Raw genomic sequence first — 72,089 nt, 5'->3', positions numbered from 1 at the left:
CCTACCACCAAACTCTTAATCAGGCCCTAAATCATTTGCCAAGCCTAAAACTTCCTTTTTAATACATATACATCACCGCTAGGGTAGGCCCGAAACAGACCAAGGGACAGGTGCATTGTATTTAAAAACTTGGAGATGTACCTTTAAGTTTTACATATCCTGGTAGTGAAAAACGTACACATTTTTTTCTCTCATAGGATAACATTAGGTTATCTTATTAGATTTAATAATTACTAACTTTTGTTTTGGAGCAGGTAGATCTATAATGTTTGGTGCCTGGTGAATTGTAATTTAAAATCCTCTTTAATGGTAAAGTCGGATTTTAAGTCACTATTCTGAAAATGCCACTTTTTAGAAAGTTTGCATTTTCTTGCCCTAACTATTTGGTACCTGTAGCCTGTTTCCTGGGTCATATGACTAGGTGTAGTTGGCAGTTGGGCTGTGTGTATTCCTCCCAGACAACCACACACTAGAGTGGCTAGATGTTGGAAGGATGGGCCATCATAGACAGAATGTTGGAGGATCTGGGCACAGTCGCACTTGCACTTCAAAGATTCTACCTCAGCTCACACACAAATAATGTTACACTAGCTTGTTCCTGTAGACAGACTGGAACCAGCGCAGGGTGTCAGGAAATTTCAGACACATCTGTGGGGAGAAACTTCAGAAACATGTCCCGCTTCAAAGGGGGACCCAGGAATAAATGTAGGGCTCTCAGACCCACTTTTCATTTCACTTCTGCAACTGTGAAAGTACTCAGAAAGGACTGCCCTGTGGCCTGTTGTGTACTTCAGAGGACTGCCCTGCTTTACCAAGAGGACTCCCCTACTACCTGAAGCCTGCCCTGAGCCCTCAGAGAACTGCCCAGCTGCTTAAGACCTACTTTTCTGCTTGAACCCAGGCCTTCCAGAGGGGCCCAAAGGCTTGTCTGCTGGCCTCCTATTCAGAACCTCAGGGACATAAAAAGTTCCAACCATTTTTAACCTAGTCTCAGTGAGTCCAGACCCTCCAGGTAGTGTGGCCCCAGTTCTACATCCTTGGGAATGGAGCTAAATGTGCCCAGATAGCCCAAATACAAAACTTGGGTCGTAGAAAAGTTGCTGCCAAACGTGCTGTGAGAACCAAGAGGAAACCTAGACCTACCTACTCTTCGATTGTCTCAAAGTGCATCAACAGTCAGCCGGACTTTGTGACAGCTCCCAGTATGTTCTTCTCCACAGCAGCAAATCCTGTTCGGCAGCTCCTTCCAGAAGGGGTATACAGCCTCATGGAGCCTTGCCGGCTACAGCCTGCAGCTTTGTCCCACTGGATATTTTCAACTTCCATAAAAGAGACTTAGCCTGAATGTAGAAATCACTGCGACTTCGTCCAGAAGCTCCCCGATGATGACACCTCATCTTCGGACACCGCCATCTGCCTTGCCTCATTGAACTTTACCTTCTCAAACATTTGTCTTCAAAATTTCTTCTAAGTGCGAAGGTAAGCAAGACCGGGCCCAATCCACTTCATGGATTCGGTCCGAGCTCCATTGTGGTCTGCCATAACTTTCTACTTTGCCCTGGTCTCATATGACTACAGGCCCATGGTTGGCGCTTTGATCATTTAGGTGCTATTTTCAACTTTAAATGTAAAAAATTCAGGACTCTGGTTTTACTGATTGGATATTTGTTGTTTTGTGTCAAATATTTTAGTTAAATTCACTGTATTTTTGCAACTTTTTGTGGGTTTTTTCTGTGTTTTTACTTTATTACTGTTTAAGTGCTGGATAAATACTTTAGATGTTGCCTCTCAGTTAAACCTGGCTGTGTTTGTGCCAAGCGACCAGAGGGCTACACATAGGTTAAATTAGTGACTTTTTGTGGCTCACGCTCACAAGGATTGTGGCTGTTGCTTGAGAAGGGCTCCCACCCTCCTCAACCAAAAACCGAATTTCTTACACCCCTGATTTCCTTGCTGCAATAGGGACATGGATACGACATCAAGCCATCTACGTAAGCGTTAATATTGCACCAGTTGGAGATTTACCTGGATCTTTTTTCTTGACTGTGGAAACCAAGATGCAGGCCTATGTTGATGCAGTAGCGACCTGTCCCCTGCCAAAGTGGCGGGGCGTGCCAGAGGTGGGAGCTGGGGAGGTGGAGGGGTCGGGGTACAAAGTAAAATTTTCAAATTACTTACCCGATCGCCGCCCTCGTCTGCTGCTTCGTGCCCTCCTGGGCACAGGCTCCCAGAATGTACTGCAGCCCATAATGACGCTGCATAAAAGCAGCGTCAGGATTGGCTTGAGCGCTGAGACTTTGTGCTCCCAGGCAGACTGTGCCTGCTTTCTCCAACCCCAGCAACGCAGATGGGGCTGGAGTAAGCTTTTTTTTTGCAGATTTATATAGTGCGAACATGACCTGAAATATTGGAGCGCTTTACATGAGCACCAGTTATGTTACGCAAGGACACATTCATTTTTTTGGTAGGGAAGGGAAGATTAAGTGATTTGCTCAGAATCACAGGATGTGGAGTCAACTATGAGGCTCAAACCTTGGTTCCCCAGCTCCAAAGTCGGCAGTCTAGCCGTGGGACCACATACTCTCCCACCCTGAAACGGCCAGCCAAACCCGCCCCCACAGTCCTGGGGCGGGTCCAGGGGGATTACAATAAAACGAGTTTAAAACCTGTTTTATTATCGTTTTATTTTTCAATGGTTGCTGGAGAGGCGGTGCTCCTCCGCCCTAATGAAGGGGCTGCCCCTGTTAGTTGATGTAAGATCATTTATGTCCCTGAAGTACATATTGCACACCAAACCAGGACATAAGCTCACATCTGTACATATTATAACCATTACAGACACAAACATACTGCCCAAGGGAGTGGTAGTCAATTGTTTATATGGAAACCAAGAATGGGGGAATTACTGCAATGTTTTCCAATGAACTTCAATACTGAGTTTGTACAGTTAGAATTTCAATATGAATTGTGTGGATAAAAAGTTCGAGCAAAAAAAAGTCACTTTGTGAGTTAGTTTCTGAACAAATTAATTATTGCATATAAAAAGTATGCGAAATTTCAAGTAATTTAGGAAATTGTGCATAATCTGAAATTAGAAAATTGCCACAATCTCAATAATAATTTCTCCTAGGCCTATTAGATACCAGGGTTACAGGCTTTTGTAAATGTGCGATATTTTTGCTATCTCTGGTTTTATTCTGGTAAATCTTATTGAATCAAGCCCTTTCACTCATTCTTTTATGGTTTAAATCTCTTTATCACTCATTCTTTTAAAGGAAGCAAATGCGCGACAATATTTATTACACTGTGAATCACGGGGAAGTTTTTTCCCGGCAATAAGCATGCAGGGTTAAGTGCCTCGTTGCAGTGATTAGGTCTGCTTTTTTCTTCATCGCAGCGCTGGTGGGTGGTTATTCTAAATGTCTCGTCTCGTTGCAGGGACAAAAGAACCGGCCTAGCAGGGGAGAAAGGTCAATGTAATTATATTTTTGCAAAAAGCTGTGCATGGCAGTCTGTACAGAACTACAAGGAGCTGGCAGCTAAGATCTGTCTGTGAATTCATGTGTATGGAAGAGCTTTTAAACCATTCGAAGAGAGATGCAATTTGTTGTGGTCGAACAATTATGGGGCATATCAACAAGGGCTTTATCTCTGCTTTTTTGGCTTTAAAAGCCAAAAAAGGAGAGATAATACTAGCGCCCTATCAACAACAGGGTGCTAACATGCAAATTTGCATGTTAGCACCCTTTTACTCTACGCTTCCCCTTGCATCTCTAATGAGATGCAAAGGGGGCGTTCCAGAGTAAAATAATAGGAGAAATGTCGCTAAGCGACATTTCTCCTATTATCAAGAATGTCGCTAACCCTGTTAGAGACAAAAAAAGCAGCGCTAACCGCGGTTAACGCTGCTTTTTTACGTCTGGTATTTTTCTGACTTAGCCATGATATCCTATGGAAAGAGGATATCATGGCTAAGTTTGCCTGTCCCTATCAACAAGGTAACGTGAGATTATCACTGGGTTTCTAGCGATAATCTCACGTTAGCCTGTTAGCGTGAGGATTTTTATCGCTATTGAGATAAGCGTTGCTAATAGCACGCTATCTCAGCGATAAAAATTCACGCTAGCCGGCGATAATTATCCTAGCGCTAAGTGCGTTTAATAGATAATTATCGCCGGTTGTTGTTGATATGCCCCAATGTGCTTTACCATTGAGCATATCCAGCATTTTGAGTACTTTAGTATATTGTTGTACGATTCTCTTCAGTGGGGATGTGCTTCTTTTATACACAAGAATGCTGACAGGCCTGACAGATGTGCACACCAGACTGTCCGCACAATATGGCAGCCTACCTCTGAAGCTGCACAAGGCACTTGGTCATTTTGCTTTTACCAGCATATCACTTGGCATATTATACTTTGAGACATTGACAAAATAGTTTTTGTTCAACGCGCATTGGGCATTTATTTTGATTTACTATTGCCTTTGCAGATTATCTGATTTTGTCCAAAAGCATAAAATCTCTGGCACAAGCCTTTGAATCTCACCTATGAAGGTCACAGTTGGTCCAGTGCTTAATTTGAGCCGGTGGTTTCCGTTGCTCAGCACCGGCACTCAATTGTCAACAACTGCACTGGACAGTCTGTCACATGGTGGCACTGTTTATCTAATTTAAACGAGCGCAACAATAATTGTTTATTTATTCAAGATATACTACAAGTGGCTAAACCTGTCGCTAAAGCCATTGCGTTGGGGGCCTAGAATATTCCGAACTGTCACACTTATAGGAGTGTGATGGTTAGTAGTTGTGTTACTGTAATTGGCAGCACTGACAGGGGCAATCGGTGGTGCAAGCTCAGGTGACCACCCGAAGAGTGCCCTGGCACTTATAGCTTTACAAATTAAGCACTGTTGGTCAGAATCTCACCTGGATCTGTCTGGGTTCCAGGAAACCAGGCCTTCCCCCTCACCGGTCACTGTTGCCCAGCAGATGTCGACAAAGCAAGAGTTGCAAAGACAGCAGACCTTTTAGCCCATACATTCAGTTTGTGTCCACCGAAGACACCCCTTCCAAGTCTTCAACCAGTAGTATTGGTCATGGCTTATAATCAACTTTAGTTTATGCAAGCATAACATTAGTAAGGTGGCAAACTGAAATGTTTGGTCAGTGTAGTTACCGACAAAAAAAAAATGATTAACTTGCCTTAAACGAACAACACTGTGTTTCCACAATGGAGAGGTCTATGACATAAGACTAAACCTTGAAATGCCAATGGGGATATGACGTAGCAATTTTCTTCTTTCAGCCAGCAACCCCATAGTTACCCTGCACTTGTAGGATGTTGTTGGTTTATATTATATCCCGAAGAGACACCATTTCTGTAAGCTCAAATGTTAGTTTGCCATTCTACTGAACCCTAATGTCTCTAAGGCTCTCCTTGTGACTGCCAACAAAACACACTTAAGAATGTCTTTGAGCTGGAGAAGTCTTTCAGTATTTCTACTGGCAAGGAATCTTGATCTCTATATGGAGTTTAATCTTATGGTAGAGAAGCACTTGCAAGTACCAGTCTTAAATTCTCTGTGACATTCCAACCAAATAAACATTTCCTCTCCAAATAAGGAATCTGGCAACAAAGCAGGCTCCATCTCAATCTTAATTTTTAAAACTTCTACCCTGGACAGGACAAGGACGAGCCTCGTCATATAATGTCCCCGCCCATAATTCTTGGCAATTTGAGATCAAACTAACTTTGGCTAATGTGTTTTTTCTGCATCTGAGCCCACTTACAAGCTCCATCCATCATGTATGTAGGGACCATTGAAGAGAGCAAATTTCCAGACAATTGAGTAAAATAAATATCTCCTGAAAGCAGTTTCCTAAGGGTACAGAGATGCCTTTGACTTTTCAGCACTACACTGACAACATTTCCATTACAATCTAGAAGAGAGATCCTCAGAGGATACTGCTCTTCTCTGATACTAAGACAAGAGAGGTCAGGCTCCTTGCAAATTACTTCTATAGGAGAGTGTGTAGACACATTTAGTACACTCTTCCAAAATAGGCTGCATCCTGTTAGGATCACAGCATAAGTCTGTAACTGTTTCTGTGTATGTATTGTGCACCTTCAACACGTCTGAAATTTTAGCATTTCAATATTTTTTTTTTGTTTGCCCCTCGCTTCTCTGTCAAAATTCCGCAATGCACCAAGCAAACAATATGAAAAGCTGTAAATATGTTTCAACTCTGTGGATTTCAGGGAATGGAAGGATGCAGTAGAGTGGACTTACTGAAATTGAACATGGCTGAGGAAATATTACAAAGGATCAATGCGACTGACCATGGTTCAGCACCTCAATTTCAAAGTAAAAAGGTAAATCCTCTGTCTGTGCACACCTGTCCGGAGCTTGCCGCACTTTCACTCCACTGAGGATCAGACAGATTCATGAAGATAAGGACGGTGCACCAGAAACAGAGTCAAAGAAAGCTTCAAATTTATCCAAATATGTCCTTTATTCTTAATTTTTTTTTTAATTCAACCACAGCCAACGCGTTTCGTTCCATTGGAACTTCGTCAGGGCTGAAAGAGCACAAAGATAAAAACACTAAATATATTGAACACAACACACAAACTAATACAAACAACATACATATTACATATATATAAAGACAATGAAGTCATGATTACATGACACAACTTCAGAACGGCAAAAATATATATATATACAAATTTGAACAAACAGAATGACATTTCTCAATACGAGGAAATGGAGCAAAATGAAAAAGGGGCAAAAAAGCGCAACATGAATAATGTATGTACACAAAGGTATACATAGATTATGTGGTGACTTATAATACAAATGACAAATACTAGACTACATTATAAAAGTACAACATTCAAATATTGAATCATGCATAAATGTACCTCTCTAAGAAGAGTTAGAAAACCAAGGGTCAGGAGGTTTGGGAAAAGAAAAAAGGAGAAAAAAGGCATGATACAAGCAGATCAGCGTTGTAAATCTTAAAAACCTTCGACTATAAGTCAAAAGCAGAAAGCAAAAGCCAAATCAACAAGTAAGGTGACCGTAGGACTTGCTGATCTATTCATAAATCCACCAAAAACCAATTGATCTCACCTCAAATGTCTCAGTTTACAGTACAAGGCATCGTTTAGCCACGTTAAGTGGCTTAACGCTGCCTTGTACATAAGGCACAGCCCCTATCGCCATCACAACGTCAATATAGGTGACATTGTGGTGGTGATAGGGGCTTGTACATATGACCCTAGTTTTCTGTTTTTTAGACAGTGGAATGGCCACTATCCATCTCTGGTCCATTGCAGAAGCATCCACTTCACTGGAGGTGTTAAGAAACCATCATTCTTCCTCCTCCTCCCCGTCCGTGCCTGTCTGGTGATCCTTCTCTTCATCAGGTACTGACTGGGGAGACTCTCATCTCCCACTTGTCTGGTAGTTGTTGTGGTGGCCTCCACTTAGCCCCATTTCCGGTGATGGTGCTAGATCCTTCACGTCCCTCTGGTTTTCAGTGCAGTCTCTGCTGTTCTGCAATACATTCAGTAGTCCATCTTTTGTTTCCATGTTGCTCCTCTCTAGTCTTTCTTCTATTTCTGCATCTACTTTCCCTAGTCTTTTTTTCCCCAGTGCTAATCTGTCTTCTTTTTCCCTAGGTGCTGCATGGATCCCACAACTCAAACCATCCCACTACACCAAGAAAGTGCCTCCCCACCTCCTCTTCACACCCACCATCCAAATCTGGAAAAGAGGTCTCATCAAAATTGAAAGCAGTCAGGGTGCATATAGATTAATTTGTGACTATGTGTCTCGGACCAATAAGCCTACCAGAGGTCTAGTACCACTTACCAGGCAAACATAGCTCTGTGGATGGAGGGGTCAGCAGGGGGCAGATGGTATGTCAGTTTTCCTAAGGACTGAGGTGCTTGAGTTGAAATAGCACTCACAAAGTTAACCCTGGGCAGCTACCACATTTCAGGGACTTGCACATTGAAACTGGTTGATCATGGTCAATATTTTGGCAGACAACGTCTTCCAACCACTGGGCCCACTACGTCAATGAATCCCAACCGAGATCTGGGATTTCGTGACAGGGTTCCACTATGCCACCATACAAGGATTGTTTTGAAAAGTAAGGACTATAAAGTTATTTTGAATGTTAAACATAGTCTGGGCAACAATTCACAATGAAAAGGTTGTAATACAAAGTCTTGGGGTGAAGGGAAAATCCTTTGTGGGCGGCTGTAGGCAGATATGGAATGCTTCAGATACTGGTGAAAGTTGTACGCCATACAGTCTGACCATGCATGCTGTCATGTGTCATGCTACAACTCCTTGTTTTCAGTAGTCACAGGTTCACCTATTGGTGATTGTGTCTACTGAGTTGTAGGTGTTGAAGTGTCTGAAATATTTTTTCCCTATTATACCTTTCATGCAAGCTTGCAATCAGCAGTGCCTTGGGCTGATCTTCTGCTCTGTGCAGGTTGCTCCTCTCCTCACAGTCAGTCAACACTGCTTTTTCCTCTAAGTTAACCAGAGAAACAACGGGCATACAGGTAGTGCAGGTCGTCCCATCCACAAAGGATGAAACCACCCTGGAAGGAAACCACCTTCTTGCGCAGGTCCATTTACATTGGCTTCTATCAACACCAGTACATGTAACTCCACATAGTTGATGCCATGCAAACTCTAGGGAATGCTAGTGAATGCAGGAGCCCAGTTATGGGGTACATATTAGAATTTATAGGAAAGGTACTGTCTGATAATCTTACCTCCAGGTTTACAATTAACAAAGGCAATGTTCTTTATTCTATATTGAGCTACCACCATGTAAGGGAAGACACTACATTTCCTATCCCGTCACCAGGTGAGTTGTATTGGCTTAATGAACTCTGTTCTGGTTATTTGTTGTCATTAGATCCTTGATGTGGGGATTTATTTAGTCAATATTTGATTAGCAAAGGTAAAAACAAACACAAATTGTAACCCAAAATTACATTCTGCTCTCTGAATGGAGAATTTACTCAGGCACTCGCTATTCAGTGAGAAATTATCAGATATGCTCAGGGCATTTAGACTCGAGAACCCTCGACTTCTGTAGCCCCCGCGTGTTCCCTTTTAACCCCCTCCTGGTTCCTGCTCTTCCAGAGTACCCGATCATGTATCTGGGCTAGTCACGATACTCCGGGATTGTGGTGGGACTCTGTGCATAACGGGTGGCCTCCTGGCTACTCTTCACTTTAGTTGGGGATTCGGGCCTTCTCCCACATCTTGGGAAATCCTCCCAGTCCAGGTTCCTGCTTCTCTTGCAGTCTCCTCTTGGTACGCGTCTCCCACGATACAAACGCTGACGATTCTCTTTATTGGTGATTCATTTTCCGGTCTCTTGAATGCTGTCTCCTCTCATGATTGGTCCTCCAACTCACCTGTATTCCAAGGCCACAGGTCACGGCCTGCCTCTTCCGACCGGCCCGAAGTTTCCTTAAAGGGATAGGTATCCCAAAGGGCCTGTGGAACAAGTAAGAGTGCGTCTTGTGATGTGGAAGTGACTGGGAACTGCCAAGGGACCAAAGTGTCTACATCCTTCTCCCTGTCACGCACCCCCTCCATAGGATTCTCCCGAACAGGTAAAAGGGGAAAACGGGAGAGAAATTCAGCATTGCCCTCTTCTTTGCCCTTTTCTATGACGTATTTCAGCCTGGAAGGGATGTAATGTTAAGTACCGCCATAGAATCCTGTAATTATTCCCTTTATTTCATTGTAGCCAAGTAAGGGATTCATGATCGGTGTATAGGACGAATGGTCTACCTTCCAGGTAGTAACATAGTTGTCAATAGCCCATTTAAGAGCAAGTCATTCTTTCTCAATGGTAGGGTAGACACGTTCTCTCAGGAACAGTGTTACACCTGGCTTGTCCAGCAGGTTTATCCCCAGACGTCTTGCTTTTTGGCCTCCTGTATGGACCCTGTTTGTGTTGGTTTTATAGCTCTGGGCACTTTACCACTGCTGATCAGTGCTAAAGTGGAAATGCTCTCCCTGTAAATTGTATTGATGGACTGACTGCAGTAGGGGTGGACGGAATTCCACAGAGCTTCTATAAAAACTCCACAGCGAAACTTCACAGAATTTCACCAACGAGTGCAAATATGCATGTCATGCTGGCTGTTCCAGTAGCGCTAGCAGCGCAGAAAAATCAGCGCAAACCAGTGGCATAACAAAACGTGTGGGGCCCCTCCTGCAAGAGATGCTCACATCAGTAGGGGCTGAGGGGGCCCCCTCCAATATGGGTAAGCCGGGGGGACCCCTTGCACCGCAGGGACAGCGCGGTCCTTTGTTATGCCCCTGGCATGATCCGTACAATGAATTGTAAAAGAGCACGGGGTCATTAAAGTCGATTTTTGTGCCGCTCGAGTAAAAAATCTACTCAAGCAGCATCAAATCTACTCGAGAAGCAGCTGACTGACAGTGACTGCCCACGGCCACCCACATTAAAAAATGGCTCCAGGGGACACCAAATCTTGCTTGTGCTCGAATTTCTGGAGCCTCAGAGAAAACATTCTGCCATGCAGCAATTTGTGGAATTTGTCTGGAACTCCACTTTACAAGAGTAGCGCAAAGTCACCAAATTCCACCAATTCCCTGGGTGGAATGAAACATTACGCCCACCCCTAGACTGCCGCAACACAGTATTTTGATGGCCTAGCAAAGACAACCTGGGCCATCAGGGATCTTACACCTAGATATCCAAGATGTCACCAGCATTTCCAAAATGAATACAAAATGGCCTTCCGAAAATGTAGTACATCACTGGGGTACTGTTTCTTGGGACCAGATGTATGACCCTTTTTGTGTTCGCACACGGGAGATCGGCCCGTTTGCCATTGCAAAAAAGGGTCATGGCATGTACAAAGCTATTTTGCAAGTCACTGACTCGCAAAATAACGTTTGCGACTCTCGCTATTAGGAAGGGGTGTCCCTTCCTAATAGCGAGACTCACTGCCATGTACAGTTGTTTTTTAACCGCATTTGCTGCCGCAAAACACTTGCAGTTTACCACCTACTTCAAGTAGGTGGTAAACCACTCGCAAACAGGAAGGGGTCTCTAGGGGACACCTTCCCCTTTGGGAGTTTGTGAGAGCATATGTTTTAAGAGCAGGCAGTGGTCCCAGGAAAAGTTTCATTTTTCTTTTTGAAATGCATCCCATTTTCCTTTAAGGAAAATTGGCTGCATTTTTTTTTTAACTGCTTTATTTAAAAAGCAGTCCCAGACATGGTTGTCTGCTGACCCCAGCAGGCCATCTTCCCTGGGGGTGATAGCCATTCCCAATAGGGTCGCACATTGCGCTTGCCTCATGAATATTGATGAGGCATGCAATTTGCGACCCCGTTGGGAATCACTAACAGTGTCTGTGACACTGTTGTACATTGCATATTGCGACTCGCAAATTGCAAGTCGCAATGCGATGCAATTTACGAGTCGCAAAATGTAAGGGTCGAACATCTGGCCCTTAGTGTGTTTTCCATGCATGCATAACCTTACTTCAGACAGCGCTGACACTCTGCAATGACTGCCAGCCTTCAATTCTCCGAGATGGACAGCATAAGGGGTTTGAAGTTTCGCCTTAAACTGTAAGCCAAGACTCCAAACCACTTCCGGACAGAAAGTAAAAATAAAAGATAATTTTTTGTGCTAATTATTTCTTTTTCTTTCTGCTTGACTGCTTAGTTAAGGGTTTGGGAACTTTAATTCCAAATTGAAAGTTTTTCTTTAAAGTTGCTTTTGGGACATTTTTAATTTAACCTACTAGTAAACCAATTGATTAAGGAATCATCATCCTTCCAAAGACAATTTGTACGCAGATTCCTCTTTTCCAATTTTTACGAGCTTTTTGAACTCCTGCTACAGTCCTTGCGCTGAATTATTTTACCATTAATACTGTTCCTGCAAACATGTTGGTTTCCAAATGTAATCTATTTTGTTATTATATTGCCTCTCACCCTCATACCATCGAAAGATCTTCCTGAGCTACCAATAAACACTTTTGAGAAACTTTGGTGTGGCTCAGTGAGGTCCTCCAGACCAGGTTGTGAAAGTGTTTCAATAACATGCACCAAACTCTTGGGCCATTCTTCCCCACAGCCTGGCAGGTGGATGTCTAGCAGGAAAAATAAAGGGCATGAAAAATTAAAGAACCAGAAAAAATAACCCGGAGACAAGACGCTTTGATATAGAGCATTAGCAAGCATGAAACTAACAAGGCAGATTTATGACTATCCGGGCTGCAGCTAAAATGTACACTTGGAATACAGTGCTAGCAAGCTCTTAGCATTCAACATTAGACAGACTGGCACACAGAGAACCATGACGCATGTTTACAAGTGCTTATCGCCACCAGAACGTCATTTTTTATGACGTTCCTGTGACGATAAACCCTTCGCCTTATTTACAAAGCGGCGTTAAGCCACTTAATGTGGTTTAATGCCGCTTTGTAAATAAGGGCCCCTTTCACGCATCACTGAGCGTGAAAGGGGCGTGCAATGGGTGTTGATTTTCATGCTGCCCTGTATTTACAAGGGTGGTGTAAATATGGAGCAGTGACAAAATTAAGACCAAAAATAACATGGTCTTAACATGGTGAAATGAGAAGAAATTATTAATTTTTCCTCGTTTTTGGTGTTTCTATGTGTGCTGCATTGCGCAGCACACATAGAAATAGCAAATCATCATGAATGATTGTTTATGTGCAGGAAGGTGTCCCTTCCTGAAGATATACAATCATTAAAAAAAATGACGATTTGCAACTCCTATATATGCTGCACAATGCAGCACACATAGGAGTTACAAATGACCATTAGTGATTGTTGATGTGCAGGAAGGAACACCTTCCTGCACATAAACATTCATTCCCTTAATGCAGACACCCTTGCACTATTTTGAAAGGATGCCTCCGTTGGCGCTAGGCAGCTGATTTTAGAGCCAGCGCAGGGCGAGATGCAGGAGTGCACGTATCATTGTAAATATGGCGCATCCCTGCATTTTCAGAATGGCGGAGCGTGACGTTAGCAGTCAAGCTTAACGCCACACTCCACCATTCTATTGTAAATATGCCTCTGTGTTTACAATCATAACGCAAAAGCAGTAGATTTAAATATGCCGATGTTATCAAAAACTGCAGAATAAAAAAAGGTGCATCTGGCACTTAAATAATGTATTGATTCTATATGTGAATATCCATGTGGGCGACTCAACTACAAAGATATAAAAAACACAGATTTTACTAGCTTGACTCAAAAGGAAACATACATTGAGGGACAGCCATTATTCCAAGCTGTAATCAATTAGTTTAATCACTCAATAAAAAATAAGAACAAACAAACTGTGAATGGACTATGAAAGACACTAGCCATCCATCAAATCTATGATGAAAGCATCAACATCCTCTGAATTTAAAAAATCCTACAAAAACATATTTGCATGTTTTATATAGCATTAACAAAGCTCAGGTATGCCAGATGAATAAAAAGTTTGAGCTAGTGTTTCACCATAATATTGTGAATAAATAGGAGAAATTACACAAACACAATCAAAATGTGGCCATAATTACATTACAATTTATGGGAGGAAATACTATTAGGTTTATATTAAGAGCGACTTGCAATTAGAAAATTTGTAAGAAGAGTACTGATGAAGTAGGCTGAGACAGAGCAGACACTTTGAGCGAAGCGTTCTGGACATAGAGGAGAACATCTAGGGTTGGGGGTTTGCAGCCACACTAATATGTCAGAGTTTGAAAGCATATCAGTGTGTAAAAAACAGTGTTCAAACAGCCAGCTTCTGGAGTTGAGAAACGTGTGTGAAAGAAAGTGTTAAAGTATGTTTTAACCACAACAAGTTTATTGAGTGATAAATACAATCATAGGGGCATATTATCAAGACAGGCGATAAAATTATCGCCGCTTTAGCGCCAGAAAACTGCTGCTAAAACGGCGATAATGGGCTTGATAATATGCTCTATGGAATTCCAATTGAAGCCCATATTAGATGTCCTTCACATCTAACCTGATCTTCAATTGGAATGCCATAGAGCATATTATTAAGCCCATTATCGCCGTTTTAGCGGCAGTTTTCTGGCGCTAATGCGACGCTAATTTTATCGCCTGTCTTGATAATATGCCCCATAGATTCTTATACAGAGGTGACATTAATGTGTGACACATTCTAAATAATTCTTCGCACTTCCATTCGTAGTCATAAATCTAAAGCAACGCAAGGCAGCGCAAATCACTGCTTTGCGTTACTCTGTGGCAGAGAGGCGTTCCATGGGTGGAGCGTGGGTGTTCCCACCCTTCCACCCATGCATTCTGAAATTCCCAGATTTTCCAACATTGGTAGACCTGGGAATGCGCCAGAATTGTACGCCTCCCCACCAGAGGAGTAATATCTTAATTTCTCCTCGTTATTTCCTCTTTCTAAGTGTGCTGCATTCTGTAGCACACTTAGAAAAGGAGCATGCATCAGGGGATTGTTTTTGTTCAGGAAGGTCTCCCTTCCTGCACAAAAACTATACTGCCCGCAATTCAGGCACCCTTGCAACATGATGCACTGGTGCCTGCGTTGGTGCTAGGCAGCCAAAAGTGCCCCAGTGCGAGAAAAGGACAGCAATGTGCCGTAGAATGGTAAATACAATGCATTCCTGCCCCTTTCCTTTCACGCAGTGCGGAAATATGGCTTGCTGAGTTGTGCTGTGTGAATTGTTTATGAATATAGCGCTAAATGTATTTCAGTATAGAAGCATTCCCTTCCGACAAAAAATCAAAACATAATACCAATCTTCCCCCTAGGGTCCTGGACCAAGCCCCCATATTTTATTGTAGGTAAACTTCACTAAGGGTATCAAAAAATCTCTGTTTCTTGTTCATGACAGCTGCACAGGGCCGGACTGGCCGTAGCGGGCACCGGGCAATCCCCCGGTGCGCCGCACGGATGGGGACCGGTTTTGGGCCCTTGTGGGCCGTTTTTGTTACAGGGCCGTTTTTGCAAAATCGGCCCTGTAACAAAATCGACCGAAAACTGGCCCTGGCAAAGAACTCGGCGGCACCAGCCCCCAGGGGGGGAGAGGAGGGAGGGGGACTGGGGCGGCCGAGCACTTTGCCAGGGCCGGTTGTGGTTCCCAGTCCGGCCCTGCAGCTGCATCTTACCAGTGTATTATGAATTGTTTAGGTCACATTGACAATGTTCATATTCCCACCTCGACTCTTCTTCTTCTGTGCGCGAAACAGTTTCAGTATCCCCAACTTCGGCACATGTGACTTTGAAAAATTGCCCTCTGATAAAAATGATGATAATTGGCCCCATATTTTGTCAAAGTGAATGTTAGTCTCATCCAGGCCACTTACCAATTTTCCCATTGCCATAACTGTCCAAAGAAATGTGTATCAGTGCCTTATATCTGAGTACTCTTCCTATTTCCAGTATGCAACTACGGTTGTCTTTGGGGCTCCCACGCTATCCGAGAGCATTGTGTTATCACGTTTAGATTGGCAATGTATGTCAACTATCTTTACCTATATAAGTACACATATGAAGCCTTCTGGTAGAGGGTTGCCACACATAGGGGCATATTAGCAAAATAGTTAAATAGTTAAAGTTTTAAATTAGTTAAAGTTATCGCTGTTTTAGTGGCAGGAAACTGCCGCTAAAACGGCTGTAATGGTCTTGCTAATATGCGTTATATAATTCCAGTAGAAGCTCAGGTTAGATGTCCTGCACATCTAACCTGGGCTTCTATTGGAATTCTATAGCGCATATTAGCAAGCCCATTATCGCCTAAACTGCCGCTAAAACGGCGATAATTTTAACAAGGTTCTTGCTAATATGCCCCATAATTTGGAAGTTTTATAAGACCTCCCTACAGAAGGATTTCATTTTAGAACAATTCCATCAGATATGGAGCATGTTTCCCTCTTCCCAACAATCCCTCTAGCACATAAAACGAGATGAGGCGTAATCTGGTTGGATAGTGCTACCAGTTCAACAGTAATATGGAGGAAGCCTCTCCACCCATTACGCTATGTGTGGTTTTGTTCAAATCTCTCCAAATAAATGTCCATTGCATATCTGTAATATTATTGCCAGTAAGAATGCCCCACTGGGATGCACATAGGTGGGGGAATTTTAAGGATGTTTCTTTGAGGAGTTGGTATAGTGTCGATGTTGGATCAGGCCATATCTGCAGCGTCACCTCAGAGGTCTGCCTTCCTTAGCTGAACACATTTTTGTTGGCTTTTAGGACTCTGTACACTTTATTGCTGTGACCTAGTGGTAAATTGCTTGTGCGCTCAGTTTTAAACATGGTAGAATTGGTATACACCCGATTGGCACATTTTATTTACCTATATGTCCCTAGTAAATGGTAATACATGCTCACAGAGCCTGTACATTAAATGCTACAAGTGGGTTGCCACACTTATTGTGCCACCCACTTAAGTAGCCTGTAGTGCAGTTACAAACTGCCATTTTGTCCAGGGAAAAGAACCTTTTTGTCAGGCTTAAACTTTCTTGACCTTTTTAATACTTAAATGTCACCCCTAAGGTAGGCCCTAACCCCTCCTAGGGCAGGGCACATGGTATTCAAAAAGTAGAACATGTGTACTTAAGTTTTACAGGTCTTGACAATGAAACGCTCCTAAAGTTGTTGTTGACTGCTGTAAGGCTATCTCTCTATAGACTAACACAGGGTTGCCTTATTACACTTAGGAAATGATTACATCATGTTTGGGAACAGATAGAGAAATAAGTCTTCCACTCAAATAAATTGAAATATAAAATCCTCTTTAACAGTAATGTCAAAGTTTGTTTTCTGAAAATGCCACTTTTAGAAAGATGTAACAACCAGGGTTGGACTCCTAAACAGCAAGGCTGAGCCACAATTTGAACAATAAACAATAAAAATGCCAATGCTGATCTATCTTGTAAACCTTATTTGAAATGCATCACAAAGAGACAAAACAAAGTGACCAATAAAGATTTTTCTTTTTCAATTAATGAGTATATCGACGTTTATTTCAACAGCAAAAATCAATTAATAACCAAATCATAAATCCTTATACTCTTGTTACGTATCACATAGCTCCCTCATTTCATTAACTTTATTGGTCACTTTGTTTTGTCTCGTTGTGATGCATTTCAAATAAGGTTTACAAGATAGATCAGCATTGGCACTTTTAGAAAGTTGGCATTTTTCTGCCTAAACCAAATGTGGTTTCTTTCCAAGGTTCAGGTTTACATGAATGTGAATGTCAATGGCTATTCCGTGGTGTTTTTTGTATTCCTGGGGTGTGGGTCATGGTGTTTGGTCTCCTGAGCAGGAACGAATCTCACAATCAACTATAGAAGAGTCAAATTTGTACATGCATCAAGCGGGAGCCTCTTGCAATCCGCCACACTTCTCTTCGACTCACGGACTGGAACAGGCAAAACTGAGAAATGGGAAAGTTTCACCAACAATATGGAAGAGGACTTTACCATCCGATTAAATCAAGGGCACATCACAGCTACAACAGGATGAAGCGCATTACAAAAGCGCAAGAACACTAAAAATACAATCTACCGCACAATGAGATCTGTTCGACACAATCCAACCATCAAATTTCACTTAGTACTGTTACAACAGCAAAAAGATCATCTAAACAGACTAAAATGGGCGGTCAATAGAGCTTTAGAGGAGGAGTTCTGGGCAAAACTGCACGCCAGCATGAAGCAGAAAGACAACACAAGATTTTGGGGAACAATAAACAGCCTCACTCGCCCCACACATGAGGGCGTTTCATTGAACATCTCAAAAGAAGACTGGGTAAGATCTCTTGGGGACCACTTCCACCAAGACAACAACCTACAGGCCACAGGATCAGAAACCATAATATACACAGGAGGAGCCTCGCCAGAGATCCACTACGTAGAAAGGGAGCGCCACAGAACCTTCATCAGCCGGAGGAAATACGCCAACTACTGTATCCCCAAGTTGTAATGTCATGGCAATCAAACGGCAAATAGGAAAAGGAAGGAGAGAAGGGACCACAGGCCAAAATGGTATTCCACCAGTTTTGTTTAAACAAGATGTAGAAGACTGGGCCAAAGCTCTTGAACCTCTCTTTACCGAAATAATGCTAATTGGTACACTCCCATCCTCTTGGAGGGATTCGATAATCTCCCCAATTTTTAAGAGGGGAGATAAGTCCTTGCCAAAAAAACACTGTTCAGTAGCTCTCCTAAACAACGAGGCAAAATACTTCGCAGGAGCACTCCCAGAAGATCTCATGTCCAGGGCCAAAGAGAAATCATTCATTTCCCTTAATCAGACCGGCTTTGCAAAGTCCGTCAGAACAACAATAAACATCTTGAACATGGCATTGATGATCGATAAGGCGGAATCAACAAAAATGCCACTACGCCTATGTTTTATTGACTATAAGGCTGCTTTTGACCAGGTAAACCGGAATAGTTTCTGAGCCAAACTGGCATATTGGGGTATACCACAGACTCTGCTAAACACCGGCTCTGCTGTAATCAGGCGTCATAGCACAACCGGGAGGCAATCGGCCGCCCGGTTGGGACCCCAATGATGAAGCATGACACCAACTAGGTTGGTGTGTGAGGGGTCTTTTAATAACACCTAATGGGTCCATATTCTTACTACTCACAGTGATTTAATTTCATACACATAGTGGGTCTGTCCACATTGTTTAAGTCTTGTACTGATTTGGGGAAGGGACGTACCCCTGTACCTATTCCCTAGCTCTCCCTTTGATTTTGTACAGTCGTTTTGCAGCGCACAGCTGTGAGAGTCTGTGTACTTATTTTTGTAAAACTGCACAGAATCTAGTTACAACATGGCCGAGAATCAGGGCCTGGGTTTTACGCTGGATGATGTCAACAACATCCTAGCTAACCCGCCCCTCATGGCGGATTTTAATGTGGCAACATCAATAGCCCAGACAGCCGATTGGGAATCCCTGAACGAGAAAAAACGGAATCGCATCAGAACTATTCTCCACGGAGTTATCCTTAACCGAATATTTACGAAACAACACAGCCCCCAGAGGACTTATAGTCACGAATGCCCCTCGAATCTTTCTGGATGATGAAACCTTCCGCAAAGATTGGGCACAGATAGCGTGGCGATGCACACAAGATTGGATCATCCTAATTATTCAAACAGCCAAGCGCCTCTCCAATGCCATTCTCATAGAAATCCAAACAACTGAAGCCCACTTTAAAGCCACCCTTACCTCTTTCAAAAAGAGATTGGATGATACCAACAAAGAAATAAACGAATATAAGGAAAGTCTAACACAAAGCAAAATCAACAAATTCCAAAAAGATCTCAAAACATTCTCCTATCTGAAAACATACCCCTATGCAGATACTGAGTACAATGCACCCAAAAGGAGTGACACATCGGGCGGATCCTCAGACGATGACTCAGCAGGAAGCAGCACCTCCAGCTCGGGTAGATACAGAAGAAAGCAACAAGGAAGATGCAGGAACATCGCCTGGCAACAACCTTGGCCAGCAGGGCCACCTGGGCCAAATACACACTACCCGGTGCAATACCCGCCAATGCCCCCACAATATGGATATGGCTGGAACATGCCCTTTGGACCACCACCACCACCGCCACCCCACAACCCCCACCATGTACCCAAACCAACGGTTCCCTTTTTTAGGTGGAGGCCAGCAGAACAGAGGGAGAAGACGACGAGGAAACCAAGTCCATTGGGGAGAGAACTAGCACAGGGGAGCACTCACAAGGAGCAAAGCCAAAGACCAGCAACCAGGCCCCAGCACAAGATGAGCCTAGTAACCAATCTCTCATCCCATACTTTAATACCAACAGAAATGACATTTCTAGAGAAGGGACTCAGCTTCGTACCCACGGCCAGACTAGACAAGTTCCAATTACATTGTGAGTTAGCGGCTTTCTTCCGGAAACTCAGGTTAAAAGCATTCTTTGAACACTCACCGCTCCAAACTACCACTGATCAGGAAGGGGACACAAGATTCAGAGCAAAATCCACATTCATGCCCCCACCAAATGCCATACCACCTGAGGTAGCTATCTATGAGCGAGCCGTCACCAAGGATATTGAAACACTGAGCGAGGACCACACCTTCCAGAACACCAGTACAGCGGAACGTGCTGCCATACAATCCCTGAGATCTAACCAATCCATCATTATAAAACCTGCCGACAAGGGCGGAGGGACAGTCATCTTGAATAGAGAGGACTACAGACTAGAATGTGAGAGACTCCTCAGCGACACCAAAAACTATGCAAAACTAAATCAGGACCCGAGCGAAAACCTAAAAGCACGCATCCATTCCCTAGTGGAGGGAGCTGAAACTACGGGACAGATCACACCTAATGAAGCCAAGTTCCTTACCTCCACTATGGGCAAAATACCTTACTTCTACATATTACCAAAGACCCACAAAAACAAACTACCCCCTCCGGGTCGCCCCATTGTGCCAGGTACAGGTTCCTTATTGGAACCATTGTCGCGGTATGGTGACTTTTTTCTCCAGCCTATGGTTCAATCCACCAACACCTATCTCCAAGACACAAAAGATCTCCTGGGACTACTCAACAACATGGCCTACAATCCAGGGACCTCCTTTTTAGTGAGCCTTGATGTAGAAAGCCTCTACACCAGCCTCCCACAAGATGACACACTGTGCGTCCTGGAGACAGCTTTGGAAAAAACCGACTGAAAGTACCACACGTCCAGGAGATTCATCTGGGAATGCGCCAAACTCGCGCTGAAAGACAACTTCTTCCAATTCGAAGGCCTACAAAAATACGGCACATCCATGGGGAGCATTTTCGCCCCCAGTGTGGCAGGCCTGTATGTGCATGATTTTGAGTCCAAATACATTTTCTCCAATGACGTGTCACGGATCCCAGAAATTAAGTTCTATAAACGATATATAGACAAAATCCTACTGGTCTGGGAAGGAGACACCGAGTCGCTAAACACCTTCTGCCAATGGCTCAATACCTGTGACCAAAACCTCAAGTTCACACACTTGTTTGACCATCAGAAAACCACATTCCTAGATCTAGACATCTGGGCTGAGAATGGCCTTTTGAAAAGTAAAACACACTATAAACCCACAAAACGAAACTCGCTTCTACATTTCTCTAGTTTCCACCCTAGGCCCCTTTGGGAAAATCTCCCCTATGGACAGTACTTACGACTGCGTAGGAACTGCAGTAGCGTGACGGATTTCAAGGACCAAGCCAAAGAGCTAAGCAATAAACTTCAAGACCATGGGTACCCAAAACCCATCACTGACAAAGCCAAAAAACGGGCCCGGAATCAGGATCGTAACGCCCTCATTGAAAAACACTCACAAGAAACTCGACCTACCCCTCTGACCTGTGTCAAACCTACAACACAGTCTCCACCAAAATCTCCAATATTGTCAAGAAACATTGGAAAATCCTAAAGACAGGCAACCTCAATTGGGACCTCCCCCCCTCTGGTATCGCACAAAAAAGCCAAATCCATAAAAGATGCTCTGGTATCCACGAGGCCGGTCCCACAACACAGACCTGACAATACTGTCTTTAATGCTTGGGGGCTCCCAAGAGTAACTGGCTATTTTGCGTGTGGCAATTGTATCCTGACTAAAACTACAAAAATTCTCCATCTGGAACCTGGAAAAATGTGGGAACTGCGACAACACAGCAACTGTAATACAGCGCACACCATATACCGCATTTTATGCCCATGCAACCTCACTTACATTGGACTGACCAACCGGAAGGTCAAGACCAGAATCTGTGAACATCGGAGTACAATAAGATGTAAGAAAAACATGACCAAAATGACCAACCATTTTTTGAAGGCAGGACATGCACCAATGACATGCGCTGGGTCATTATAGAAACCTTGGACCCCAACATGCCGAATATCCAACAGCAGCTATTCCTGAAGGAACAAAGATGGCTATATCGCTTATCCAGTCACAAAACAGGCTTGAACAATAACATACCTTGGAACAGTCTCAGCAGAGCCTAATGCAGAGTCAAAACCAGCTGCCCCACCCAAGAGCAGAACTACGTTCTTTTGAAACTATGATGTGTCCCTTTGTCACTGTGAACACATGTGTGTGGACACTGTCATTCCTGGAGTGCACTATCCAACATCAGCACTGTACCACTGCTGTACCCAGCATGCTATTAAGTTTCCCTTCAGGGTCCTGCGCAATTTTACAACATGCAAGCTTACTGCAACCTATTTTTCTTTTTCCAGTCTCCCATAGGCTTATATCACTACACCACCAATTTAAATTTTATTTGGCTAGGCTTGAGCGGCGCCGGCACATGCACATGCCTACCCTGTAACGAATTTTATTCATTCATTTCTCCATCACACCTTTCTCATCTAGATATCTGCATTCTTTGCAGTTAACATCACTTTGCAATAGTCTTTTGAGTGAAAGACAACTCCTCTCTAAGATGGCCGCCATTGTGACCCGCCGCTCCTTAGAACTTCAGAACTGACACTAAACAACCCACCGCGTATGCGCGCACATGCGCGCTCTACCGCCTGCAAAGTCATTGCGCTACCTAGACGTGTCTCTTTACACGTACCGGGTATGAACAACTCCTGATAAAAGCTGCGTCCACTCAGTCCTCCCAGCACCAGTCGGGACTACGAGGGACCGAGATAGGTTTGCAGCGGAGGGACCACCAAGACCAAGACAATGTGTGCTCCATAAGGGGGCCGCCTTCACAGAGCCCGCAACGATCTTCATACTTACTACGATTGTCATTTTTTACAGATCAGTTCTTGGATGAACAACCCTCCCCCCGAGCCCCGATTTTCCCGCCTATATACATATACATTGTAACTATGATTATTTTCTGTGCTTGTTTTACCACTGTCTCGACAGTTTTTATTAGTCACTATTGGTCTTAGAAGTATCCAGCCACATTACTGTATGTATATGCTCTTGACCACTAGCGCACTGTGCGCACAGGACCACTCATCACAGCGCCAGTGAACCTATCTCATTTACATAGCCCGCAGACTACACAGGGTGCTGTCTCACTATCTCTAACGGTCTCCAGACAAGCGCCACTTTGTCATTCTGAGGTTAGCGCCTATAACCTAAACATTACTAGTGGTTAGAATTACAACAGCGAGCTTCATCACATGCCTCGTCTTGCCTCAAAAGCTGCCTGATCAATACAGGGCTATCACAGCTCTTGAAAACACCCACCAATAACACAACATTTAAATAACTTGTATGGAAAATGGTCAAACTTCTATAGTTGACCGAGGACAAAGCTTCCCTATCAAAGAGGGCCCACGGCTAGATGACCCTGAGCACTTACACTGCCTATGCCCCTCAAAAATACTTTGACTTGGAGTATGTTAAAACAATCAAAACCCATTTCCTGAAGTACTGACTAGGCCTGTTACCTTGCATACAGCACCTCCCACATTGATTTAAGGAACAAGCGTTCTCCACCTGCCGCTTATGCGGCACAGCACGGGAGGACTTGCTGCACCTCTTATGCACATGTAAAGATCTCTTGAAGGAAAGGAAACAACTATTGAAACCTTACTTCAATCAACGAGGGATCCACACTTGGAGGCAAGCCGTGCTGGCCTGCTTCGCACCAGAAGACCCACAGCTGAACTGCCGTTTGGTAACTTTCTTGAGACTGATGGCAAAAAAATGCCAGGGCACTGATGGAGGGTCATCTAGCCAGAACAACTGAGTAAACCTAAAGCTCTCTTGAGGATATCATTGGACTCACGTCACAGTACCACTATGCAGTGGCCACACAGCACAACAATACTAGACAAAACAGCCACGCCCCTAAAGACGCATAGAAAATTAACTCAAAAACACAATCCGAAATGAAAAAGGACAACAATCTTATTTTAACAATTTTTTTTACAACTTTTATGAATTGTTAACGATGTGTCTTGATACAATGGTTTTAACCCCTTGCATGCCCGCCCCTTTCCCCGCCCAGTGCCGCGCTTTGTATTAGCGGGCGGAGTTCATGACGAGCTGGACTCGTCATGGGCACAGCGCCACCGCAGCCCATGACGAGTCCAGCTCGTCATGGGCACTGAAGGGGTTAAGTAACTATGCTAACAAAATCAAACTGAAACTGAAACTCAGCCCTTCTTGAGCTTCAACGAGTAGCGTCAGAGTTTGCCCATACCCTTCCTGGCTTCTGAGGGCTACTTGCCACTGACAAATGCAGCTCACACCGAGGCCTGCCTGCCCTTTCTTCAGTCGTGGCCGGCATGACTCTCAGGTGGGGGCGCAGGGGAAAGCAGGGGGTTGTGCATGGGGTTAACTTTAATGCTAAAATATATATATATATATATATATATATACATACATATATATATTATCTACTGGCGGTCGCCAATAGATAGTTATAGTTAGGACCGTGTTTCCATAGGAAATCTCAAAATTCTATTTTGAATAACTTTGGCGCCGGTTGACGAATCTTCGCGAAATTTGCAAAACTAATGGGGCGCTCCGCTCAGCTCCTACCCTGAAAGTCTCGGGGGGATTCGTCAAGCGGGGGCCGAGAAAAAAGGGGGGTCCCAAAATGCGTTTTCCCCATGCATTTTCCCATAGGACCTTTAGTCGAAGGTACAGCCCGAACGGCTGAACAGAATTACTTGAAATTTGGCAGAGAGGTAGTCCTCAGGTCAGGGATGTGCCTTTTGCATATATGGAGTCAATCTGTTCAGTAGTTCCTGAGAAAAGTGCAGTTAAAAGCACATACATATCTATAGCCGCGCACCGTGCGCGAGCGTAATTCTGATTGGTTGTTACATGTCAGTCAACGTTCGAATCGGTCGAAATCAGGAAGTGTCGGCCGCCATTTGGTTTGTTTTCAGTGCGAGAGTGGAAAAGGAAGGTGGCGACCGTGAAAAGGCGGCAGGGTAGAGAGTTCCTGACCCCCTAGCCTTGGTCAGGGGGTCCCTGAAGGACCCCGAAGGCAGAAAAAAACATTTACATTTAATGTAGTTTATTGAAAAATAAATATATAAAAAAAATTATAATACATATATAACTTAGCATTTAAAAAAACGTACAGATTCACTGAAAAAACCATAGGTTTCACACACGTTATAGTTAGGAATTAGCATTTAAAAAACCTTGCAAATTCACTTAAAAAACCATAGGTTTCACACATGTTATAGTTAGGTGGATATTTCACTCGTAAAAAACCAATGAAATTCCACCGTTATAGTTAGTTCAGATAACTATAACTCGCGCGACCGCCACTCTATCACAAGGATGATGTCATCAGTGATGTCAAGAGTGATGCCACTGACCATGTCATGAGTGATGTAATATGTGACGTCATGAGCAGAGGATTGCGGGCGCGCGAGTTATAGTTATCTGAACTAACTATAACGGTGGAATTTCATTGGTTTTTTACGAGTGAAATATCCACCTAACTATAACATGTGTGAAACCTATGGATTTTTAAGTGAATTTGCAAGGTTTTTTAAATGCTAATTCCTAACTATAACGTGTGTGAAACCTATGGTTTTTTCAGTGAATATATATATATATATATATATATATATATATATATATATATATATATATATATATATATATATATATATATATATATATATATATATATATATATATATATATATATATATATAACTTACCTTGCCCGGTCCAGTTCTGCGTGATCACTGCTTCTTGCAGCAAGCAGGTAGCAGGCAGCCTCCCTCCCCTCCACGTTGTGATTGGTGGGGACGGTGCCCAGCCAGGCGCCTAACGGGAGGCCATTTTCTCCATTTAGGCTGCATGCAGCCTAAATATAGAAAATGGCAGAGTGCGCATGACTGATGTGGTCGGCCCTAGAGGGCCAACCAAACAGTCAGCACCCACAACAGTGGGCAAGCCACTCCTCCCCTGCCCTGTTGCAGGACCGCCCACTCGCCCGCCCCCAACCAAACCCTTCTGCTTTCTCGCAGTGCGAGAAGCAGTAACATAAAATGGAATTAATACTGCGAGATGAATATGTGCTGGCGTGATGAGTGAACTTTGGAAATATGTTACAATTATCCAGCAACAGGCATATTGCAGCACAATATTGCATGAGTAATGGAGAACAGTGTGATGGATAGGATTACACTTTGCATTACAGACCAGAGTGCCAACATGGTTCTTGTTGGCCCCATCCAGTTACTGATTATCTTCTTTTGTTCTGTTCAAGGAAAGTTCATGATTGTGCCCTTTTAAAAGTGGGGTGTTCGAGAGTGGAGCTCCTGTGTGACAGTACTGTCTGAGTTAAGATTGTAGGAAACTAGGCAAGTGTGAAATTTTAATTATGCCTGGGTGATCAACGTAATTTTGGTCATTTTGCATTGCTCTTTTGATGCAGAATTACAGAAAATAATGCAATTACACCTATTTTAGTAAATATGGGTATTTTAAAACCACCTTGTATGGCACCTCCTTTTTGTGTTGTGTGTATATATATTTTATATATCTCATGTATTTATATATTTATACAATCTTTGTCAATTACTGTCTATTTTATCATATTATTGTTTATTGAGCCCTGTTGTTACAGTTTGCGTATTTTGCACATTACATTGATTGCATTGCCGATCATGCCTATAGGGAACAGATTGTGTGTCAGGATCTATTTGGCAGTCTGTCTTCTATTTTCTTCCTGGTGATGTTCAGTGTCGCTCTATTTATGAGCTCATTTCACGGAGACGCATCATGTGATCAAGCTCCCTGCGTGGAGCGAAACGCGTCATGGAGGACACTGGTCCGTTAATTTTTGCATTTTAAATTGGGTATTAAACTATTTGCTTCACCCGCCCTGGCTTGTGGGACTGTTTAATTTTCGATTTGGAGGCGAGAGGTCCGTGCCTGTATTTCCGCCGAGTGGGAAGGAGAGCGGAAAGGACTATTTCTATTTTCAAATCTACCGGAGCAGGCTGTTTCCGGTTTCTCGGACCCTTCTGTGATTGTGAGGCACAGCGTGTACACAGCCATCTGCGTTTCGGCGCATTTCCTGTTTTTTCTCTGAAGAGAATCGCCGTTGCTGTGCCCCCCGTTTGACCCCTGGATACGATTACCACTGAACACGTTGTTTCTCCCGACGACGTGAAGTTGCGGAGTTCGCATGGTCGGAGGACCGGCAGAGCTGCAGTCTTCATTTCGGGTAAGGAGTTCCTCGGTTCTGGTGTGGTTCTCTGATTGGGTAAATAACGGGTTACAGAATGTCCTCCATTATCTTCAATACACTTGAAGCAACACCCATTGCAATTTAATCATGTTTTCCAGTGATGCCATCCGTGACAGGGAATCAGCGGCGGATGCCCTATTCCTGAATGTACCTACAGCAATAGAGGAACAGAGAAACTCTAAGAATGATTCAGCCAATGATGATGTCAAAACACTGCTTAAGACTTTAGAGAAATTACTGAAAAATGAACTTTCGAAATGGTGGGAGAAAAAATCACTTGAAAAGTATAGAGATGCCAATCGTGTTCCTAGGGGACTGCGTGTTCTTATTGCACCTACTTTTGAAAATCCGAATCCTCATATGTTACAAGAATGGGCAGAAAACAATTTACAGGCTTCGATGAATATGATCAATATCCTTATTAAGTACGCTGAAATCGACCGCAATGCCCTTCTGATTGAAATAGAACGCATAAATGGACTACTCGATGCATCTGGTCAAAGTGAAAGTATCAATAAATGCAAACATGACATCGATATACGTCTAAAGAAATATGAGGATGTAATTAAAGAGAGAAAGATTTTCAAATTTGCGAGAGACCAGAATGATTACGCTACTGGTAGAATCTTTACCTTTGCACGCAAGTACGATAATTATAAAAGACAAGCACTAACTGGGGATATTACACGTGGCAAACAAACGGTTGTGAATACTGATGTCCAAGCTAGTGAAGGGGATTCAGACATACTGTCCCTCACCTCCAATGATGATTCTGATGATAGCCGATCAAACTCTGCCCTACCTTTAACAACTGCTGCTTCAAGCTTTTCCTTAGTTGAGGAACTAAATTTTGTGAGCGAGGACCGGAGGTATGCCTTGCGCCCCCGCAAACCTCAATTCATGCAAGGAGATCAGTTAACCAACGCAGGAGGGAGAGGAGGCTCAGGCACCGCCAAAAATACATCAAGAGGCAATGCGAGAAGGGCCTGGAAAAAGCATTAAATACAAAAGAAAACACAGTTATCAATTTAACTGATACCATATTGACGACAACCGAAATACAATTACTATCACTAGGCCTTTCCTTTTGTCCCAAAAACCGTTTTTCCTACAATCTCTCTAGGATTGACGTGTTCAAGTTTATAAGGAAAATCAAACTAATTAAATATTTTCAACTTAACACATCAGCTGCTAAGAATCCAGCCAATACTACGAATGCCACCGACATTGGAGGCCCCTTACAAGTTAAAGACATTTCGAATTTACAACTAAAGTTTGATTTGGCACAAGTGACTGAAGATGGGGATCCTTCTTCGGCCAGTCAATTCATATGTTCTAAAACGACGTCCCCCAGCCCTTTTCGTCCCACCTCTACCTTGCTTCCACTGATGCCAAAAGATGCAGTGGATGTTTTTAGTGATCGTGTTATTACAGAACTAAAGACTTTAAATAGAACAGTTCCATTTGCTTCACGACAGAGGGATTATCGCAACAAACAATATCACACCTTAATGTCCAAACTACAGAATAATCCTAATCTTATTATCAGAAAATCAGACAAAGGGGGCAATACAGTACTGTGGTCTCGGAAAGATTATCTGACAGAAGCTGCCCGTCACCTATCTGATGTTTCTTGCTATAGACAAACAACGAAATTTGAAATGAGATCTGCGGAGGAAAAAACACGTAAAAAAATCTACCTTTGGAAAAGAGACGGATTGTTAACTAAAGATGAAATGAATTTTCTCAATATTGAACATCCGGTTACTCCTATTTTATATTTTTTACCGAAGGTTCACAAAAAAGTAACTCCAGTACCTGGGCGTCCCATTATTTCTGCCCAAAATAGCATGAATGAGAATCTGTCGAAGTATGTTGATTTTTTCCTACAGCCACATATGACTTCACTGCCATCCTATATCAGGGACACGACTGATTTCTTGAATAAGATTAAAGATATTACATGGTGTTCCAACTACCTACTGATAGTTATGGATATTGAATCCCTCTATACAAGTATCAAGCATTGTCATGGCATGATTGCTATTAAATATTTTCTAGACAACAGGGATATCAATATGAAGGACCACAACAAAATGATTTTGGAGATGATTGAACTCTGTTTATCTACCAATTTTTTTCTATTTGAGAATGTGATATACCATCAAGTGCGTGGTGTGGCGATGGGGGCATGTTTCTCCCCCAGCTACTCATGTTTACATGTGGGTTGGTGGGAGGAGCATGTCCTCAGGACCACCCACCAGCACTGGTGGAGCCATGTGGTTCATTATTGGAGGTATATCGATGATATATTCTTAATTTGGAATGGTTCAAAATAAGATGCCAGTAGTTTTGTTGATGATATTAATGTGAATGATCTGAATCTTAGGTTTACTGCTTCCATTGATGTTTCTTCTGTCGAGTTTCTTGATGTTCTGGTTTATGTAGACAACAACATACTCTGTACCAAATTACATAGGAAGACAACTGCAGGAAATTCGATTTTACATGCTGAAAGTGCACATCCACGTCATCTTATTAACAGTATACCGTATGGCGAATTTATCCGCATACGACGTATCTGTAGTCATGATACTGTCTCCATTGAATGTCAGATGGCAGCTTTTTATAGGTTCCTGGACAGGGGCTATAAAGAACCTCTCCTCACACGTGCCCTTAATAAAGCTAATTCGGTGCCCAGGGTTACTCTTTTACAACCTAGCATTAATAAGATCACTGAATCAGATCTTCAGTCTATTCGTCTTATTACCACGTTCAGCTCTCAAGAAAAAGCCATTCGTAAAATTATTTATTCTGAATGGCCTATTGTCTTAACAGACAATATTTTGGGTCCTATCCTCCCGAGTTTACCTTCTATTACTTTTAGGAAGGCGCCCTCTATGAGAGATGCTTTAGTGAGAACCATGCCTCCAGCTAATATCAGAGGCACTTGGCTTAACAAAAGTGGTTTTTTTAAGTGTAATTCCTGTCGGGCGTGTACATTTGCCACCAACAGTACACACTATAGAACAGCCTTTAATTGTAAAGAGATAGCCATTCAGGGACATTTGACGTGCCGCACTGATTATGCAATTTACAAACTCAAATGCACCTGCAACCTTGAATATATAGGAAGCACAAAACTTCCTGTGCATAAACGAATCCTGCAACATATTAGGGCGATAGTAAACTCAGACCACAATTATCCCGTGGCAAGACATTTTAAGTCCATCCATGACAATAAATTAAAAGATCTGGAATACACTGTCATAGGAGCAGTTGCCAACCCCGGACGAGGTGGCAACCGTGATAAATTACTTAGACAGCGTGAATCGCATTTTATTCTAGCCTTAGATACAAGAGCTCCTAATGGCTTGAATATTAATGAGGATCTTCACAATTTTTTATGAGTGGTTTTGAGAGTTACTGTCGCTACTTGCTTTGTCTATCTTAACTCTATTGCTGTAATGGTTTTTTAAACTTTTTTATGTCTTTTAGGCATTTTATGAATAGTTTTTAATTTTCAGACTGCCTGATTCTTTGAGATTCTCTATTTTCCCTGGGCTCTTGATTTGTTTAATGAGATGAATTTTTTATATGGCTTTTTTAGTATATTTATGAAATTTTGCTTCTCTTTTGACTAGTTTTATTCATATATGCTGCTAATTTTGACTTATGTCTTGTGCTGTACACATTGAGTTTTCTAACAAATTTCTTGGGCCTTCAGTCATTGGACACTTGTCCATGTACATAAATGTGACAGTTCGTTTTTTATACAAAGGGCCCATTAAGGTTGCCTTTTTAGGTGGATTATATGCACTATGCACTTATTTTAAAACCACCTTGTATGGCACCTCCTTTTTGTGTTGTGTGTATATATATTTTATATATCTCATGTATTTATATATTTATACAATCTTTGTCAATTACTGTCTATTTTATCATATTATTGTTTATTGAGCCCTGTTGTTACAGTTTGCGTATTTTGCACATTACATTGATTGCATTGCCGATCATGCCTATAGGGAACAGATTGTGTGTCAGGATCTATTTGGCAGTCTGTCTTCTATTTTCTTCCTGGTGATGTTCAGTGTCGCTCTATTTATGAGCTCATTTCACGGAGACGCATCATGTGATCAAGCTCCCTGCGTGGAGCGAAACGCGTCATGGAGGACACTGGTCCGTTAATTTTTGCATTTTAAATTGGGTATTAAACTATTTGCTTCACCCGCCCTGGCTTGTGGGACTGTTTAATTTTCGATTTGGAGGCGAGAGGTCCGTGCCTGTATTTCCGCCGAGTGGGAAGGAGAGCGGAAAGGACTATTTCTATATATATATATATATATATATATAACTTACCTTGCCCGGTCCAGTTCTGCGTGATCACTGCTTCTTGCAGCAAGCAGGTAGCAGGCAGCCTCCCTCCCCTCCACGTTGTGATTGGTGGGGACGGTGCCCAGCCAGGCGCCTAACGGGAGGCCATTTTCTCCATTTAGGCTGCATGCAGCCTAAATATAGAAAATGGCAGAGTGCGCATGACTGATGTGGTCGGCCCTAGAGGGCCAACCAAACAGTCAGCACCCACAACAGTGGGTGCGAGAAGCAGTAACATAAAATGGTATTAATACTGCGAGATGAATATGTGCTGGCGTGACGAGTGAACTTTGGAAATATGTTACAATTATCCAGCAACAGGCATATTGCAGCACAATATTGCATGAGTAATGGAGAACAGTGTGATGGATAGGATTACACTTTGCATATACAGACCAGAGTGCCAACATGGTTCTTGTTGGCCCCATCCAGTTACTGATTATCTTCTTTTGTTCTGTTCAAGGAAAGTTCATGATTGTGCCCTTTTAAAAGTGGGGTGTTCGAGAGTGGAGCTCCTGTGTGACAGTACAGTCTGAGTTAAGATTGTAGGAAACTAGGCAAGGGTGAAATTTTAATTATGCCTGGGTGATCAACGTAATTTTGGTCATTTTGCATTGCTTTTTTGATGCAGAATTACAGAAAATAATGCAATTACACCTATTTTAGTAAATATGGGTATTTTGACACAACAATTCTACCACAGGAGCACTAGAGAAAGGAACTTAGCAAGCACCAGCGGCCGTTGGCTGCTGCTATTCGTGGTCTATTGCATTTAGCTCTATTTTTGAAAGCAAGGGTGCATTTTACGCCAAAAGAATTGCTTTAAATGCTGGGCTACGCTCCTTGCATAATTCAGCGTAAACTCTTATAATTTTCTCTCCTTTCTTACAATCATGCTACAGCAAATACGAAAGTTTTGCCCACCCTTAGTAGGTCCTGTCCCATGGTTCACTTGTGTGCACTCTTAACATTGAACTTAGAATTTTGATGGTGCTAAATATCATGAGTAAAATTATATGGAGGTATGTTTTATCAGTGGTAAGCATATTGTTTTTTTCATTTTTTACAATAATATCAAATTTGTAAATAGCTCAAACTTAATTATTGTTGCATAATAAAATCACTTTTTTAAGTAGTTTAAATGATGATGGCCACTGTGCAGCTGAAACACCTAGGAGTTTGCCCCAAAATAGACCATAATCAAGGCCACTGTGCACCCGAAACGCATAGGAGTTTTCCTTTGAATATAAAGCATCGGACTTGCATTGATCTCTCGTGAGTGTGACCCTAGCAGGAGTCCAGTGAATCGACTGATGTGATTGGCTGTCTGCAACAGAGATCAATGTTGCATCTGTCATTACAGTCCATCAATTCTGAAAATGTAAATATTAAGGCATCTATAGGGGCGTGGTAGGCATACCCTGATCCCCCAGCTTTTGTGGGGGGTTAATTAAAAAAGAAAAACCCTTGTTTGTCCTGCAGAACAAAAGAAAACCCTATCACGAAGCACCTTTATTCTATGTAGAGGTCTTTGGGAAGAGGACAGTCCCTCATCAAACCCTACTACACACAACCAAAAAAGACAAACACTACCACACACTGCCTTCGCCCTGTATAGAGGTCTTTGCAGAGAGGCCAGTCCCTCACCAAACCTTACTATGCTCAGCCTTTCTGTTGCCGAAGGTCAGTTACCCATGGGGGGCTTGGATGCAGGGCCTAGCCGAAGGCCAAGTGTGGTGGGATGTTGGCCACCTGCTACACTGTGTCACTGGAACCAAGCGTTACCTAGCTGATGAGCCCTAACTTGGTCAAAAGCGATCCTGGGTTGCTTTTGTTGTGGTTCAGGGAGTGCCTGGCCTGGCAGTTAGGGCTGAACTGCTGACACTGGAGTAGGGTCAAAACCGATTTGCAAATGGCTCAGTTCAAATTGAAATGGCATGGTATGCAAAATAATAAAATAATAATAGATGGGCATGTAGTTGCCAAGTAGTTACCAGTGGCTGAGATTAATTAAAGCATTCAATCTATCACTTTTGTGTATATTTTAGTGACCCGCACGGATTGTGTGCGCAATGCCTGGCCATAGGCCAGCCCATGCGGCCAACCCCATGCAGTGAACGGTCAAAGGCCATGCACATCGGTGGGCACCTGGTGTACAGGCCTGGTCTGGTGGCCAACCCACACCGCACACGGCCCAAGCAGTGCATGGTGGGGGTCGGCTGTTTGCGGTGGTTGGGAATGGAAACATAGTACTTCATGTTAAAAACTCATGAAATTCACTGAAGAAAAACAAGAGTTAATGTGACATTATAGTTAGGTACGGTAAAAATATCAAACTTTACAGTAAAAAAAACATTCAGAAATTCACTGAAAAAAACAAAGGATCTATTAAGCTTTTGTTGGAGATAGCAAGGTCTAAAATATGAAGTTGTTGAGTTCCGAGCAAAGCGGTGGCAGATTGTTCTGTTTCATTTAAGGTTGAATTCCCATAGGACAATAAAATTAGCCTTGGGAACGAGTTGTGTTGTGAGGAATTTGATACGTCCCTTGCTGAAGAGCTTGGTGTTTCCTGGAGGTGGTAAAGTATGATTAATCCTATTTTGTTTGATGGTGTGATCAGTTCCAAATGTATAAAAGTCATTTGATATGGCCACATTTTTTGATACTTCTGACCTGCAATTCAGTGTCCCCTTAGTGCAGAGTCATCCTTTATGGCAAATGTAGATGGGGAGGATGTTAGGTTAATGCCTATTGAGAAACGAACAGCTCTTTTGGGGGATGAATTAGTCTGTGTAATTGACTGGCTTAGATTGGAAAAATATGTCAGGTGAGTGTAGCGAGGAGTATTTGCATTTGGACAGTGACGGGTGGGGTGTAGTATAATTCATTGACAAAGTCCAATTTCTTTGGTATTAAGTAACATTTCTCTGAGATATATTCCATAGTGGGTGTCTTTAAAAGTTGAGGTGGGTGGAAGCAAGGCAGAGTCTATTTTGTGCGGAGTACATCTGCAATCTCTGGTGGGTGATAGTGAAGGAGGCATTTTTTATGGTTGCAAAGTTGTGTTTATGATGTGCAAGGATAAGCATAGCATTTGGGGGTGAAGCCAAATGATATCAGGGTAGGAGGAAATATGTGTGGAAACAGCAGCCATAATACTTATTTCCATCTACCTGGTGCCTCCATACATATTTCCTCCTAACTCAGAATTAGGCCCTAAATAATGAGTGCCAGACTGGCTAGCATGTTGAAGCAGGAAAATTTCTTGAGTATGGAAAGTTGCTTATTTATATTTTTAACCAGAGTTTTTTCTGGGGAGCAAAGGGCATTTCAGTATCAAACAAGATTCCTAGATTTTTTTTTTTTTTTAATCGAAATTGGGGGATATCCTAGCGCAGAAGTCCATGTAAAGAGTAAGAAAATGTTAGGATCTCTCCGCAAGGATGACAAGATTTTATTTTGTTCCAGATTAATCTTTTATTTAATTATGAAACTGTGTTCTCATCATTTTGTAATGTTACATTGAGAACCGAGTGACTCTTCAGACTGAGAAGGATAGTGGTATGAACTGGAATTGGAGGTGGATGAGATCTATTGCAAAAGAGACGGGCTGTACGTATACGTAGAATTAGAGTGGGCGTAGTGAAGGAATCTTGGGGACCCCTCATGAGACAGGTCTCCATCAAATGAATTCAAATGCACCTTTGAGACCTACTTTTTTTTAACATGAGTTTGTACAACACACATAATCTTGGCCTTCTGCACATTAGTCCAGATTTCTATCTGTAACATCTCTGCCTGAAAGTAGTTTGCCAGGTTCCTGCTAGATTATGTACATTTTGACAGAGCTGTGTATTCTAATCCAGCCACTGATGCCTAGTTCTTATCTACTGTCTGGGCTGGTGTGTGGTCTACTTTCGAGCAAATAAGTGTCTGCAAGCTTAAAAGTTCTGGATAGTGAGCAGGCTGACTCAATTGGAAAGATATCATGCTGCCTACTCTGTTGAAGAATTGAAGGACTTTGTGATCAGTTGCCCAGTTTGCATAATGCCCGAGAAACTGTGACATTGTGGACTGGGCTAGTTGCAACCAGTCCTAGACATTTATCAGAAACCATCTATATAGTACTGATACTATTGCTGCTACTCCTTTCTACTACAGGAGAAAGGATAACTTTTGCAAACATCAATCAGATAACCAAGAGGACACAGATGCACCAATCGGAGAAAAACAGAACCTCTTTGGATCGGGAGAGTTCCTAGTTTCGCTCGGAAGAAATCCATTCCCCAAAAACACTGTCCTGCTCCAGAAATTGCCAGAAAGTGATCATGGAGTCCTTATCAATGGCATGTCATGCATTGATATTGGGCATACAAGAGGTTCATTAACTCTCGAGGGCATGGCCTGACGCCAATGGTGTAAGCATCATGGAATGCGAGCCCCCAGGGTACCCACGCCTATCTTCCGCCATCCTTCCTACCATTTACCCCCTTCAGTCCCTGCACACAGAGGCAGCAATCCCCTCTTCCTGCTAAGCTGTTGAGGGTTTCCTCACAAGAATGCCTGGGGTGCTGAAAACTGCTTCCAGACTTCACACGCATGACGTGGCCATCAAGATGGCAGCTCCCATGATATATACTCTGTTGGGGCCTGGAGTCGGCTAAGTGCACTGCCTGCCCCATTCAGATGGCGTGAGCCCTTCAAGCCTGTCCTGTGCCCACTCCTCCTGCCCCATGACTATCCTGGTAACCTGCAGGGGGAGTGACTCTTCACCGCTGTGGGCCCCATGGTGAGCTACCGGGGAACAACCTGGAGAGTTACGGCCTGTGGTGGCAGAGGCCCCGGGGTGGACGGCCCCTAGTGATGCGAGCTGGGCTGGGTTGTGAGACTGCAGCCTCTAATCTGCGACGCTGGGTGCGGTGGACCCGAGGCTTCAGCAGAAGGAGGTCGGTGACAAGGAATTGAGTGAGCGGTTTCTGCAGCGACTGTTGCCAGGAGGGTTGGGGTAAGGCCAGAGACTCCTGATTTTGATCCACAAGTAAGTTAATCTGCATTATCTTCCCCCTGCCTTGCCTTTGCCTGCCTTTTTCACAAGGATTGGAGGCCTGCACTTGGACAGTGGGGCGGTACTTTCCCGGACATATGGGGGTGGCACTTTTGTGCTTGCACCTGCGGGAACCCCCTAAGAGTACTGTGACTGGGGGCACTGGTGCAGAGCGTTACGGTGCCGACTCAGCTGGGTGCTACTTGACCCTGCAGTTACCACCTCCCATCCGCTTTGACATTCAAGTGCCACCATGTGCAGCAATATGCGGCACTGCTGTGCCACAATCCTGCTGGTTAACTGAGCCTGTGCCACATCTGGCGAGACCAAGGGGCACATGGGTTCATGGATGCTTGGACCTACTCACTCTTGCTAGGGGAACTGCCTTGTGATGGATTGCTTGTGGATTTGAAGGGCCTGCCTCTCACCTCTGTCCCTCCTGCTCCTGTTTGATGGATTGTGAGACCCGACCATGAGCTAGTACTGAGACCGCATTGTTGGAAGGCAACAGTGGGTCTACAGTGGACTGATCATCTCCCCTACATTGCTACCACCCCAGGGGGGTCAGTGAGGGTCCCTCATCGCATTTGTCAACCTGGGTGTCGACTCCGGGATTCGCCTCGGGTAGTTTGGCCACCACAATCTCAGCATGCTCTGTAGTTCTGACCAACCGGTGAGCATAGGTCGCCATACGAAGATCCGAGGTGTGGAACTTTGCCTCTAAACAGTGTCCCCCCATTGACTGACATAGGGAGGGGCCATCCATGCTCCTGCAACTTCCCCAGGCACCATGCTGCAATCTATTCTACTTGCCACCCAAGAAACTATAGAAGCTTTAGAGCTCAGGATGGACACTGTGGTGGCAGACTTTGGCATCCTCCGAGATGATCAGTGCAAACTTTCGGAGTGACTTAACACTGCAGAATGTGTGACTAGGGAGGCACAGTTGACAGTGGGATCACATCTAGATTGCATGACAGGCGTAACCAAGAGGCTTCAAATACTCGAACACTACGCAGAGGATGCAGCGCATAGGGCAAGATGCAATAACATTTGAGTGGTTGGCCTGCCTGAATGGAGCAGGGTGTCAGATATGGTCTATGTTTTGGAGGCCTGGATAAAAGACTTAGTTGCACCAGTTGGCCTGTCCCTCTTCTTTGCACTGGAACATGCCCATAGGGTATCGGCCAGACCTCTTACCCCGGGGGTGCACTGTGCCCGATAGTTGCAAGATGAATGCATTTTAAGGACAGGGACAATATCCTAAAGGGGCTCCCAACAAAGAGAAGCTTGTGTTTGAAAAACAAAAAGTAATGATATTCCCAGGTTTCATGCTAGCGGTCCACAAACGGCTGCCTTTCTGGATGCCACTAAACGCCTCGGTCAACTGGGGATCAAATATGCCATGTTATTCCCTGAAAAGCTGAAGGTTATTACAGATGATGGTACCAAGTTCTTCACAAAGGCTCAAAAAGTCTGGGACTGAATCGACTCCTTGATGAAAGCTGGAGCACGCCAACACCCAACACCGTGAACACCAAGACATAGACGAACAACTGCCTGGAACAGATCGAAGAGCAATACTCTGCTCACAGAGAACAAACCCGGTGGTATCATAAGAGAGCAGTCGAGGCTATGGCCAATATTGGAGTGTCTAGTGCACCATCGTCTCATGACCATAGCCAGGACTCGTTGGCAGAATCAGACTCTGTCAATGACACAAACTCAACCCTGCATACCTCCTCCAGTCCTGATTTGCAGCGGATCACCCTGAGATCTGTTGATGAACTGTGCTGAGTTTGGGCGCAGCGTCCATCCTGCTACCCCGTGTTACCTTGGTGTTCAATGGGCCCTGATATAAACATCTTCTTTACTTAGGGACGACTCGTCTTTGGGGGAGCTGGATCCTCCTACTGGCCTATTAATTTGCTTTTAACAAGTTGGAATATGGCTCTCGGACCTTGGGAGCTCTGCTCTGCAAGTTGAGCCAAACACTAGACAGAAGTCCATTGTGTGATTGGTTCAGAAACCTGTTTTATTGCTATTTTGGTTTGGATGGAGGGATGCATTGCCTCTTGGTTCTGGGGTGGAGGGTGGGATGATTGAGTTTTGGTTTGGGTTGTTACTACACTCTGGGTATGCATCACCTACTTGTCGTACACTCCCCATACCCTGGGAGGAATGTCTGTGGGAACTCCTGTTGTTGGCCTTGCCTCTTCACACTCTTCCTAATTAGCCAATATGGCTGGTAAGGGACACACAATTCTGACATGAATTGTCTGGGGGCTCAACACCATGACTAAAATCCAGGCACACCTGAAAAGACGGGGAGCCCATATTGCTAATGAAACTCATCTAACCACGCTAGAGGGAGCTGCTCTCTATAAAAGATGGCGCAGTCAACTTTTCTACATCACATACTCTGCCTTTAATGAAGATGCACTTATATGGATCAGGCCAGGGGTACCCTTTCAGATTTTGGATAAGAAAATTGGGGAAGAAGACAGGTATGTGGTCCTTAGTGGGCGACTCAATGGTGGAAACATCACCATAGTTAATGTATGTTTATGCCCCTTATAATGAGCAGTCCCAGTTCTTAGATGCACTCTCACTGGTCCAGGAACCGCGCAAGACCCATTCCATATTAATCAGTGGTGACTTTTATTGCATCGTGGTCCTCCTATTGCATCGGTCTCATGTGCACCTGCAAGACTTCCCTGTAATATGCTTGGTAAATAGATTTTGTACATGTTTATCCCACTGGGGACTGCTGGATGCCTGGAGGCAAATCCATCCATTTGATAGGGACTATTCCTTTTCATTCTTCTCTGCATGACCTCCATGTGTGACTAAACATCTTTCTCTGCACACTGCCTGGTGTCCCAGGTTGAATATTTATTGTGAACCATATCAGATCATAATCCACTGCTCTCTCCGCTACCCTGATTGTCGACACCATCTAGCATACTGACCTGGCATTTAAAGGGCGACAACCTGGATGGCCCGGTCTTTAGGCACACTATAGAGGAAGGAATACGACAACACTTCATGGAAAACGAGGGCACCAACTATTCGTAATGACAGAATGGGACTCCTTTTGTGGAAATTTAGCGTGCAAACTGAACATTATCTGCGCCATCTTGCCTCTCCCCAGCGCCACGCACAACGAATGCACGGCCGCCATTTTAGGCACCCCGCTCTCTCCCCGCTCACTTTCGACCGCCAGCGTTTTCCCTTGGCGCTGCAAGCATCCCCCGCGCGCCGGCCACCCCCGCTCTCTCATACAGGCCATAAACCCTCTCCTTCTGCGCGACCCTGCTACGGAACCACTTCCAACCGACAACCCATACATGGTCATGCCTCTCCTTTGATAACCCCCCCCTTCCTCTGCGCCCCATTGTCTGAACTGGTCCCAGGCCATCGCCTAGCCCTGCGGATGCAGTTTATTGCCCCTACTGTAAGGGAAACACCCCACATCAAAGGGATTACAGTAGAATCAAAGCCCCTACCCCCTGAGACCCGGCCGGTTGCACACACCCCCGGGAATTAGCGGAATTCCCTGCTGCGCGATAGCCATCTCCCACTGCGGGTAGGGTGGGAACCTCTACTGTAACCATGTGTGGGATCGGATCTGAGCCGGGGCTTCAGGGGATATTTCCCCGCACATCAAGGGAATCTCAAGAATGTACTATATGTAATAAAGCAATAAACCAGTGTATAAGAGACCAGGTCTCAGAGATGCAGTTAGAGCACCTCGTGACGATACCTTGCTGTCTGATCTGATGTGTTCTGCTCCGACGGAATAAAACTTTGTTTCCTGCCTTCCAGTCTCCGGCGCCTGCCTCTTTTATTGGTAAATCATCGAGTGGTATGAGAGGCGATTACCGCCGGGCAAATCCTTGAAAGATTATCGACTGAAACTGCCGCTACCATTTAACAATTGGCGTCCCAAACGTGGGGCCCATCAGCGACACGTGGATCCAGTGGGAGAGGTCCCGACGACAGAGTGAACGACTGCAACGATCGGGAGAGCTCCTGCCCAATAGACCCTCGTCTGGCAGCCGATCATCCGAACTTCACTGGTTCCGAGCAGACCTCTCTCGAGTGATCTACGGTCCTGACTGGGAACCATCAGGAGTGCCGCGGCAAATACGGAGAATAGAGGACGATCGGGCGCTGGAGGCGGAAGACGAGAAACTGTCCATGCGGTCCGGGTAAGGTCGTGAAATACGACAAAAGTGCGAAATAATTGATTGATTGTTTGAATACTAGTATTGCTCATTGATTGTTCTTTTTGAGATATTCGCTGTCTACAAACGGGGAGGAGTAGGAATACTCTCTCTCTCTCCCTTTGCAGATAGTGAAGGGTAGGTAACGCAGACTTTTGTCCCCGTTGAAACCCGTCGTGCCTATCTTTATCTCCCCATTGATTGATTGTCCGTACATTGATTGTTTTGAAGAATAGTGCTTTTGAGATATTCTCTGTTTGCAAATAACGTAGAATAGGAATATTCTGTCTAGTCTTTGCAAATAGTGAAGGGTAGGTAACGCAGACTTTTGTCCCCGTTGAAACCCGTCGTGCCTATCTTTATCTCCCCATTGATTGATTGATTGATTGTCCGAACACTAGTTGTTCGATATTGGTTCTTTGGAGGTATTCTCTGCTTACAAATAACGAAGAATAGAGATATTCTGTCTAGTCTTTGCAAGCAGTGAAAAGATAGGTAGTGCTGACTTTTGTCCCCGTTGAAACCCGTCATGCCTATCTTCTCCCCACTGATTGGTAGTTGGTTCTGCCCGGACCGCTTATTAGAGGTGAACCATCCGGCTCCACTGGAGGGCACCCCTAATAAGGACATGTTCACTAAATATGGACTAGTCGCCGTAGCTTATAGCAAGCTGTGGCATAAATATACCAAGAAGGACCCCGAAAGTCAGTGGCCACTGATGGGATCCTTCGACGACCATAAGATAGAAGCACTAGAAATAGCTCTGCGTAGCAATAAGACGACGCCTACTATGCTTGACAGTATCGGCATGTGGCGCAAAGAAGCAACGCAACGGAAAAAGAGGGAAGAAGTAAAAGCAGAAAAGGAATTACGAAAGGCAGCTCACCTTGCCGCTAAAAAGTTAGAAGAAGACATAAAAGAGAGAAGGGAAACTAAACTAAGACAGGAGCCCGAAACCTCAGGCCAGTACGCTGTTAGGACCCCTTCTCTGCTCTACCCTGTATTGTCCTCCAAGCAGCAAACGAATGACGAATTACTGTTAGGTCCCCCGACCATTTACATGCCCCCTCCGTATGCACCCTCCCAATCGGTAGTGCAACACCCACAACCCCCGAACACGAACGAAAGCAGTACAGGGGCCTCGGCCCTCACGGCCTCCGCGCCGGCTGAGCCTCTTGTACTGAACCTAACGTCGACTACAACGTTAGACGACCATGAGATAGGAAAGAAAGAGTCCACCAGAATGAATCGGTTAACTAAAGATGAACGAGCAGGAATTGACAAGATAGTAGGGACGCTGGTGGAGCGAAAAGAAAGTGAGGAGTATATAACGGACGTGTATAAATCGTATGCCGACAGCCGCAGACGACACTTCGTCGTACGGCTCTGTTATCGCACCCTGAATACATATGAGAATAGGTACCACGATAAAGGTCCCGAAGGCCTAGCGGCCCTATATAGGAAGGTAGACATTGGGGAAGAAAGAGAGGGCGATGTAACGAACCTCTTCACTCGTACACTCGAGGTCTACCGACACCTTAAAGAACATGGACAGACAACCACAACGGAAACCCCCATGGCAACTAAGCCCCAGGGAGGAAGGGCCGATGCCATGATGCCCATTAAAGAAGCTGCCCCCTACTGGGTCCCCCCACGGGGTCAGGGAACACACGACGACATCAACCACCAAGATGCGAAGGGAAGGGTTGTATATAACTGGGTCTACCAGCCGTGGGACCGGCAAGATATTTTGACCTTTAGAAAGACCCTACCCGACTTGAGAAAGAACCCGACTGCCTTCTACACTGAATTAGGCACAGCCTTAGGCTCAACGATAATGACGTTAGCAGATATCGACTTGTTCTTTGGGCTATGTTTGCCGGCTGATGTGTGGAAACAAATCCGGAAGGTTGACCACGCTGAGCCGTTCGGATATACCTGGGTACAACTCGATACCATAGATAAACAGCGAGAGCCAGGACAGAAACCCCCGAAAGCCATCTTAGAGCTCCCAGACAAGATTGTACAAAAACTGAAGACTCTAATCCCAGAAAGAAAGGTAGACTGGTCGATAGTGACAGCTTGCCGCCAGAAACCCCAGGAAGATGTGTCTGAATACTTCTCCCGATTCGAGACTGTGTTTTCCGATTACAGTGGCCAAGACATGACCACCGCAACCGGACACCACCTCTTTGTCCAGAATTATGTAAAGGGTCTGTCGCCAGAAGTTTCCCAGAAGTTACAGACCAGCGAGAGTAGTTGGGCAGCCTCCAAACCCGCAGCAATTCTCCAGATGGCCCAATACTACGAAAACCAGAAGAACGAGAACGATAGGGCGTCAGAGAAGAAGAAAAAGGAATTAAAGGAGAGGGTGATGATAGCACAGTTGCAGGGGGTGACCATAGGAAGGGAACCCCCAAAAGAGAATTACCAACCAACCGCCCCTAGAAAGCTACCCCCTAGAGATCATACACCTACGCCCTACAACGGACGGAGAGACTTAGATGGGAACCAATGTGCGTTCTGTAGAGGGTTCGGACACTGGAAATCCCAGTGCCCGGTCCTTCTGGAAATGAATAAAAATAGGAACCCCAGAGACACAGCATATGACCACAGAAATAGAGGACGGGAACGAGGGCACACGAACGACGCCATCAACGACAGGCCAGGCAGATCAAACACCTTTGATCGCCCCCGACAAAACCAGTGTCAGCAGTCCGACTATGAAAGCACTCATGACTTCGCATAGGACCGCCAGGGGCAAGGGAGGGATCCAGTCGAACTCCGTGTTGACCAGCAAGGTCCTTACGTCACCGCTAAGGTCTTGGGCACAAAATCTCCATTCCTGGTAGATACTGGGGCGACACGTAGTGCGTTATCTAAACGACTGATTCCTAGGGCACCCTTGTCTGGCTCACACGTAACCTCAATAGGCTTTGACGGAACGCCCTCCACTAACCCCTTATCAGCACCAATCCCCTTTGATTTAGAAGATAACACCACTGACACGACCTTTCTGCTCTCCTCCAACACCCCCGATGCTATTATGGGACTTGATTTGCTAAAACATTTTCGAGCCACTATCAGATGCTCCCCAGACGGAGTTCGAGTCATCCTACACGATAACCCAGATCTGTCCAGACCCTGTCACACTCGGCGTATGCTCTCTATAACCGATGCCGATATGTCCCTACTCGACACATTACCTTCACATCTATGGGCTAAAACCGACTCAGATGTAGGGCGCATGGTGATCGACCCGGTACACATAACCGTCCGACCGGACGCAGTGCTCCCAAAGCTTCCTCAGTATCGGATATCCCCCGAAGGCGAGAAGGCATTGGTGGAAATCATCGAGTCCCTGGTCGAGGCAGGAGTGGTAGAAGAAGTAGCGAGTAATGTTTGCAACAGCCCTATCCTACCCATTGTAAAGAAGCAAGGCGAGGGGGATGAGAAAGCCTACCGTTTCATTGTTGACTTGCGAGAGGTTAACAAAGTAGTCATACCCCAGTACCCCGTAGTCTCAGACATCACCACCATCCTCACCCTGATTCCATCCACCGCCACCATCTTTACTGTCATTGACCTCAAGAACGCATTCTTTTCCATCCCCATCCACCCAGACAGCCGCTACCTGTTCGGCTTCACTTTAAAAGCCCGTTCGTACAGATTCTGTAGGGCACCCCAAGGTTACACTGAGAGTCCCAGTATTTACAGCCAGGCCCTCAAGAGGCAACTAGATGCAGTCCAACTACCCGATGGAGTGGCGTTGATACAGTACGTCGATGACATTCTTTTAGCGGCCGACACCACTCCACTTGCCGTCACAGCCACCATTCACCTCCTCCGCTTCCTTGCGGAGAACGGTCACAAGGTCTCCAGAAAGAAATTGCAATTCTGCCAGCCCCAAGTAACGTATCTAGGCCACCTACTATCCAAAGACGGGAGGAAACTTACCCCTGACCGAATTCAAACCATCCTAGAAACCCCTGTTCCCAAAACTCAGAAGCAAGTGCGGTCCCTAGTGGGCCTCACCTCCTTCTGTCGTCAGTGGTTGCCAAATTTCAGTCTTATCGTAAAACCTCTGCTTTCCCTGCTGGCTAAAGATACCCCCTTCCCCCTCCCCTGGACACCCGAATGCCAATCCTCCTTCAAAGAATTACGGGATGCCCTCTGCTCAGCCCCAGTCCTAGGAACCCCAAACTACACTAAACCTTTCTCCCTCTACACCCACGAAAGGGAGGGATGCGCATTGTCTGTCCTAACCCAGTCCATAGGCCCTAAACAACGCCCTTGTGCCTACTTCTCTGCCACTCTCGACCCCGTAGCCAGAGCCTTGCCTGCCTGCCTTCGAGCAGTAGCCGCCGCTGCTGTCTCTATCCGACAAAGTGAGGGGATCGTGCTCTCGAACCCCCTCACTGTATTGGTGCCCCATGCTGTTGATACCCTCCTGAACCAAACCAAAACTCAACACCTGACTAGCGCACGACTGACTGGGTACGAACTGACTCTGCTTGCACCCCACATCACATTGAAACGATGCACCACTCTGAATCCAGCCACTCTACTACCTCTCCCTGACACTGACCCCAATGCGTCCCCTATACATGACTGCGTGACCCTCACCGACGAACAGACCAAGAGTAGGGTTGACCTCCGGGATACTGCCTTCCCGAACCCTGACGGAGAACTGTGGGTGGATGGCTCATGCATCAAGCTCCCTGATGGCACCACCTCGGCTGCCTATGCAGTCACCACAGCTCGAACAGTTGTTGAGACGGCCCGCATCACACAGCGATCCGCACAGGCGGCTGAACTAATTGCCCTCACACGAGCCTGCATCCTGGCAGCAGGGACAACCGCAAACATTTACACAGACAGTCAGTATGCCTTTGGGGTAGTTCACCACTTCGGGCTCTTATGGAAAGAGAGGGGATTCTTGACTTCTCATGGCACACCCATCCTGCATGGAGACCTAGTCTCTGCCCTGACCGAAGCAGTCCTCCTCCCCACACGGTTAGCTGTGATCAAATGCCAGGCACACAAGAAGGTGACAGACATTATAGGTCAGGGAAATGCACTAGCTGACATTACTGCCCGAACCACAGCCGAGAATAGGTCCACGACCCGTATGTACGTGACCAGGTCACAAACTGAGAAATGGAAGGATGCTAGGGAAACGATTAGGGATATCCAACTAGCCAGCACACCACACGAATTAACTGAATGGGCCCGGGTAGGATTGAAGGACGATGACGGTTGTTGGCGAACTAAAGACTCGAACAAATGGCTGCTACCCGACTCATACTTGACCCCCATGCTGACCATGGCACACTCCCCCGCACACATAGGGTCTGCCCCCATGATCGAACTCATCTCCAAAGTCTGGCACAACGACAGAATACCGGACTCAGCCAAACGTCTGGTCCAACAATGCCTAGTATGCCTCCAACACAACCCTGGGAAAGGAACTGCTGTACCCCGGGGAGGGTTTGGGGTCCCCAATCACCCCTTTGAAGTCCTACAAATGGACTACGTCCAGCTAGAAAGGTGCCAAGGTTTAAAGTATGTGCTTGTCGTTGTATGTGCCTTCAGCAAGTGGGTGGAAGCCTACCCGACCCATGATAACACCGCTATGACTACCGCAAAAGTACTACTGAAGGAATTCTTCCCCCGATACGGCCTTTGTCGAATTTTGTGGAGCGACAATGGCCCCCACTTCGTAGCCGAAGTTATCCAACTCATCTTAAAAGGGTTGGGTGTAAAACAGAAGTTCCATGCGGTCTTCCATCCCCAATCTGCAGGCCTGGTTGAGCGACACAATGCCACATTGAAGCTTAAGATAGCAAAAATAGTCGCCACCACAGGACTAAGATGGCCAGACGCTCTCCCACTAGCATTGCTATCAATGCGTTCCACCCCCACCAAACACCACTTAACCCCCTACGAGGTCGTCTTTGGGCGGCCCATGAACCTTTGGACTGCACCAAAACCATCATCCATCCACGACGTCCCGGACGTCCTCATGTCTGACTATTTGTATAACCTAACTAAGACATTGTCTGTTATCCACCAGCAGGTGCTGCACGCCATTCCCGATGTTTCCAGGGGCCCGGGACACGACATCCAACCCGGTGACTTCGTCTTAGTGCGTAACTTCCAGCGCACCAAGAGTCTGGAGCCCCGGTGGACGGGCCCCCTACAAGTCCTGATCACCACCCGAACAGCTCTTCGAGTGGAGGGGAAACGCAATTGGCTGCATGCACACCACTGCAAGAAGGTATCACCGACCCTGACAACCACGGACAACATCACCACCCAAGAGGAACTACTGGACAAAGACCGACCATCCCTGAACCGCGGCCCGGATACAGAGACACTTGAGTTGATTGAATATCCCGATCCCACTGTGCCATCCAAAGAAGGGTATAACTTGCGACGAAAGGAGAGAACTTCGGCTAAGCAGACCACAGGCTAAGTGGAAATCTCAGAACGGTAGCCTAGTCACCTAAAAGGCCACCAGGAGAGAAACTAAAACAAAGTCTGTGGTTCTGCCCGCTACCGAGTCTCTTGAAGGTGATGGAAGCGCCCGACATGAAGATGATGGAAGCAACCGGACGTCCGAAGATCCACTACAGAAACCCAAAGACTGACCGAATGCACAGCTTAAAGACTATTGCACTTTTCATTACCCTTCTCTTTTGCCTTCTCCTCATGGTCACCTTCTGGATCATGGAGGAGAGCACACCCGCTCATAAGACATTACTGACCACCGTTCAACCTACCACCACGAAAGAACATCATCTGATCTCGCTTTCACCCCAACTCCGAGAAAGGCGTAAGGAGTTCTGGAATAACTCTTTTGTGCAGTTGCTCCACCAACACAATCTTGCTACCAACGCCACTAATTGCTGGATCTGTGGACTGCTACCACACGCCACTGGACACTCTATCCCTTTCATCCCTTCACCTTTTTCTGTCCATGGTTCCTGCCTCGCCTGGCTAATCCTCCTGCAAGAAAGCTACAAGGACAATGCCACTTCCGGCAGAACCATGTCACACTTTTACCATGGGTTCTGGCTGAACAAAACTGGAAGAACTTCTGCCCTCTTCTGCCCTCTGAGATCGAACACTTCCTTTCACATGGACATCCCTGCCAAAGAACGAGTTGAAATGCAAGTGTTCAACAATCCAGCCAGACCCACCTTCTCTTACCTCCGGAAACGGACGGCCGCCACCCTAACAGTGGCCCTGTCCGTCATCAACATCACTGGGTCTGTATGCCTCGAAGGCCTGGGGGCACAGCTGGTGGGCCACAGCTCCTGCCTCATCACCCGAACATTGGACTCAGTTGACCCACCCTCCTTTGTTGCCTCCCCGAATATGTACTTCATCTGTGGTACTAAGGCCTACACCTGGCTTCCGAAAGGTTGGGGAGGCACCTGCTACATCGCCTTTGTCCTTCCTCCGACGTATGTGGCTCCAGCAAACCATCACCGACAGAAACGGGCCAAGGACATTGTGCAGGCCGACTCCACCGGAGCACAGTTCATGGACGCAGTCAAAGGCCTTGTTCCACTCTGGGGTCCGATGGCAAACAGCCGTGCCATCCGCCACTTAACCCAGGCAGTCGAAACGGCAATGAACATTACAGCTGGCGCCCTCGCCAACAACACCGCTGAGCTTCAGGCCGTCCGCCTGGTGGCTCTCCAGAACCGCCTTGTTCTAGACGTGGTTCTGGCAGATCGTGGAGGAGCATGCCGCATCATTGGGTCCAGCTGTTGTACCTACGTACCGGATAACTCACCCTCAGTCTACAAAGCAATTGAACATCTCCACAGACTGTCCGCAGAGGTTCATCAAGAACAAGAAGAATGGTCACTGGGGAGTTGGTTTTGGGACACTATTAAAGGTTGGGGATGGAGACTGTTTTCATTTATCCTGATACCGATTGTGTTACTATGTGGATGTTGCTTGGGAATTCAGTGTCTGCCACCTTTATGTTCACTTTTTATGAACTGCATCTGCCCTAAGACTTTGGACTTTGAAACTGAGCGGATGAAAGCTCTGAACGAGGTGGAGGTACGGGGTATTATGGGGATAGATCCAAACTAGGCAAGCTGGCGAGACATGTTAAAAGGGAGGACTGTGGAAATTTAGCGTGCAAACTGAACATTATCTGCGCCATCTTGCCTCTCCCCAGCGCCACGCACAACGAATGCACGGCCGCCATTTTAGGCACCCCGCTCTCTCCCCGCTCACTCTCGACCGCCAGCGTTTTCCCTTGGCGCTGCAAGCATCCCCCGCGCGCCGGCCACCCCCGCTCTCTCATACAGGCCATAAACCCTCTCCTTCTGCGCGACCCTGCTACGGAACCACTTCCAACCGACAACCCATACATGGTCATGCCTCTCCTTTGATAACCCCCCCCTTCCTCTGCGCCCCATTGTCTGAACTGGTCCCAGGCCATCGCCTAGCCCTGCGGATGCAGTTTATTGCCCCTACTGTAAGGGAAACACCCCACATCAAAGGGATTACAGTAGAATCAAAGCCCCTACCCCCTGAGACCCGGCCGGTTGCACACACCCCCGGGAATTAGCGGAATTCCCTGCTGCGCGATAGCCATCTCCCACTGCGGGTAGGGTGGGAACCTCTACTGTAACCATGTGTGGGATCGGATCTGAGCCGGGGCTTCAGGGGATATTTCCCCGCACATCAAGGGAATCTCAAGAATGTACTATATGTAATAAAGCAATAAACCAGTGTATAAGAGACCAGGTCTCAGAGATGCAGTTAGAGCACCTCGTGACGATACCTTGCTGTCTGATCTGATGTGTTCTGCTCCGACGGAATAAAACTTTGTTTCCTGCCTTCCAGTCTCCGGCGCCTGCCTCTTTTATTGGTAAATCATCGAGTGGTATGAGAGGCGATTACCGCCGGGCAAATCCTTGAAAGATTATCGACTGAAACTGCCGCTACCATTTAACACTTTAAGGTGGTGATAAGGGGCCAATATATAGCTCACAAGGGAGGGGTACGAAGGACACTCATCAGTGAAGTCCTTACACAGGAACTCCTCCTCCAGCAATTAGAATAAAATAGACACACTGACCCTACTAAACAGCAACTACTCTTGGCTGCCCGAGAACAGCTTGTGGAGCTGGTAGAGAATTTGAGATGCTTTGACTACAAAGAATACATGGCCAGAACTCATGTTGAATGCAACAAATCGGGGACTTTCCTGGCCTTGTTAGTGAAGCCATCCAGGAAAGGAACCACGATTCTAGCTGCAAAATGAGTGAGCAAGTATGGTATACAAGCAGTCTGAGATTAACGCTCTGTCCCAGACATACTACAGCACTCTTTACTTTCGAGGGGACCGCACTACACGTAAACATATAGGCATGTATCTGGATCAACTTCCGTTCCCCTCCCTTGTTCCGGAGGTGGCAGAGGGGTTAGGGGCAGACATCATGATCAAATAAATCACAGCAGCTATCACTGCGATGGCTCAGGGCAAGTTTAAGGGACCTGGCAGACTCCCAGTGGAGTTCTATGCTACATACAGCAATTTCTTAGTACCCTGACTTCAGGAAGTCTACTAAACAGCGAGAGCCACCCGCTTGCTCCCAAAAAGTACTCGTGAAACATTTGTTGTACTGCTACACAAACTAGGCCCTCCTACTTCGGATGTTGCATCCTATTATACACTGATCGATGTTGAACTTCAATTACAAAATTGTGGCCAAAATCTTGGCCACGCACCTTCTCCCCTATATGAAGCATATCATCCATGCAGATCATACTGGGTTCTTCCCAGAACACAATACTGCCCTTAACATACAGAGGGTCAGGGAACTCCTTCTGACAGTTCAACATCTGAACCCTGAGGCGGCAGTCATGTCAGTGGACATAGAGAAAGTTTTTGACAATATGGATTAGGAGTATTTGTTTGCTGTGATGGGGAAAATGGGGCTTGGATTCAGCTTTATTAATTGAATGAGATTAATATATGTCTCCCTTGTGGCTTAGGTGAAAACAGGTGGCCTTGTATCACCTGTTTATGTTGTGTAAAGTGACATGCGGTAAGGGTGTCCTTTTATCCCCGCTGCTGTTTGCCATTGTGGTAGAACCATTGTCGTGCAAAGTCAGGCTAGGATTTTATTCTATGGGCCTGGTGCTCTGGGAGAAGTGCATCACATTGCACTTTATGCCAATGACATGCTGTTTTTTCTTGGCAATAAGCAAAACTATATTGTCGCAGCTTTGTGCCTGTTCGATTACTTTGGTGCTATATTGGGCCAACAGATGAACTGGTACAAATCCTGTATTTTCCCACTGCAACCTGCTGTGGTGGATGGCTTAGACACTGAGGGTCTCAGATGGAAATTGTCCACATTTCGCTACCTGGTAGTGCAACTGTACAGAACGGACCTGGATATCCTGGAGGAAAATATAGGGAAGGCGGTTACAGCTTTCCGATGTAGTATAGAATTCTGGAAGACGTTGCTGCTCTCAGTGCCCGGCAGAGTGGCGGAAGCTAAAATGGTTGCAGTACCTAGGCTTTTGTATTTCTTCACCACCCTCCCCATAATTGTTCCTAGAAGTAACTTCCGGGATCTCTGTACACTATTGATAAATGGAATAAGGGTCGTTGTAGAGTGGTGCTTGTGAAACTCCAATACCCTAGCCTTGATGCTAGTCTGGCTGAAAGGCTTCAGAACAATGTGAGCGCCGGACTTCAAACTCCGTCCTCCCAATGGTTGTCCCAACTGCTCTTTGACCCTAAGAAACTCAAGATCCATGCAGGGAGTCTACAATGAGTGGCCAAACACTGCTTGTAGTGATGCCTCCAGAAATCTAATAAAATGCTCCCCTACTCGCCTGTGATTCCACTTAGCTAGCCAGCAATATTCTTACCAGTAGATACACGACCGCGACTGACAGATTGGGAGGAGTTTAGCATTGAGACACTTGGTGCCCTCTATGCTGGGGGGCAGCTGCAAACATTTTAGGAGCAGCAACTTGCAAGTGAGTTGCCGGCGGGACAGGTTTTGCTTTTTTAATATGTATCGGCGGCAATCCGGCAGGATTGGGGAGAGAGGCAAGCTGAACCCAAAATCCGTGCGAGTTGTCACACTATTTGCACAACCTAGGGCAAAAACAAGGCCATCACAAGTCTATATAACACTTTCAGGGGGACACTCTTGCACCCCTCCATGACCTGAAGGATAAAGGGTTGGCAGATGCTGGGGCTCATGTGACAGACGGGGACTGGACCAAAATGGTCACTACTGCTCCTCAGGTGTCGCAGAATGCCTGTGTCAAGCTGATAAATTTCCATTATTTGCACAGAGGATATCTCACACCATATAAAATCAACCAATACTTCCACTCCACCCGGGTGAAGTGCCTCATGTGCGGGGAGGTGGGTGCTGAGCTATTAAACATGATCTGGGATTGCCCACATCTAAGTGTATTCTGGACTGAGGTGGAGTTCTTGAATGACATAAAAAATCACACTATAGCAATGTCGCCCTCGGTGTGTCTTTTAGGACTATTTCCCAGGCTTGCCAAGGACAAAGTGACTACTAAATTCATAGACTTAGCTTTAATGTATGCCCAGCAGCTGATAACAATTGGGAAGATGCCAGAGGGCCCACACTCACTCCTGAAATGACAAAGTGACATGGAAAGATGGGTAGAGTATGAGAGTATGGCCCTTATGTGGGATGCCAAGTGAAGGAGGGTTCTGATGGAGATGGCCAGAGAGTGGGAGGAGCTCCTGGATGACCTTAAACAAGCCGACGCCCAGGACCGCGACAATGTACACATACCCTAAATAATACTTCTGCAGTACCCCGACATCACATATAGTCCAATGGTTGGAGGTATAGACTGACTATCCTTTTACCCCCGTGGCCCTATGGACTACCCTTGGCAGTGGCTAGTCTATTGTACTGCAGCTTCTCCCCACCTACAAATCTTGCAAGAAGTGGAGGGAAGGTGGCCTTAATTGTTTAGTGCTGACTCAGTGATGATGGGACAGGGTTGCGGGAGTGGGGTGTGGGTTTGTTCCATTAATACCTTTGGACTCAGGGCTAGTGTGTGTTTGGGACACTACTACGTTTTTTCTATGTATGTGGAGCTACGTGGTCATTGAGTGGCTCTAGGAGCTAACTCTCTTCTGTACTATGAAATAATGATGTCATCCACTATGCTGCGCACTTTGCTGTCAACATGTATATGTCTCAACCGCGATCTCTTTGTTTTTGTAGTTCAAAAACCAATAAAATCTGTTTACAAAAAAAAGAGATTCACTAACTCTGCAAGAGGATAACTAATGAATCTAGGACCATCCAGCGACCTCATATTGCATTTGTTCTGTCAAAGAATAACCTTCTCCTCATGTCATTGGGTACACCAGACAGTCTTGTCTCATTGGACAGATTTTCCTCTCAAACAAATCCTTGACCAATCATAGCCACCGACTCTGTACAAATGCATGCAACTTAGGGTCAGTCTATTTTGAGCCTTAGGTCCCACTGGAGTCCCAAAATGGGCAAGTGCCATTTGTATATGATTTGTGCCATTATCTTGCATATCACAGTATTTATCAATTGTTCCTATGGACACAGTTAATTTCATTTAACAACAATTGAAATAAATATTTTCTTCATTTTGTGGTGTTTAGATAATACATGTTTACTCTTTCCATTACACTTGTATGGATTTTAAGTTATTCATCTCTTAGCGGCCTTGTTGCCAGGTGTCTCATTAAACTGCACACCCCTTGAAAATATCTGAATCGCAGTTTTTGGTGCAAATGAAATGTGGATGGGTCACCATGTCACAACTGCCCACCTGTCATTATTTTTGTTTTCATAAATAACAACAAATCAGGTGCTTGTTTTTGGAAGAAAAATAAAGGTCCCTGATATGCATGGAGAGACATTTGCGTGTTTTACATGTTTGCAACCACCATGCCTTACATGGTGGTCACCAACAAGAAAATCTGCACTGGAGGGCCTGCACTTAGCAGGGCTGAAATTCAGACACATAGTAGACAGCAGCCCTCTGGCAAATACACCACTGGCTAAAGATGTTCAATGGTGTAGCAAGCTGAGGCTCCCCATCTGAAAGCAAGTGGTCTCCACCCATAAATGTGGCAGGGAAATAGTGGTGGCTTTTTACGACTTAGATCCAACTCCTGTGAAACCATAAGTTGACCCACTGTTCTCTTGAAATGTAGAGTTTTGGTGCCCTGTTGACTTTTCGTCCCATGATGCCCAAACTGTTTTATTCCATACCGGTTATCTTGAATGGTTTTTATTTCTTTATTCTTTATAATTATTTGTATTTCTTCATAAACGTCTCCTTCTTCTGAAGATTCCGGATTCATTTTGATTAATTTGAGAGGATTAGACTATAACATCAGTTTGTCATTCACATGATAAACCACGGCTTCAAGCTCAGATGCAAGAATGGTCTAATTATGGAAAGGAGATTGCAGTAATAAAAGTCTATATTTATAGAGTTGTCGCCACAAAGTTCATTGACCAATTGAAATGATGTGAACACAATTTAGCCATGAAAAAGGATACGTTTTTATCAGAATGACAAGCTAGGACAATGTAAGTAAAAACATTATCAATTACAGAAGCAGTTCAGGGTGGACCTTTCCCACTGGAACTGGGGCAAGTCTCATTTGAATATAGTTGGGTCCAAACTGAGCTGGCATGGTGTACTAAATAATGATGGGACTGAGATGCGGCCTGAGTAATTACCATTGCCTGAGAATAATTCAAGCATTCCACCCATCATTTTATGTACACCTTAGTTTGTTTTTCCCTAAGTGGGACAGGTATGCATAGAAACGGATCCAGTGCACACTGTTTCACTGGAACTAAGCTATACCTCGTTATGAGCCCTGACTATAGAGAAATTGGTCCTGGGTTACTTGTGTTCCGTTCAGGGAGGATCTGGCCTGACAATTTGTGATGGACGGTTTTCATTGGAGCAGGGTCAAGACTGATTTGCATATGGTTCAAACTGAATGGGGTAGCCGAAGGGTTGAGGGCTTGAGAGAGCTGGTGAGAACAAGCATCTGGTGAACTGCACCCTCCTTGTTCGAGTGGCATGACAATTTTTTGTGCGGCGTGCCCTTGGACCTCGCATCCTGACCACCCCCTGAGCCCCGAACACCTTTTTGGATTCTAGTACACCACCCCAAGCTGTTTGCAACTTAAGCCAATACTTAGATTATGACGTTTGTGGCAACAAAGGTATATTTAATGTGATAATGAGCTCTTCCATCTTGAGAAAGCCACAGCAATATAAAGGGGCCAATTACAATAAGGCCCGTAAAGGCTTGGAGCCTTCAGGGCCGCATCGTAATGGGCTGCACAGTTTACTTTCTAACCGCCTCATTATGATGGAGGCGGTCAGAAAGTAAACCAGCCGGTCATTCCACATGGCTTCCGATGAGTTCGGAGGGCCCGTTAGCCAGTCGGAAGCCGGCCAGTAATCTCAAGCGCTAGCCTTTCCGCCCCTGAGATTACGATGTGCGGTGTCCGACGTGGTTTCCATGCCGGCCTGTCTGACATAGAAACCATGTCACAAAGTGTGTTTGGGGGCCCCCAACAGGGCCCCCCTTGGTGCACGGCCTCTGGTTGGAGGCCGAGGGAGCACCTATGGTGCACCCCTGTTGATCCCTGCACCCACGGGGTGCAGGGATGAACTGCACCTCCCTCTTCTCAATGAGAGCTTGTGTTACGGCTGGTTTATGGCCGTAACAAGAGCTCCCTTTATGAAAAGGGAGCATGCGGCCAAACAGTGTTTGGTCGCATTGTAATGGGCCAGTCGGGACAGCCGACCAGGTGTCGGTCAGTCCCAGGACCGAGTCGGAATCAGCCCCTTAATGTGGAACATTGACCACGGTGTTAGACAGTGTTGCTCTCTATTGCTCTTGAATATTCTGCCTAAACTGACAATTGGTCCCAATCACTAAACACGGATAATTTATGTAATTTTTGTAATTATGGTGCACAGGATCGGAAGCATGTATTATTCTTGTAATGTGATGCTTGTATTTTATTTCTTTTTTAATACCATATTTCTTGTGAATCTCTTATGCGTTCCAAATCGTGAAATAAACTTGAACTACTTGGAACCCTGCTCACTCTTTATAAATTGATTAGTTTTTCTGTATACTGACTGTTAGACCTGAACCCTTAGGGTAACATTTCCCCAGACTTTTTGCTTTCTCCTCCCGGGTTTTCCTGATTCTCTTCTGGTGATTGTAGGGATTAGGACACTTTCCCACTGTAGGTGCAGTGCGAAAGTGCACATGCACCCTCCCTACACCCATTAGGAAGCGATGCTTATCTGGTGGTCGTGTGCACCACTGATATTTCTCAATATGTGGCCAGCCTGCCATTGCAGACTGGAGTGCGCATGCCCTGCTGGTATTTCCAAATATGCAACCAGCTTGCCATTTGCAGACTGGAGTGCATGTTGCACCGTTGGTATTTCCTAATATGTGGCTAGCCTGCCATTGGAGACTGGTGTGCGTGTGCAACGCTGGTATTCCCAAACCCGTGGCAAGCCTGTCATTGCAGGCTGGTGTGCATGTACACCGCTGATATTTCCAATACATGTCCAGCCTGCCATTGCAGACTGGGGTGCGTGTTGAATCGATGGTGTGCCTAAACCAGTGTCCAGCCCGCCATTGCGGGCTAGTAGGCACACTGGCACCGATGTTGCCTTGGAATACGAGTCTATCCTGCCATTGCAGATTGGTACTGTGAACTGTAACCATGTATTGCAGTTTTGCAGCCTCATCATGTTTCCCATCATTGGAGTCGTAGCGACAACCTCTTTCGCACTGGTAAACGTGGCTTTGTCCGGATTCGCGTGGAATACCACTACTAAAATATGGGCATTTCTTTGCTCTAAAACTGTCTTGTGTGCTTTGTGCTGGCTCCAGTCCTCACTGGTGGTAGGAGGAGCACATCTGGACATTCCCCAGTGACAGCTATAAAACACTGGGCATGCAAGGGGAAGGACAGACCTCTGTCATTTGCTGGCCTAGATGGAGAGATTGGAGGAGGAGGTTTAACACTTGTCCTCTGGAGCCAGATCATGGCCCCACTAAAGAGTAAGATCTGCATTCCACGGCCTTGTGGAAGACAGGACTGAAATTTAGTGGAGACATCTTTGGTTCAAAGGGAGACCCTTTGAACCACCCCCAACTTCAAAGACACACTGTAGTACAACTAGGGGTGTCACACTGCAGCAAAGGGTGAGATACGCTTGTGGGGACGGAGGACCGGAGATCCTGGAATTACGTGGTGCACACTGCCAAAGGAATCTGTTGTGCACAAGGAGAAGTGCTGCTATTGAAAGGGGCCGCATATCTTTCTTGAATAGTGGCTGGCCTGGGCCAACTACGTGCTGCTTTGTGGTGCCATGAAGTATGCTCTCCAAGGGCTTGTCAAGCTTGCCTCCTGTTCTTCAGTGGTCTCAGAGACATCATCAAAGATCTCCACCTATGGACCCACACCTTCTACCTGTGACACTTGGAAAGCGGTGCCCTCTCAAGTGCCCACATCTGGAATACAACTGGTAGCGCAGTTTGTTCCGCAAACTAAGACTAGTGCCTGGGACTGGATTGCCTCGTGCAAAGCCCTGAAGTCTTGCCTGCATCAATGGCTTGTTGCCCCCACATCGTGGTGACCTTGGCATACATAAGTATCTAGTTGTTGGTGAGGGTTTTATTGGTTGCGGGATCCAAAGTGACCCGCATTGTATCTCTCTTGTGCAACCCGCCAACTTTATGCTCCGTGCATGCGGTCTCCGATTCACAGGTTGCGACCCTAGGAGGTGGAGGCATAACCTTAGGAGTATTGCTGAAATTGCAGCTGTGCACCTGTGCGTGTGTGACCGGAACTGTCTGGTGTGACCAATATCAATGTGCACCAGACGTTGTGTCTAATAATCACATTTCCAGGGAGGTACGGAATTGCAACTCTTTGTGCATGTGACCGGAACAGCTAGTGCAACTCGTAACTTTGTGCACCAGCCATTGAGCCCGGATTGTCTGGTGTGACCAAAATCACCATGCACCGGATGTTGTGCCCCATTTCTAGAAAGGTACTGATTTTGTAACTCTTTGTTGTGCATGACCGAAACAGTCTGGTGCGACCATATCATCACCAGCCATTGTGCCTGAAATGCCTGGGTGTGACTCTGATCAATGTGTCCCGGATGGGGTGCCTCCTCCTTCCGAGAGGCCCCCCTCTTCTGCTTCATTCCTCATTCATCAGTGTTCCCTTTCTGGCCCGCAGCACAGCAACTGTCCTTTCCTCACTCAGCTTACCCAATGACATTGTGGCACCAGGTAGTATTGTCTGGCCAGGGCGTGGGTGGAGAGGGTGATTGCCTGGGCTGTAGGAACACTTCTGACATCAATAGAAAGAGGGTCAAGAGACTGCCTGACCCCCCGGGACGGTGCTGGAAGGCCCTTGTGGACCCCTTTGGTTTGACCGACTAGTGCCCTATCCCCGTTCCTGCTACGCATCCCGTGGCTGAACTTCTCGAGTGGCTGCTAAACCCCTTTTGCCGACAGCCTAATTGACCTTATTGCCTACCTCCCACCTGCTTCCCGGGGACCCTGACAAAGAATAACTTCTGTTGCATGCTGCCTGGGGAGAAGGACAGGGTGTCTCCAATCAGCCGGGGTGTATGGTAGTCGGGCTGAGCAGGAGGTTAGAGGATAGTTTGGGGCATCGGTGTTTTTAGCGCATTACCAATTGACCTGCAGGATATGAATGGCACCGCATTAGGGTGCTAGGTGCATATGTGTGCGAGCCTGTGCCGTCCGAACCTGCCTGATATTCATTGCACTACATAGCGGTGCGGAGTGAGTGAGAGTGTGTGTGTACGGAGTGACAGCAGGTGAACCATCTGTGATTCACGACACTGGCAGGCGGTTTGCCGTATGCGTGATTTCTTGCTAGAAAAGCATTACATTTGACATTGGTTGGCAGTGCTGCTAAAAAGTGGTTTAATTTTATGTATGTACATATTTTTGATATCATTGTGGCCCGAGGTGCACCTTCGAACAGTGTGGTGTTGACTTATAATCATTGTGGGGGTGGGCCAGGGTCGACAACATATTGCATAAGGGTGCTGGAACGGGTGTTGGATCATATCTTTCCTAAGTGTGCATATTGCTGAGGTCATTAGAACAGCCAGTTCTAATGATTCCCAATGTGATTTATACCCAGAAGTACACAAAGTTCATGTTATGTTGATTAATACGTGTGTGTTAAATATAAACATTACTTACATACATCATGTGTGAAGTAACTTTGTGGCGCTCCAGGTATTTATCATGAGTGATTGCTGTGCTAATGCTTTGCACATTACCTCTGTGTTAAGCCTGACTGCTCATTGCCAAGCTAACCAAGGGTGAGCGCAGGTTATACAGTGTGTGTAATCTCCCGCCCCTTACGGGAGCGGTAGGTTCTGCCTGGCTGGAGGATTTCCTCAGCCAAGCCTGACACTGCCCGTTCCAACATTGACCCTCCCTGAGGATGACAGGGGATCCGTAAGCTTCAATACGGACATTACATTGTAGATGATTTGCTAACAGTATTCCAACATATTTCATAAACATTCAACTGTGTGGCTCCCATCTGTGCTTTATTTAGCCATGGTCAAAGAAGTCCAATTCAAATATTTCACAGACAGTGCAGCACATTTCACACTTTTATGTGCTTTCCAATTGTTACATAGTTTTAAAAGCGACCTAGACAATTGCATTTTTGGATGTGTGTGAACAAAAAGGCGAGACAAGGGGGAAGAAAAAAAACAAGTCTGAGTTGGTCACTGTGGCAGTGTGTGCCTTTTCAGATCACCCGCTGGTAGGCTGAACATGTTCATTTTTCAATTTGCTCTCCAGGACAGGGATGGGTTCCACAGGTGGTAGAAATCATTTGTAATGGGGGTGTGACTATGAAGATGGGTGTGTGTGTGGGGGGTGTTTGTGTCAATAGTAGAGTGGATGGGTTGTCCTTATTTTGCTACATTCTGGAAGAACCTGCTTTCGTTTTCTCTAGAATTTTGCTCATTTTCATTCAATGCATTTACAGAGACCTCCGTGATGGTGATTCCTGGAAATACAAGGGGTGTCTGCTGGGCCGGCCGCCATCTCTAAATTTGACAGACAGAATACCTCATCATGGTGAAAATAAAGTACTTCACCATGATGACGGTACATACTCCGTCTGCTAAAGTTTAAATCAGGACTTTAGTGTTTTGAGTGTCTTGTTTGGTCCACAAAATGGGGTAGGGTGGAAACATTTGTGTTTAGTTATACCACCTTGGGTAAGCCCCAATAGGCCAGTTTTGCAAGATGACACTTTAAGCTGATAAACTCCTGCTCAATTTACCCCACTTTACCAAGTTGAATAGGAAAGACCAAAGACTGCCAGACATCCCCATCTGCTACACCTGGTGTTTGTAGTAAATTACTTGTCAGCTATTCTCCACTGTACTGCTCTGTTAGAATGTTGCATGACATCATAGAATGCCTGGGTGCCTCTCTGGGTGAGATTGTCAGTTGGTCTACTCAGGCTGAGCTGTAAGGAGCTTGCCATTTGTACCATCTATCTTCTCCTGCTATCCTGACCACCTATGCTGGAACCAAGTTACTAATAAAGAAGTAACCTACATGTACAGATGGACTCTGTATCTTCCTTTACAACAGTGTTCAGTTCAGGTAGAAGATATGTAGACCCAGCAGCAGCCTATGATTTTTTAACCCTATCTACAGTGAAATCACACCCTACAGCAAGTGGTATGATGTGCCCCAGTCAGCATGCAGCCTGCAAAATGCCATGATCTGCTGATTTTCAAGGATGTCTCATCATCATAGAGCTGAACAACCGTCCTTTAAAGACCCACTTGAATTTGTTTAATATTTTATTTGTCACCAGGGTGACTGCTTTCATTGGTGTTTTCTCAGGGTACTTTTTATACCCAGGTAGCCACTGCATGAGCCCCAGAACTGCTTCTACCACGTGGGACCCTCCTCTCTCCTCCTGACTAAGAAAGTCCTGAAATGTGCAACCACAAACAACTTCACAGTTGTTCTAGACTCTAGGAGAGAGCAACAACATCTATGCCTGGCCTGCTAGAAGTTCATGCATAAGGGAAGCCATCGCTTATCATTTGTGTGGTTTGCAGTATGTTGTGGTTTGATTTGAGTATTTTCTTGGTGTCTGATATGTCCACCCTGGTGGTGCCCAGGGACATGCCGAAAGGCAAGACTGCCCAGCTTGTACTTATCTGACAAATGACACATCCTGCGTCCAGTCACATATGTTTGGTGCCAGAAAACTAGGGACACCCATCAAACCCACAGGCACCTAAGACATTGAATGCATTAAACATTATGCACTCAGCTCTGCAGACACCATAAACTAGCTCCCCCAAGGGCCTCCGATTAGAACATTTATCTATATTTACTCCCCTCTAAGGACTGTGTGTGCATACAAGGTTAGGCCTCATCAATGCTCATGATACCCGAAACCATGTGGACTTGCACAATACTGCTGAATGACCCATTTTATTTCAACAGTGTTACCTTTCTAAGAGCAATTTCTTATTTTTTCCCTCTAAAGATATAGCACTGGCTTGACATTCTAGTTCATTATGCGTTATTCATGTATGACCAGTTTACTGCATGTTACTCATGTGTTTCCAGTTTCAAAGTTCTAAAACAATATCGACTTCTAAGAGTGATTAAAGACTGATCAACCTTACAACCTCTTGAGAATACATCCCAGATAAGCTGCTCTTGAAATTCATTGAACGCTGCAGTAGTAACTAACCTCCTGGGATCCAAAGATAAAAGGAACAGTACTTAGCACAAGGATTAACGATTACCTCTGTGTTCTGCAGGATCTTGATAAACTGACTTGAATTTCAGTGTACCTAAAATTAATTGCACTGTGCTGGGTTAGTGTGCCTGGGATCAACTGCAGAGTGGTGGGTTCATAAGCATAATGCGCATTGCAGGGTGGTGTATAGTGGCTCTAGGAAAGAGCTTAGTGTGGTTGGTTATTGTGCTGAGAATGCAGTGCTGCATAGTGGGTTAGTACCTATGGTACAATGTAGTGTTACAGATAAGTGTCCCTATCTGAAATGTGGGAAGTGTGTTAATGTCCATAGGTTGAACTGCAGAACGTTGGTTTAATGTGCTTAAGGTGCATTGCAGTGTGGTGGGTTAATGTCCCTAGAATACAGTGCACTGTGGTGAGTGAGTGTTCTTGGCTTAAGATGCAATTCGTTGTGGAATCAAGTGAGACTATAGACGGTACAGTGTGGTGGGGGTTTGTGCACTGTGTGGTGGTTTAGTGTCAGTATGATGCTGTATAGAGTGTAGTACCTTAGCATCACTACAGTGCTATGTCGCGGGTTAGAATCCTTATGAAGAAGTGAACTATGGTGAGTGAGAGTTCTTGGCTTAAGATGCAGTTCATTATAGAATCAAGGGACACTATATACAGTACAGTGTTGTGGGGGCTGTACTCCTAGAAGTCTGCACTGTGTGGGGGTTTAGTGTCAGTTTGATACTGGATAGAGTGTAGTATCTAAGCATCACTACTGTGCTATGTGGTAGGATAGGATCCCCTATGAAGAAATTCACTGAGGTAAGCTAGTGCTATTAGAATAGTGTCGAGGCTTCAAGTCACTTGCATACCACACACTGTGCAGTCATGTGTCCCTGCATGATGTGCAGTATTTTGGTTCATGTTCAAAGAATGCACTGCAGTGTGCTTTATGGCGGGTTGCTAGAGTCTATGAAACTTTGGGCCTCATTTATAAAAACTGTTACATCGCTGCGTGAAAACAGAGATGCAACAGTTTTCACTGCGCCCTCAATCCGACAGGATGGATGCTCCGTATTTAATGTACGGCACTCCATGTCGCAAGGAGTTACAGATACGTCAGTATTTCTGACGTATTGCTGGGGTGTGTCTGAAAACAGACTCATTTCCAGCTATGCGTCCTTTCACATGGGGCAAGCTGTGAGGCAGACGTAAGATATTGCCGCAGTAGCGTCCTAGAAGTGTCGCAGTGAAATGTCATAGATTTCACTGCGCCACTTCTATGACCCTTTATTGCGGGGTAATGCTCACACTGCATACATTAAACCTGATGCAGGTATAATGTAGCGCAGGCTTTACAAAGTGACGCATCTGCTTAGATGAATCACTATGTAAATATGGTGCATCATGGTGCATTATTTATGCCGTTCAGCGTCACAAAAAATGACGCAACGGCGGCGTAAAAGATTTGCAGGCCTTCATAAATAAGACCCTTTGTTTTTTCTTATCCCACCAGGTAGTGTATCAGCTTGACACTCCCCCAAATGTTCTGGTGATCAAATATTAGCATTTGTGCGTGTTTTGTGTAACTTTGCACACCGTATAGGCCTTTGCCAGCTTTATATCAACTATTAGCATTTTTTGCACTTTCTGTGTAATTTTGCTCATCGTATAGGCCCCTACCATTTCTGTATTAGTGGGCACTGACCAAATAAGAAAGAAGATTCACACAGTTGCACATTTACCCTCTACCTCGCACATGCTGGCAACATTAGAACCAACCAAATTGCTCCTCTTTGCATACTTTCACACATTTTATAGGTCTCTGCCATATTTTGTATTAGTAAAGGCTTTTATCATATACCAGATAGGACTAGAGCTATCCAGCTTGCCCTCTGGCCACTGACCAAATAAGAAAGATGATCCTCATGGTTGCACTTTACGCACTATCCCCCACATGCTGCCAATACTAGAATTAGTCAAATTGCTCTTGTATATACTGACTGCATATGATTGCAATTTTTCTCCCTATTTTATCTTATTTACGTGCCTTGAATTGTATTTTTTAATGATGCTTAAGGCTTTTATTGACTAATAAACAAATATTTGCTACTTACTACACAGAAGTGTGCCTAGTACACAGCGGGCCAAATGTATGACCATTCCATATTGTGAGTCGCAATTTGCAACGTTTTGCAACTCACAATTTGCGACTCGTCTCTTCCCATCTTACACATTCAATGCTCCACAGATTAAATTCTGCTTCCCTATTCGTTTTCATATTCATGTTCTATTCTATCTCAACTTTTCTATGATTAAAGTGATGCCTTTATTGATGTTAATCTCTTGTGAGCCCATAATATTATGCAGCACTTTTAAGTTACGAAACATTATGAAACAAATTACGAAACAAAAAAACAATTTGCGACTCGCAAAATGAAATGTACAACAGTGTCTCAGACACTGTTTACGATTTCTAATGGGGGTCGCAAATGACCTGCCTCATCAATATTTATGAGGCATGTCGCAATTTGTGACACATTGGGAATGGGCAGCACTCGCAGGGATGGTGGCTTGCTGGAGTCAGCAGACCACAATGTTTGTGACTGCTTTTTCAATACGCAGGTTTTCTTTTTAAATGCTGCCTGTTTTCCTTAAAGGAAAATGGGGTGCATCTAAAAAAGAAAAATTAAATATTTCTGTTTCATTTTTTAAGAGTTGGCAGATATTTTCGCATCCATTCACGAAGGGGCAGGGTTCAAGGGTGCCCCTTCCCCTTTGCGAGTGGCTTACCACCTACTTGAAATAGGTGGTAAACTGTGAGTGTGTCGTAAAACAATGGTACATACTATTCTGACTTGCTATTAGGAAGGGGTACTCTTGGCACGCCCCTTCCTAATAGCGACTCGCAAACCCTATTTTGCGAGTCACCGACTCACAAAATAGCTTTTGTACATACCAACACCCTTTTTTGTGGTCGCAAACAGGCCGATTTCCTGTTTGCACCTGCAAAAAAACGGTTGTACGTTTGGCCCAACACTATTACCAAAAATTGCAGTGTCCACAATGCAGGACCAAGGAAACCCAGAGGAATGACATTCAATGGTTCTACTTTCCACATCAATCCACATTTTGTATACAATCATGACCCTGAGACAGCTCTCTTTAGGGTATGAATTCTCATAAACCCTTTTAATTGAACTTGCTTCACACCGCCAGTAAACTTTCATAAACTAGGCCTAAAACTGAGCGAGTTCTGGGTGAAACAGAGAAATAAACATTGTTAAAATCGAGAAAATTAAATGTTATCAGTTTTCAGACTGAGCATGAAAGCTTTATCGTCCTCCTTCCTGTGATTTCCTTTCTATGCATAAAACGAGCACATTTTACCTGCTCTGAACTGAAGGACAGTCAAAACAAAGGAGACAACAAACAACTGCTTGAGAGCTCCAAAGTGGCTGTCCATAAAAAGCTCATCTCATCTGTAATGACAAGTTGTCGCCATAGATACCTATTAATTGTAAGACTGATTGGAATATGAAAGGATAGGACATTCTTACGCGGCATTGAGCTTTACAACACGTGTTTTAGCAAAACGTAGAGCTCTTATCAAATTAATTCTTTGAAAGGTCGAAGAGTTTGATGAGATGCATCATCTGAGCTTCTGTCCTTTTTCTATGGTCGATTTAGAATGTTGTCGTACTATTTCATGTCCAAATTGCAGGGTTGGACTGAGACAGAAAATAGGCCCGGACCCCAAAATTAAATTGGATCCCATTAGTGAATTAGATAGCTAGAAGAGCGGCCCATAAATGGGGTCTGTTTTGAGCCTGTAAAGCAATGCTTTATATGTGATTTGCAGGGCTTATTATGAGAGACTTTTGCACTATGTAAAGTGGTACAGGCATGACGCAGGGCTCTCAATCTGATTTATAAAGCCACACAAAGTCACCCTGCAGGGCTTAGAGTGGCCTCATAAATCTTGAGTAAGGCAATGCAGTGCAAATCCCTGCTTCGCTTTACTCTGCACCCCGGAGGCATTTCCCTGGGCGTTGCCGTGGGTTCTCCAACGCAACACCCATGGATTTTGACGCTGTCCTAGATGTACTAAATCTTGTAAACCTGGGGAAGTGCCAAATTCATACGTCTACCAAGGTGAGGCATAATGAGGAGCAATATGTGTGCTGTAGAATGCAGCACACATAGGAAGAGGAAAACACCTCTTAGGACACCTTCCTGCACAAAAACAATCCTGCATGCAACAGAAGCAATCTTGCCCCATAGTACAAGGGTGCCAGCATTTTCACTAGGGTGCCACAACGGCGACTGCACAGAGAGAAAGGGCAGGAACGCACCGTATTGCATAAAGTGCACTTTCACTTTGGCGTAGGGCAGCGCAGCCCTCCGCCAAAATCCCCTAAAGGAGTGCCTGCATGTACTTGTGCCTTTTGCAGGCAGTGTTTGTTTTAATATCTGGGAAATCAACAGCCAAATTCAGCCCAACAGACTGAAAAACAGACCCAAAAAAGGACACAAAACTGGCCCACACACTGGCCTGTGAGACCAGCCCTTCTGGCTCAGTCAGATTGTCTTGTGGGCCAGTCCGACCCGGTCTACTTGTATGTGGAGCTAGCAAGTAAAAAAATATAATAAACGTAGAAACTACCCATTGCACTTATTTAAAATCCATGCAAATAAAATTGGTTTATCTATTTGTCAAATGACACATGCTCTATTTGAACACATCCCTTTTTAAACTTTTTTGTGTGGCATTAGAGAAGAATTTAAACTGGGAATATGCAGCCATGTTTCTTGGCACTCAGCACTTCTTTTTTCCTGCTTGCCAATTACAAAACCCTCCCTTCTTCACAAATGAACACCATAACAGGGAAAGACTCGAATTATGTCTCAGTTCTATCAGCTCAATGATTCTTATCCTATAATAGATACATAAGTAAATTAATTTTCACACACGCCTAACTGGATTTACGGTGAAGATGTGAATAGAAGCGGTCGATACACAAGTGCAATAATTAACAGATGTAGTACATCATCCAAGAGCTGAGACCAGCAAACCCAAGACTTGATTTAGAATTAAGTGATAAACTATAAAGTAGTTCAAAGGGATATTAGTGCTGCAGCAATCACATGCCATGGTATTTTTGCATCATTTAAGCATTACTGCAGGAGCAGGCTGCAATTAATGTAGTTATTATCACATGTGCTTATGTATGCATCAAATATGCATTGTTTAAACTGCACGCAAATCATGCGTGTGTGTGTGTGTGTGTGCATTTCAGCACATACCACCACTTTAAAGGCAGCGGAGACAGCTGAAAGGGGGGAAGAAAAAGCTGGGAGATCTAAGCCTTAGAATAGGAGGGGCTACTGAATGGAACACTTCATTTGTGGAACCATTCTGTTTATTGAATAGATCCATGCTTCATACACAGCTACATGCCTACAACCCAGGGGCTGGCATCATTTGTGGATCTCCTGAAGAAAAAAAAAAAAAGAAAACTAACATAATACATAAACCCCATCCCCTCCCCCTTCCTCCCCTCCCCTCCTCCTCTGCACCTGTACTACATTGTTCCAGCCAGTCGGGCAGCGCTACCTATTCCTATCAGCGTGTCGGGGTTGATCTCCAGGTTACTTCCTGGGTAGGGTTCAGTACTTTCTCTCTCAGGAAGGGAGGAGCCGCAGGATTCGTAGATATTGGGGGCAAGTGACCTCCCAAAATTTGATTGACAGGATCTGAATGAATGGGGACCATAGGTCAGCATAGCTCCTCCTTGTGATCTCCCACCAATGACATGCACTCCATTGCTAATGTTAACCACAGCTTATGTAGCCATGTCACATGTTCTGGGACAGTCGGTTTGCCCCACCTGGCTAAGATTACTTGTCGCACAACCAACAGCGCAAGGGCCATCTGTCGGCCCCTTAGGGAGCGCAGGGGGATTGTCATTGGGTTCGGAAGACCAAGGAGCGTGTATGCTGGGAAGAGCGGGATTGCAGTTGCAAATGCCCCATCTATGTCATCCAGAACGGTCTCCCAGAAGCGCTCCAACTTGGGGCAGTGCCATGGTAGATGGACCAGAGAGCCTGTCTGACCGTACCCCCTCCAGCATATCTCAGATCAACTCTTGTCCCAGCGGTGGATACGCGCAGGGGCAATGTACAATATGATAGCACTTTATATGCTGATTCTGACCCTGCCGTGCTGTGTGCTGTGTGGTAGGCTCTAAAGTGTATATCCTCCCACTCTTTGTTAGAAAGAGTGCGTCCCAGTTCCTCCTCCCACCACTGCTGTCCCTTGAACCGACCCCCCTCCTTGTCCCTTGTCAGCATCGCTTAGAACTCTGATATAAGGTGTTTGTCGTCTTGCTTGCGCACCAGCCATTTTTCAAACTCCGTCAGTTTCCTCGAGGCTGCCACCAGGTATGTTGGCTCTGGGACCCAGTGGCATATTTGAAGGTACTGAAACGCATTTGTTTGGGGGAGTTAACAGTCCTGTTTTAATTGTTCACATTGGATCAGACTGTCGGGGTCATATAGAGATCCTATGCCCTTGCAACCCTGTTCTCACCACTTATCAAATACAGTCAAATTGCGTCCCGGAAGAAAGTCGGGGTTTCCTGAGATTGGTGTAATTGGGGATGGAAATTATGTCAGATTCTTGGCGCATGCCACTTTATCCCACACTCTCATTGTGGGTGATCTTACTGGAGAGGAATATAAACCCCACGCCCTGTGCTGACGCGGGAGCCAAATCTCTCTACATAAAGGACCAGTGTTTCTCTGATAATGGCTGGTTCCACTCAAGTATATAGCGGAGATGCTCTGCCTGCAGGTATCTATGAATCAGAAGCAGCCCAACTCAACCTTCCAGTTTGGGCCATGACATCTGTGCATGTGGGGCTTCTTGCCTCCCCAGACAAATCTGTTAATGGCAAGTTGCAGACAGCGAATTGTTTTTGGGGGTGGAACTAAGGGTAAGGTTTGGAAAGTATACCAGATGCGTGGCAAGACCGTCATCTTAACTGCTGCTACTCATCTGAACCAGGAGAGTCCCAGTCAGCCCCAGCAGCTTAGGGCCTGTGTCGTCTGCTCGATGAGGGCTGCGTAGTTTAAGGTCAGAGTCTTAGGTATGGTGGGGGCCAGTGTAATGCCTAAATACGTTTTGGACTGGCCAGCCCATGTCAGTGAGAACGCTCTCCTCAATTGGTCTTTTTGGTCAGGGGCCACCAAGAGGTTCAGAATCTGAGATTTACTTAGGTTTACTTATGTTTACTTTAAATCCCGAAACGTCTCCAAAGCTTTTCAATTCTGCGAGTAGGAACGGGAGGGATGTCTGTGGTTGCGTTAGTTAGAGGATCACGTCGTTTGCATATAAACTGCAAATATGCGTATCCGCTCCAAACTAGATGCCCCTGATCTGTGGGTCATCACAGATTTTTTGTGCAAACGAATCTAGATATAGCGCAAAGAGAAGTGGAGATAGGGGACACCCTTGGTGGGTACCTCTTGCTATGGGGAATCGGTTCGAGGACACTCCATTGACCCGGCTGAAGGCTCTTAGAGCGCGATATGTGCAACTAACCCACTTGATATAACCCTCCTCGAACCCAAAGTGCCGCAGTGGTCAAAGAGGTGGGACCATCGTACGCAGTCAAATGCTTGTTAAGCGTTAATGTATAGAAACACCACCTCTCTATGCGACCTATGTATGACGTCCATGAGATGGAGCAGCCTTTTCGTGTAATCTCCCCCTTGTTGGGTGGGGATGAAGCCAGACTGATCCAGGTCTATCAGGCCCACCATCAGTGGGTTCAACCAGGCCGCCAGGATTCCAACGAATATTGGCATCAATTTTCAGCAGGGATATAGGGCGGTAAGAGCCACAGTCTGTTGGGTCTTTCGATGGTTTAAGTATGACAGATATCAAGGCTTCCAGCATAGAGTCTGTTAGTGAGCCTGTCTCCAGAAAGGAGTTGAATAATCGTGTCAACAGGGATGCCAATTCTGGGAAGAATATTTTGTGAAATTGTGTCGCGAACCCGTCGGGACCCGGGGATTTGTGCATTTGGAGGTGTGCAATTGCTGTTATCATCTCTTCAATAAGAACTGTTTGGTCCAGCTGCTCTGCAAGAGCCTCTGGCAACATGGTGACTGGTATGCCCTATAAGTAGGAGCTAGATAATGTTTGGGTTGTGTCCGACTCAGAACACAGAGTTTGATAAAAGTTTTGGAACACCTCCGCTATTTCACAGTCACCAGTGGCATTTTATATTGCATGGATCAATGTCACTATAGTCTTTGCTCTGAGCCTTTGTGCCAGCATTCTCCCACACTTGTCGCTGCTTGAAAAGAACTTGTGGTGTAGTCTCGGGAAACCGTATTCGGCTCTGTCTAGGTCAAAACGTTTCAGCAGGACTCTTTTCCCCTCTAGCTCTCTCCACACTCTGGGTGCCCCCGTTCACCTATGTATTGTTTCCAACTCCACCACTTCTTGCGCTATACTCTTCTGTTTCTCGTAGTGTCGTTTATTTCCCCCACCAAAATCGCTACGCATTCCCCTCTAATTACTAAAGGTAGTGCCTCCCAGACTTCTGCCAAGGCCGTAGTCCCTATGTCGTTAATATTCAGATAATCTAGAATTCGTGCACAGACCTTGTCCACTACCATCTTAGATTGCAAGAGACTTTCCCTCAGGCGCCATCCCGCTGGATTAGAAGGGTGTATGGCCAGTTGCAGCGAGACCGCGATTATAGCATGGTCTGAGAGAGAACTTGGCTTAAAGGTAGAGTCAGAAAGGTTTGGGGCTAGCGTTGTTGAAGCTAAGAAGTGATCTATGTGGGCATACATTTTGTGCGCTGCCGAGTAGTGTGTGTAATCTCTTGTGCCTGGGTGTTGGCTACACCAAATGTCTTGGATTCCGTGGTCCACAAGCCAGCGTAGGCCCTCTGCCGAGAAAGACCCTGTCTGCGCAGATCGCTGCCCCGATCGATAAAGAGTGTTATCCATGACCAGATTGAGATCTTCCCCTATCAAAATGGCTGCATCTGTAGCTGCCATAACCTCTCCGAGAGCTTTGAGTATGAAAGGTTCTTGTTGGGTGTTCGGGGTGCATATTCTAGCAAGAGTGAATTGAGCGGTCTCCCACTGAATCGTGACTGCTAGCAGACGTCCTCTGATTTCTGCTATTGTAGAAACTAGCTTACCACCAAATTTCGCGCTAAAGAGAATGGCAAACCTGTTAGTTTTTTGGGGACGTGTTAGAGGACAATAGTTGGAGGGCAAACCTGCGGGAGCACATGCAATGGGTATCCCGCTATAGAAGGTGGGTTTCTTGTAGGAGGCCTATACCTCCCTTGGAGTTTTTCAGAAGGGACAAAATCGCTGCGCGCTTCACGGGGTGGTTAAGGCCTTGGACGTTGAGGCTTACAATTTTCAGGGTTCTGCCCATAGGTTTTGTGTGAAAGAGGGCGAGCGCACTACCCTATATGAACACTGTATCTCGCTAGGTCTGGTTGCTCTATTGTTGCCCTTGCCCTGACATCTATACTGTACTATCAAACAGTGGTGCGGAGGTGAAAATGAAAAAAATTGAAAACATACCCCAAACAGACCCCAACAAGTCCTCTCCAAACAAGAGCTGGAGAACATTTCTATCTCAACAGGCAACGTCAGTTCGTCAAAGGAAAAAGACTCTTGGGGGAGTGCACCGGCTGCCTTCTGTCGTCCTTGCTGCGATGAGTTGCCTCGAGTCACCTGGTTGACTCATGAGAGAGGACTGACTTGGCTGTTGGGTGTCTCCCGGGCCCGACGTGCCTAATAGCTCCCGGTGCCCAGGATGAACAGATCAGGGGGAAACTGGACTTTCCGGCGAGCTGGCCAGAGCGTTAATCACTGCTTTTCTTTCACTGGCTATCGTTTCCAAGTCTGGTTTATGGCTAGCGGAAGGCCTTCCGATTCTGTGCCAGGGGATTCCCCTGCTTTAGGATTCTTCACGTGTCTGCCACCTACTTCTTGGGAAGACTCTACTACGAGGCCCAGGACCTCTCATGCCTCTTTTAGATATTTGATCGGCCATAGCTTGCCTTCATATTGAAATATGATGCGGAAGGAGTGACCCCATGAATACGAGATTCCCTTCTCTCTGAGATGCGTGGTGATAGACCGGAATTCCCTGCACTTGAACAGTGTAGTCAAGGAGAGATCCTGG

The sequence above is a fragment of the Triturus cristatus genome, chromosome 2_1 (genome assembly GCF_964204655.1).
Source record: "Triturus cristatus chromosome 2_1, aTriCri1.1, whole genome shotgun sequence".
In the NCBI taxonomy this organism is placed as follows: domain Eukaryota; kingdom Metazoa; phylum Chordata; class Amphibia; order Caudata; family Salamandridae; genus Triturus; species Triturus cristatus.
This window is presented reverse-complemented; position numbering follows the sequence as displayed.